Here is a 72,089-nt window from a genome sequence, read left to right as displayed (position 1 = left end):
TGTGAGGGAAGAGGGAAAGCGAGACAGGGAGAGACAGAGATTACACTACAGGGCCAGAACCAGCAGGGTTCCAGGACAGCAGAAAGTACAACTTGTTTGGACCAGGGAAGGACCTTCTTCCCAAAAGGGGATAAAAGAAAAGGAAACAAAGTTCCTGAAAGAGAAATTTAACCCCCTAAACTAAAGATGTGGCTTTAACATGTTTATTTTTAAATGTTTGGTTTTTAACAGGCCTCTGAAAGTCACAGAGAGTTAAATCATGCTCCAGCATCAGACATACCACTGGAATTTGCGTGGTCAATTAGCAGATGGTATTACCAGAGGGAAGGTTTTAGAGGTCTTTTAATTTGGTTTATTTTTTTTCTATCCTAAGCAACCCAGAGGTGTTGTCATAAGGTATGTTTTACACTCTTTTTACTAAGTGTTTTTTTAAAAAGAGGTCAGTGGTTAATATATGTTATTTAAAAAAATAGGATAGGATAGGACTAGATGGGATAGGATAGGATAGGATAGGATAGGATAGGATAGGATAGGGTAGGATAGAATAGAATAGAATAGAATAGAATAGAATAGAATAAACCATATTGGAAGGGACCTTTGAGTCCAACCTATCACCCAACACCATCTGATCAACTAAACCATGGCACCAAGCACCCCATCAAGCCTCTCCTTAAACACCTCCAGTGATGGTGACTCCACCACCTCCCTGGGCAGCCCATTCCAATGGCCAATCACTATTTCTATGAAGAACTTCTTCCTAACATCCAGCCTAAACCTCCCCTGGCACAGCTTGAGACTGTGAATCATTTAAAGCACCTTCATACTGTATTTGCTTTAAATAAATAAAAATATCAATATACTTCAAAGATCAATAATAAAGTTAAATGCTTTCTATCTCTTAATTTTAATATATTCACCACCTGAAATGAAAAAAAAAAAAGAAAAAGATAATAATAAAATCGATTTCCTTATTAGCTACTGCTTCAGCAATTCTTTTCAAAATATGACCCAACCTGTTTTCCATGTTGTTCATAAACACTCTCATAAGATCAAATCAATCATTAAGGAGAGAAGGAAATTTAAGTAGCACTTAAATAATGGGTGCCAATTTTCTTTGGAAAGATCTTGTCAATGATTTAGATTCTACATGCTAATCATTCAGTCGTGTTCACCAAAATGACTAACATATGGGTTAAAATTTTTCAGGGAACATTTCTTCCTTCATCTTTCATTTTTTCCCTCTTCTCTTGTATTATACAAAGAATACAAAAAGCTTCTGGTTAATGCTCGGGGAGGGGGGTGGGGTGGAGTGGTGGGTGGTGGTTGTTTTGGGTTGGGTTTGGGTTTTTTAAAGCAAATTTTCAAGTGAAAACAATATGAGAGTCAGCAGGTGCAAGCTGGAGCATAGCAGGTCCCAGGGGGCTTGGTGTCACGGTTTAGTTGATTAGATAGTATTGGATGATAGGTTGGACTTGATGATCTCCAAGGTCTTTTCCAACCTGGTTCGTTCTGTTCTATTCTATTCTATTCTATTCTATTCTATTCTATTCTATTCTATTCTATTCTATTCTATTCTATTCTATTCTATTCTATTCTTTTCTCTCTACATGAACATAAGGAAAAACCTTTTCACTGTGAAGGTGGCAAAACAGTAGAATAGGCTGCTCAGAGTGGTTGTAGAGTCTTCTTCTCTGGAGATACTCCAAAATCTGGCCTGGATGCATTCCTGTGTGACCTACTCTAGGTGATCCTGCTCTGACAGGGAGGTTGGACTAAATGATCTTTCAAGGTCCTAATGTTTTGTGATTCTGTGACTGACTGGATTCAAAATGTCACAAAAACTTTAACCACAAAAAAACAACAAAAAAGTGAAAATAAAACAAAAATAAAAGCCATAAGCAATTCTTCATGCAATTTCATAAAGAGGAATTGGATGACCTAGTGGAGAGGAATAATTTAAACAAGACAACAATGAATAAATAAAAAGGACACAGTCATGCATGTAAAGAATATGTGGTTTTTAATTTGTGGAAGTTTTACTGTGAGCTGTCAACATGATGCAGCTCTGACCACAGAGACAGCAGACACTGCAAAGAGAGGATAATATAAAATTTAGTGAAAGGTATTGGAATCATCTCAGAGGAGTAATGTGAACAATTCTGCTCTCCTATGGTCCAGAAGAAATCCAGACTCTTGCAAATATAGAAAAACAATGTGATCATATGTAAATCTAATGTAGAAATCAGTAGAAAGGGTTTTAACTCTCAGACGAGTGAGATTTGGACCTAACTACTTTATGTAGCAATGGAAGCCAAAAGTGCCTGAAGAACTCTAGAGTGGAGCTTGAAGACACATAAATTGTACTGCATTATGTGGTTTACTTGACAAGGAAGAAAGTGCATTTGACATACTCAGTGGCTTTTTAGGGTTGATCAACTTCTATTAGGAAGTTAGACCTTCTAGAACTACGCATCCAAAATAACTGTTCCCTATCAAATTAGTTATGACTTTAGTCACCTAACACTGGCTTTGAGGCAATAAATTACCATGTCTGTTTCTGAACTTGACATGTAGTCAGCATGTTTTACAGTGTGTCTAGGTTCCAGCTAGAAACTCTTTCAAGAACAGTTACCTTATGTGGTGCCTTCTTTACAAGCCATCACCTTTCAGTTCAGAGTGATATTTTCATCTGCAGAGTTTGTCCAACTGCATCATGGTAATTTTCCATGTATCATTTATAGACAAAGCTTTGCCTGGGAAATAATATGAAAAGAGAACATAAACTGAATTTGTACACATGAATGATACATTTCAGTTTTGTGGTTTGCTCAAGGAGAAAGTTTTCATGTGCAAACACAAGTTTCAGCATATGCAATATTAATGAGTTTATCAAACACACATTTTGGACATTTTCTCCCTTATCCTCACACCCAGTTAAAGTTGAAACTTCTGTATAGACTTCTTTACTAAACAGATTTTCTGTTATAATACTTGAAAGGATTAGAAGATTTTCAGTTATACATGTTATCCAGAAGGAATTGTATACCTATGGTAATGTCTTTTGGGGCAAAGAAAGTTTTATGCAGCATGGAGAAATCTTTAGAGAAACTTTTAGAGAGAAGAATATTTACTATGGGTGATGTGTTTCATTAACCAGCTATAGAATATAGTTGACCTTTTGGGGTGCATTCATAACAAGCAAAAGATTTGGGGTTGGTCTCTTCTCCCAGGCAAACATCACCAGAACAAGAGGACACAGTTTCAAGCTGTGCCAGGGGAAGTTTAGGCTTCAGGTGAGGAGAAAGTTCTTCACTGTTTGCCATTGGAATGGGCTGTCCAGGGAGGTGGTGGAGTCACCGTCCCTGGAAGTGTTCAAAAAGAGATTGGACGTGGCACTTGAAGTCGTGGTTTTGTAGTCATGAAGTCTTAGGTGATAGGTTGGACTTGATGATCTTTGAGGTCTCTTCCAACTTTATTGATACTGTGATACTGCTACTGTGATATTGTAAACCATGGCACCAAGTGCTATGTCCAATCCCCTCTTGAACCAAATTCTGTGTAAAAAGGAAGGTATTGACAGATTCATGGTCACTACTAATGTCATCAGTTCTCTAATCAGATGGCAGCTACTATGGACACCAACAAATCACATTCCCTGGGGTCAAGGGTCTTCAAAATCTATCTGTTGCATACACATTGTGCTGTCATAAGCACACCTACTCATTCCTGACTATTCTATTTATGCTAGGCTTCGTACAAGTGTGTTGTGGATATTTATTTTCTTAGAACAGTGTGAGCAGTGGGTTGGGATGTGAAAACAAGATGCATTTCCCCGTTTGTGCTAACAATGAAAGCAGATTTAATTCACTGCATTTGAATAGATGATCCATAAATCAGGATTTTCTGACAAAATAATATAGGATGAGTCTTCTAACGGAAATGATTAAGCAGCCTCAATAAGTCATAAAGCTCCCTCTGAAAATGTGTAATCTTAATTAGACATCCAGCAATAATTCATTGTTGTGTTTATCTGAAGGCTATAAACAGGACAAAAAGTAAAGTTCAATGTCACCTAACTTTGTAATTCATTAGGAAATATGGGAAACTAAATTTCCAGTATCTACTAAGCTCCAAGTAGTAGATAGTAGCTCCAAGATAGCTCCATAAGCTACCATTTATGAAGTGACTTACATAGAATACATAGAATAAAGCAGGTTGGAAGAGACCTTCAAGATCATCGCATCCAACCCATCAACCAATCCAACACCACCTAAACAACTAACCCACGGCACCAAGCACCCCATCAAGTCTTCTCCTGAAAACCTCCAGTGATGGCGACTCCACCACCTCCCCAGGCAGCCCATTCCAATGGGCAATCACTCTGTCTGTATAGAACTTTTTCCTAACTTTTGACTGATAAAAGAACACAGAAAACACCAGAAAGATATTCAGTTGTTAGGGCTTAATTTTTGCCTAAGTGGACTAAGGTTTGAACAAAGATGCTATCTGATGAATAGAATAGAACAGAATAGAATAGAATAGAATAGAATAGAATAGAATAGAATAGAAGTAACCAGGTTGGAAAAGACCTTCAAGATCATCAAGTCTAACCTATCAACCAACACCATCTAATCAACTAAACCATGGCACCAAGCACCCCATCCAGTCTCTTCTTAAACACCTTCAGTGTTTAAGTGTCTCCACCACCTCCCTGGGCAGCCCGTTCCAATGGCCAATCATTCTTTCTGTGAAGAATTTCTTCCTAACATCCAGTCTAAATATCCCCTGGTCACTTGAAATGTCTTATCTTCTCTGAAGGCATAGTAAGGGAACATGCTAGACCATCAGAGCAAGCCTCTGCAGAACTTTGTGCTAAATAATTAGGTCTTCATTTATTACGAACAATCAGAACACACTAGCTCTGAATTTCTTAGTGCATAACTGTGGTAAAATGCATATGGCTGATACTGGATCACAAATAACTTTGAGAGTTACCTCTGAATGTCTAGGGAAACCTCCTTGTTGGTCTTCTTCAGCTGCAATGTTTTATTATCACGGTGAGTTTCTGCCCCAATTTGGCCTTCATTAAAAAAGGAAACTTTACATCTTCTCAGTGCCAGCTGAATTATTTAAGTAAGGAAATCTGAGGCCAGATGTGAAAACTTAGAGAAAATAATATGATAGTCCCCAACAGAAAATAGGAATTATAGCTGTGTTCTTTCCTATGAGACACTTTCTTTTAAGTCTCAGTTTGGCAGAGTACTTATCCCATGCGTTATTTTAAGCAAAGAAGTAGTTCTAATTGACTTCAATGGGACTACTCCTGGTGGTGCTAAGGAATCACATGGGTGATGCTTACTGGATCAGACTTTCAACTTTTGGAATTTTCACTGACTGGATAGGGACTTGCTATTGGGTCATTGTTTTTACTACCATGGCAATAAAATTTGAAACCTCTCTGAACAGACTGAGATGGGGAGTTCCAGACTAAAAATGGGAATGTGTGAGGTTCAGTTATTGTTCATGCATTTTACTTGCACTCACAGCTCGAGTCTAGCAAGTAGTTATGCTGGCATGTACCCTAGACACAGATTTAACTGCATGTACGTATTTATATGGATGGTTCCAAGTCATCACCATTAAAAACCTATTAGCTAAGAATGAAAACTTTCTACAAAAAGGCAAAAATGCATCTGGACACTCTGAACACATTTTGGTGATGTGATGTATTTTGAAAGGTCAGTAACTTTCTTAGCATAGTTGCTATTAGACTTCTCCAGTGGCAATGGGTGCTGGATTTCCTTTTCTCTCTGTTATGCATCATACATAAATCAAGACTACATATGAACATACTACTGAGGATCAACTGAGCATTTGTTCCTAACTGTGCATATGTTCCAGCTTGAATATGTTACCTTAAACCTCTTTCCTTGAGGTTCTTTAGACATGTTTGACATTGTGTTGGGACTGGCTGTAATAAGGAAATCATAAGCAAGAGCACTTTGCTTAAAATAGAAGCTTGGTTCTCTTCCTAATAAAATCTATAGTTTATGAGACTGAAGTAGGATACAAAGGGACAAAAGTGCTTTGCTTTTTATCAAAATGAAAGGAGTCAGGTGGGTGTGAAAACACTTCACAGAATCACAGAATTGTCAGGACTGGAAGCGGTCTCAAAGATCATCCAGTTCCAACCCCCATGGCACGGACAGTGATGCCTCACACTAGATCAGGTTGCCTATAGCAACTTCCCTATAGCAGTCTATGAAACATCTTCACAGTGGCTTCATTTGGAACGACTTTTTGATGACAGAAGGTCCTCTTGGTTGTCAAAAAACTCCCCAGCTCTGCAAGGTAAAATTCCTTGATGTAGCTAGTGTTAGGAGAAGACATTGTCTCTTAACTTGGCTTTGAGCAGAGTGGTTGGGCTTCCCAATCTCCAGAGGTCCCTTCCAACCCCACCAGTTCCCTGAATCCACAGGTCAAACCTTGTTTCAGTCATCTTGAAGGTGTGAATGTGGGTCATCTTCAGATATTAATTACTCATTTTCAGAAGATCAAGCTTTGCCTTTACTGGATGAGGAGGACTAAAGAGACTGTCATGCACTGTGTTTTCTCTTACTGGTTTTATTTAGCAGTGTGTGCTCACTGATGCACAGCAGGGAAGACACTACCCATTTAACTCTGCCAGCAGCAAAACACTGGCATATGTTAACAATCTCAATATCCAGGTCAACATGAAGCAGTCACAAATAGTAGCTCAATAGTACATAATCCATCACATGCAGACTAAAGAACCAGATTTAATAGAGTAGTTAGCTTTTACAAGCACTTGAAATAGCAGATGGTTAGTTAAACCTTATAAAATGGAGTTTTTATAGTAATACAATATATATGTATCTATTGCCCAACTAATCATGGCTGAATTTGTTTTTAACAGTCAGTTAGTGTTTACTCATTGTAATGCCCAATAACTGCCTAGTTAAATTCATCACTGGAAACCTTAATCTGAGGTGGCATTCTAAGTTCCTCATTCAAGGTGTCCCTGAAATAAAACCCTAACATAACCAAAACCCATTAAAGAAAAAGTGAAGTATATACAAGGATCATATATATTGTAAGGAGAATAAAAAAGAAAGAAAGACACAACAAAGCCACTGAAGCACAACTATTGAAAGAGATTTTTTTCAGTTTCATTCTAGTGTTTATTCATAGACATCCACGAAGCACTTCTTGCCACTGAAGCAGGAGCCACAACTCATAGGCTGCCTGTTCACTGAATTTGTTTCTGTGTGTATGGAACAGAGAGAAATGGCATTAAAAAGAATGACTGCATAGCATACTCCAAATATTGTGACTACAGAATCACTTCCTACCAGTTTCCTTTGCCAAAAGATTTATGATATTTGAATGGTGCAGAGTGTTGGGAGAGGAAGGAGGCAGAGAGGAAGGTTTCCACATGAAGTTTCTTCTACATGGGGTAAGTCAACTCAGCTGTGCAATTACTCAAGGTGGTGCAGAGGGAGTGTTTTCTCACAATACCTACACCTTTGATTTCAGAACTTTTCAATGAGAAAAATGACTGCTAGTAGAAGTGACTTTGCTGTGTGATGCCAGAAATCAGGATCCTTCTGAATCCTCTTTAGAAGTAAGAAGCAGATGGCTCCTACATTCTCCTGAATGAAACTGAAAACTTCACATCATTTAGATTGATGAATATAGAACAGAGCCTGGTTTTCTTAAGTGGCTAACATTAAATATGTTTGGCTTTCTTAAGGACATTGAGTCCAAGAATTTAATGAAGTACTTAAAACATGGCAGGACTGGACTTTAATGTAAATGCAAATGCAATTGTAAACATAAATGTAAATGTAGCAGTTTCGATACCATTCTGAAACTGATTTCATTTCCAGAAAGCTTGGTGAGCTGAGACATAAGCGACTGTGACCAGCTATCTAAGTTCTTCCACAGAGCATAATGATTCTAGTTTTGAGATTATTGATTGATTAATAGAGGTGTAGTGGAGGGAAACGTTGACTTCATGAATGAGAAGAAACATACAAATTAGCTGCCCAAATACATGTCCAAATGTGTATCCAGGCACCCAAGCACTGATGTGAATTCTATTCACTACTGTATATATAACAAATGTGTTATATGCTGTGTTGTATTGAATCCAATTGTTCCATTAAAAACTTTGAGGATAAAATGGTTGGTAAAATAAGTTCCTGAGTCCTTGCAGCGCTTTTGCACACCATTTTAAAATGCTAAGAATTTTCTCATTACAAAGGACATGATTAATAATCCACAAGATTAGGAGACTGTGCCCAGTGAGTTGGCTTTCTGTTTTATTTTTCACTCTCTCTCCAGACTCAGCAGCCTAAAGCAAGTTCAATTAAACTTCCTTGTTTTCAATTTCAAATAGATTTATTTGTATTTTAATGCTTCACCTGGAGGCCTTGTGTTTCTGGAAGAGTTGGTTTTGAACATTCAACATTCTAGAAAAAATAGGCTGGCAGAGCACCTGTGAAATTAAACTGTATCTAGAAAGAGAAATTATCTTTGATATTCAGAGTTGTCATTAAAATGCACCACTGCTTCAGAGATCTGTTTTGCACAACAAACCAATAGTTTGTATGTTAATCAGGCCTTGGACGGTCCAAATACTTTTTCTGAGGACTTAAACTGCTCTCATCTGTAATTGAATTTTCTTTTTTCTTATGTGCATCTCTCATATACAGGGAACTTTCTGAAGACAGAAGAACATCTTAAGAGTAAGGGTAAATACATACATAGAATATACATACATAGAATAAAGCAGGTTGGAAGAGACCTTCAAGATCATCGCGTCCAACCCATCAACCAATCCAACACCACCTAAACAACTAACCCATGGCACCAAGCACCCCATCAAGTCTTCTCCTGAAAACCTCCAATGACGGCGACTCCACCACCTCCCCAGGCAGCCCATTCCAATGGGCAATCACTCTTTCTATGTAGAACTTTTTCCTAACATGTAGCCTGAACCTCCCCTGGTGCAGCCTGAGACTGTGTCCTCTTGTCCTGGTACTGGTAATAGAAGTATCCCAAGATTGGTATAATTGTATATGCCTAAAGAATCATAGAATCATAGAATCAACTAGGTTGGAAAAGACCTCAGAGTCATCAAGTCCAACCTATTACCTAATACGTAACACCTCATGACTAACTAAAACATGGCTTCAAGTGCCATGACCAATCCCCTCTTGAACACCTCCAGGGATGGGGACTCCACCACCTCCCTGGGCGGCACATTCCAATGGACAATCACTCTTTCTATGAAGAACTTTATCCTCACCTTGAGCCTAAACTTCCCCTGGTGCAGCTTGAGACTGTGTCCTCTTGTTCTGGTGCTGGTTGCCTGGGAGAAGAGACCAACCCCTACCTGTCTACAACCTCCCTTCAGGTAGTTGTAGAGAGCAATAAGGTCTCACCCAAGTCGTCTCTTCTTCAGGCTAAACAACCCCAACTCCCTCAGCCTCTCTTCATAGGGCTTGTGCTTGAGACTCCTCACCAGCCTTGTTGCCCTTCTCTGGACATGTTCAAGAGGAAGGAGGACTAAAATACTATTATACCAAAACCCAGGGAAATAACATATAGGTTGCAAATGATATCTCAAAAGGAATGAATTCTTGGGATGGGGGAATAAACACTGGATGATTTGTCCTGGGAACTGGGAAAGAGAGATGGAAGGGTTGAAAATTGTTTCTTTCTAGAATTAAGATTAGAAACCAACATTCTGAAAATCAGTGATAGAAAATATATATTACAGACCTATTTAATACTTTGTTTTCATTTTGAACCTGGTTTTCAACTCTTTTTTATATATTATGATTCACTAACATACGTCATGCATGAAGATAAAATAAGACCATAAACCTTCTGCTTCAGTGCTTCAAATTACTTAGGTAGAGCAGAGGTATGTAATAAAAGCAAACAAACAAGCAAACAAACGAACAACCCCCTCAAACCCAACCAAACAAACCCAGTCTAGGATATCTTGCTGTGCAGGTTGTCAGGTCCTAAAAGCACCTCTAATAAGACACCGAGTACCTGTTTATGGGCTTGTCTTTTCAAATATGTACAGAAGAATACAGACCACTGAAGGTGCCTTTAAGGCTTTTGATGATTGCACTAGAAACCTTGATATATAGGAGAAATACTGAAATTCCTTGTTTCAAAGGCTTGCTATAACTATCTTTATGTATCTAATAAAACAGTGTGAAACCTGTCTCCTCCTGGTTCGTTCAAAGAAGCCTTACATTTTTATTGTCAAAACAAGATGTTACTGGTCATTTCTCTTTGTTCTGGGCTGAAAGTTAACTCTCCTAGAGCAATGGTGAGCCAACCAAGCATTACAAATACCATAGCTATAATACATAATGTATAACTGACTGTCAGTGTTCATTCTCTCTTCTTTTTTTTTTGTCCTTAACTGAAGCATGTAATTTGTATTCTGTTTCTACTTTTTTTTCCCTGTGTTCTGGTCGTTCTCAAAAGATATTTCTCTGTCAAGAAATCTTTTTCTGAATATTAATAATGTAAAATAACCAAACCATGCAGAACATTAGAAAAATTATGTGGTAAGTTTAATAACCACTTTAAAATGTAATCTTAACTTAATTGTTGTAAGTATAGGCCTGCCAATCAAGGTACAGGAATATGCACAGCTATGAGCAAAGCCACTGTAGGAATTTCAACAGTAAGAAATGAAAAGTGAGTTGGCACATAGAAAAGTAGGGAAAAATCAGAGATAAATAATTTATATTTCCCCATTTGAAATGTGATTTCACAGCTAATATTTATTTTGCATAACCTCACAATGAGGAAAACAAATGCAGCAATTGTTTGCAAGTAGATATTCCACCTACTGCTGTCGGTGTGGAAGAATCATTCGCCTAATGCTGGGAATTTTTACTAAGGATGTTTGTGGGTTGATTTTCTTTTTCCCCAGTAAGTCTGTTATTCATGGGATCCTGTGTAGAATGTATAATTCATTCATCCTTGACTGCATTTCCTTTGTTTGAGAAGGCTTTTGAAGGAGGATAATTTGCCTGAAATCTGAAAGGGTTTGGTTTTTTTTTCAAAGGCAGTCAGTGAGAGTAGGTGGAAGAAACTGCGATTCACAGACGCTTGTGTGTATATGTCTTAAACATACCTATACTTTGCTAGGAGTTAAGGCAAGAAACATGTGCCCTCCAAAGGAGAATAATAATTCTTGTAATGTGGAAAAGTCTTCTTCATCTACCCCTCTTGCTCTATGTTACCAAGTTTTCATTTTTCCTTAAAATGTTACAGAATTCTAGGGAGCATAGAGACCAAATGTTCTCATTATTCTTTTCTAGCAACCACCCACATCTGAATTACATTTCAGTTTGCATTTGACAGGAATGTACTGAGGGATGAAAGAATGAAGTGAAGCATTGGTAGATACCTCTCCTACAATAGTATCTTAAGCCAAAAAGGACTTTTGTGACATCAAATAGCCTAAGGACAAAATATAGACTAGACTAGACTAGACTAGACTAGACCAGACCAGGTTGGAAGAGACCTTCAAGATCATTGTGTCCAACCTATCATCCAACACTATCTAATCAACTAAAACATGGCACCAAGCACCCCATCCAGCCTCCTCCTAAACGCCTCCAGTGATGGTGACTCCACCACCTCCCTGGGCAGCACATTCCAGTGGTCAATCACTCTGTCTATAAAGAACTTCTTCCTAACATCCAGCCTAAACCTCCCCTGGCACAGCTTGAGACTGTGTCCTCTTGTTCTGGTGCTGGTTGCCTGGGAGAAGAGACCAACCCCCACCTGTCTACAACCTCCCTTCAGGTAGTTGTAGAGAGCAATAAGGTCTCCCCTGAGCCTCCTCTTCTCCACGCTCCCTAACCAAATAATTTGGTGCTTCTCAATAACAAATTTTCTAGACATCTTCTTTTGGTTGTGTTGCAGTTGTCACTCACATGCCTAGAAATGGTTTAGTTTTCCTGGCACAAACAATGGTGGAAGATCTGAAGACGACTAAAAGACCAAATGTATACCCTTGCTCACATTCAGGGGGCTTGCTAAACATAAGTTCTTTGCTACTTTCACTGGGGTGACAGCAGCTGATGATGCTGTTACTGTGACAGAGCCTAGTGTTTAGGGATAGCTATCAGAATGTAAATCAGGACATGGATATTTCCACTTGTTTCTTCCCATCTTCACCTCCTGTGAAGATCATCCCAACCATTGGGTTTCAGTGCATTCTCTAATGACAAGCCACTGAAAATGGGCCAGTAAAATTGGGAAGGAAATGCAGTGGAAGATGAGACACGTCTGGCTCTGCAGTTGCAGAAAGGGCTATCAGCATTATCTTCAGGGAGCAAGGATTTTGATCTTTTTCTGGTTAGTACTAAATACAAAACCTGGGAATTAGATCATGACCACAGGATTTTGAGTTCCTAGACAGACACTTTAGTGTTCTATGCCATAGAACTAAACTTTTCTTAACCTTCCTCTACATTCACTGATGAATCCTTCATCTGCTCTGTTTTTTTCTGCAGTGTGGCTTGACTTCAACAAGGCTCTCCCTGACACTTCTGGGGCATCTGTGGAACATTAGGTTCACCTGCTGGTAATGTACCATGCAGCTTCAACTCAGAGACATGTTTCTCTGTCCGTGGAGCTCCTACTTTCAGGTAATAAAAGTGTCCATCACATTTAGTCTCCATCACATTCAGATGGTGGACCAGGCCTCGGAAATACATAATTTCAGATTTCAGAATGATTACTGCTGTGTGACAGTTCCCCTTATTCCTCCATCCCTGCATGTAAATGAGCTTAAGACCAGCCAAGAAATATAATTTTGACAAAACTGACAGCATAATGCAAATAAAGATTTTAAGCAAAGGGACCAAATTTAGACACAGAACCCAAAAGTTAGTAATTGTCCTTTCCTACTGAAGAAATATGTTCTGTCACCTTGCAAATAAGTGATATACTCACTTTTTAAACGTAGTGATAGCACATAATATTTTTTTCCCTCTTTACTGTTTTGAAGTTAATTTTAAATTGTCATTTAAATGACTTTTTTTTCCTGAAATATAACTTGAGTCAAGTTTCATATAGAATTCTTTTTGTGTGTTCTAAAGAAATCCTCAGTCTTTTGGTAGAATATGTGATTTGGAGGACAAAGAAAAATTACCTTCATCAGGCAGACATCTTTAATCTGTTGAACTTTCACAGACCCCCATACATACACACTTGAGTGTGCAGCTGAGATTGTGGCATGTTCAGTGCTATCATGAATGAGTTATACACAGCTGTTAAATGATCTGCAATACCTCTTTCCAGTTCTTCATTACGCCTTACTGCTCCTGATAGCACTTCCAATTATAAACTTCAACCGGCTCCTCGTTTGAGCTCTTTTTAGAACTGTAGTAGTTTTCTCCTAGAATTTGACTTTGAAAGAATCTTTTAGTTTGCTTCAGCAGAGGATTTATTCACCTGCCTAAAGAAAAGTAACTCCACTGACTATTCTTCTGTTTCACCTGGACACTTTGTTAATTTTTAACAAATTTATATCCACCTGGAACAATGATAAATCTATTCCCGAGGTGAGCAGGTGATATTTATATCAGAAATATTTTCATAAATCATGATGCGCCTGAGCTAAGCACAACATTACCAAAATTAATGTATTTTGGAGTACTCAGTCTGGTACATTTATTAAGTCAAATCATGCTGTATAATTTAAATTATGCGCAGATTTTCCTTTCCACTTTTCAGCTACAGACCCATAGTTCACCAGATTTTGTTTTCCAGCTTGCTTGCTACCTTCCAATCTTTAATATCTTACTTTCATTTTCAACTATGCTTTCAAATTAGCATCCAGTCTAAACCTCCCCTGGCACAGCTTGAGACTGTGTCTTCTTGTTCTGGTGCTGGTTACCTGGGAGAAGAGACCAGCCCCCACCTGGCTACAACCTCCTTTCAGGTAGTTGTAGAGAGCAATAAGGTCTCCCCTGAGCCTCCTCTTGTCCAGGCTAAGCAACCCCAGCTCCCTCAGCCTCTCCTCATAGGGCTTGCGCTCCAAACCCCTCACCAGCTTTGGAAGAAATTCTTCATGGAGAGAGTGATTCAGGCTGGATGTTAGAAAAAAGTTCTATACAGAAAGAGTGATTGCACATTGGAATGGGCTGCCTGGGGAGGTGGTGGAGTCGCCATCACTGGAGGTTTTTAGGAGAAGACTTGACAGGGTGCTTGGTGCCATGGGTTAGTTGGGCGCTGTTGGATTGGTTGATGGGTTGGACGCGATGATCTTGAAGGTCTCTTCCAACCTGGTTTATTCTATGTATTCTATGTATTCTATGTGCTGCCCAGGGAGGTGGTGGAGTCGCCATCACTGGAGGTGTTTAAGAGGAGATTTGATGGGATGCTTGGTGCCATGGTTTAGTTGACTAGATAGTGTTGGATGATGGGTTGGACGCAATGATCTTGAAGGTCTGTTCCAACATGGTCTGGTCCGGTCCATTCCATTCCATTCCATTCCATTCCATTCCATTCCATTCCATTCCATTCCATTCCATTCCATTCCATTCCATTCTACATATGAATTCTTGTATTGGGAAATCCATGGTCAAATTAATTAATGCACACACGTTTCTTTAAAGACAAGAGATTATTTTTTCATTTGCTGTTAGTCATATTGTCCTAATTAGTTATTGAGAATATTGATTTGTATGCCAATATTTCCCCCAAAAGCCAGATGATTTAAATTTTTGAACACTACTTTGATTTCTTGTCAAAAATTGTCTAATTTTCCAAGAGAAAAAGCTTTACAATGTCATCTTTTCTTGCACAAAACAAGAATATGTTACAGAGGATTTTAAGGTATGTTTCCTTACCTTATTCATAGCAATAACTTGAATATAACTGTGTATTTATATCTAATAATATAAGTGTTAGCAATAATGTTGAAAAAGTATCTATAACTGACCTGTTTTATGTATAAATTTATATGTGTGTTAGTATAATGAACATAAAGTAGTAATACTTCTGAAATTTCTTGGAGGTTTTAAGTTGTTAGTGTTGTAGAAGCAGTGCTGTGACTTGATGCCAACGTCTGTTTCTGGAAACATTTACAGTAAAATAGCTTCAGCAGAGACAGTAATGGTATAAACAGGGCAAAGGAAATACCAAAAATGCAGCAGATGCTATTGATTATACGCCTTGGAGAATATTCCACTTATGTGTTTTAGGTCCTGTCAATGTAAATCAAAAGGAGGTAATGTTGTCAGTAAGATATTTCACAGTCAAAGTAATGTGCTCTGACAGAAGTCTCACCATGCTGACGGAGCAGATCACGATGTTAGAAATGGAGAGGACATCCATGGCACAGCTGAGGTATTATAAAAGGGAGGAAAATAATCTGATTTAAGCACGTGAATCATTCTGAGCTATGATCAAATTTATGCTGAAAGTCCATAGGGCTGATAGGGCCATATCAACTCTATGTTAAGCTGATAGGACTGTTTTATGCTGAGTTGAGTAGTGTGTTTGAACTTGATCTGAGTCTTATTCTCTCCCTAAAGGTTTGCAGCATTCATTATTTCATAGGCTTGTAAATCCAGAAGCCATAGCACTATTTTTATTAGGAACTGGAGCTTGACAGCAATGGCAAGCATGAAATTGTGATGCAGAAGACAGTGCTCAGTGACTCTGTGGTAGTGAAATATGGCATAGACCTACACTACAACTGTGGAATTAACATTTGAAAGCATAAGTGAAATATTACCTGTTTTTAAGAGCTTTCTCAATCTTCATTATGAATAAATCTAGGGGTAAATATTAATAGAAGTTCTTCACAGAAAGAGTGATTGTCCATTGGAATGGGCTGCCTAGGGAGGTGGTGGAGTCACCATCACTGGAGGTGTTTAGGAAGAGACTGGATGGAGCACTTGGTGCCATGGTTTAGTTGATTTGATGGTGTTGGATGGTGGGTTGGACTTGATAATCTCAAAGGTCTTTTCCAACCTGGTTAATTCTATTCTATTCTATTCTATTCTATTCTATTCTATTCTGGTGGATGAAATTCTGAGCTAAGAATGGGAGCTAAGTTTGAAGGAAACATTTGCCTTTTGCAGTATGGCAATTCTAGCAGTACCTTCAAAAATCCTCTTGAGAGTTGATTAACCATAACAAGTTTGTATCAAAGTAGGAGTAGTAGAAAATTATTACGCTTTTCCTGAGCTGAATGACATTGCATGTACATTTGCACCTTCATTTCTTTGAAATTACATAGTATATGGGCATTCATACCTATATATTTATTTATTCTTAATAAATAGGAAGACAAATATTATTACTCTGTAATTCATCAAGTGATGCTGCCACATAACCTGCAAAACAGACTGATATTTAACTTGATTAGTTGCTACTGAGAAGGCTGAATTCCAATTTGTTGCCTTTTTTTTTTTCAATTAACAGTGTTTTATAATCAGCAGCAAAGGGCAGATGACATTCTGAAGTTGTGTAGCTGAAACAAAGCTCTGCTGTCACCTGACTCCCCAAACCCAGAGGTTAATAAGAAAATCCGCTTATGTCCAAGTATAAGTGAAGATGGAGTCTTTGTTGCCTGGTGGAAAGCACCATAGCTCCCTAGGCTTTAAGCAGGCTGTGTAGCTCTGAGTAGCTGACATGACACTAATGTATAGATCAGTAATTAATAAATAGGTTTTATAACTTATCTTATGTTACTTGATTAATAAGTTCCCTTTAGGTGACTCTCTGTGCTTTTAAAATGTTGTGCTGAATGGAATGTAGAAGAGTATGAATACCACAGAAAAAGCCATTTAAAAAAATCATAAAACCCACAAGAAAATGCACTTCCTGATTCAGAAGAAAACCTTCCTTGGAATAAAAGAGTCATTGAGAGGTGTTAGGAGGTGTACAGCATTCCTATTTAAGTGTATATATTTTAGGATCAAAATTCACACAGAAACACAGAAACATTCAGGTTGGAAGAGACTCTCAGGATCACCAAGTCCAACCCAGAACCCTACTCCACAATGTTCACCCCTAAACCATATCCCCAGGCACCACATCCAAACGACCTTTATATACATCCAGGGTTGGTGACTCAACCACCTCCCTGGGCAGCACATTCCAATGCCTGACAACTCCTTCCTTAAATATAATTTTCCTAATGTTCAGTCTAAACCTACCCAGTTGCAGCTTGAGGCTGTTGCCCCTCGTTCTGTCACTAATTACCTGTGAGAAGAGACCAGCACCAGCCTCTCCACAATGTCCTTTCAGGTAGTTGTAGAAGGCAATGAGGTCTCCCCTCAGCTTCCTCTTTTTCAAACTAAACAGCACCCAGCTTGAGACCAAATTCTGAAGTCAGTTATATCACAACGTGCTCCCCTCTATCAAGCAGTTTGCAGACCCTGTCACATTACTTCATTTTCCCTTAACAGGTTGTAGGATACTTGCAGCATACACAAAACTTTGATTTATACATATTTTTCATGATTTTTACCCAGGGATCCCTCCTTCTTTTCCCAGGTAATTGCTAACACTGTGCGGAGTGCTGAAGGGGCATCCCAATATCACATATTTGGTACCAGGAATTGAATTAATATGGGCTGCCCGAGGAGATGGTGGGGTCGCCGTCTCTGGGGGTGTTCAGGGCAAGGCTTGACAGGAAGCTTGGTTCCATGGTTTAGTTGATTAGGTGGTGTTGGATGATAGCTTGGACACGATGATCTTGAAGGTCTCTTCCAACCTGGTTTATTCTATTCTATTCTATTCTATTCTATTCTATTCTATTCTATTCTATTCTATTCTACATAGAAACTTATGCTGGAAAGAGCCTCTTTAGTTTTCATTGGTTTTCTGTAGTGACTTAATTTCAATATGAGAACTAATTTTGCTTAAATAAAAATAAATCATTGTGTTATTCTTGACTCAAGAAACTGAGCTCCAAAGATTTACAAGACTTTCATCTAATCCATGTCCAAATGATCCTTCATACCTTTCTTTTATTCCCCCTGCACTCCTTGGAATGTAATTCCTAGGTCTATTTTCATCATGGAATACTTCATTTGGTTTCAGGGTGAAGTCATGCTGCAGGTGTTGATGCAGATGGAGTTGCTTCAGGCATTTGCAAAGTAACCATATGCAACAATTTCATACTATATAACAAATTCACCATGCTGGTTGCTTTTCATACCAATAGTAGATGTGGCCCTAGTTAAGTAGCTAGCAAACTTCCCTCTGTTACTACATGTTTTTCATTAAAGAAGAGCTGACACGTATTAATTTCTTGTTTAACAGTGATACTGACCAGAAAGGGCTGTAAAAATAGAATTGTCTATTTCACTTCTTCTGAATTCAGCTCATAAGATTCGCTGGTCTTCCTGCTGTTGTCAGTCATTGCTGTCTGGTAACTTTCTGGACACATTACTCTCTCCTCAGAGAAAATGCCATGGCTGTACATATTTAGAAATCCTCTTTCCCCCCCCCAAAATTCACAAAATTCCAGGTTATGAAAGCAGTGTTTTAGAATGAAGGACTTTATTTCACATGGATTACACTGTTATCTTGTAGTGATAACCAAACTCAAACCCAAAGTAGTCTTTCTCATCCTAAATGTTAGAATGATGTTTTGCTTTATGAGTGTAAAGTCTGACAGTTACCATTGACTTATTATGGACTCACTTTGGCCCCTCAATCATTGTTATATCCTACCATGCTACCTAAGAATTTAGAATAGAATAGAATTAACAAGGTTGGAAAACACCTTCAAGATCATCAAGTTCAACCTATCATCCAACACCACCTAATCAACTAAACCATGGCAACTAGCGCCCCATCCAGTCTCTTCTTAAACACCTCCAGTGACAGTGACTCCACCACCTCCCTGGGCAGAACATTCCAATGGCCAATCACTCCTTCTGTGAAGAACTTCTTCCTAACATCCAGCCTAAACCTTCCCTGGCACAGCTTGAGACCATGTCCTCTTGTTCTGGTGCTGGTTGCCCGGGAGAAGAGACCAACCACCACCTGGTTACAACCTCCCTTAAGGTAGTTGTAGACAGCAAGAAGGTCTCCCCAGAGTCTCCTCTTCTCCAGGCTAAACAGCCCCAGCTCCCTCAGCCTCTCCTCATAGGGCTATTTCAGCAGCAAATTTTCTTCACTTATGAGACCAGCAGCAATACCACAGAGAAAAATTCCTGAAGCACTTATAAGCCTTGTAATTAAAAAATGCAATGTACATATCTCTTCCTAGGGAGCTGCTTCTTGTTAATTTTAGTATATTCAAATTCCCTGATCCTTCAGGGAATGATTGGATGGATGGATGGAGTGGTGGATGAATGTGTGGGTGGATGGAGGGAGGGATGGCCAGAAGTGAATTTTGGTTTTAGCAATTACAGATCACCATGAATGGTGGGAAAAAAGGCTCACTATCTCTTCAGCACAGATATCTCCTTGCTATTTATGGTAGCTTTTGGAACTGATATTCACATAAAAACAATGAATATCTATTTTTCTTACACAAGGATAATTTTGCCATTTTTCCATTTCTAAGTTGGGGCTCATCTTTTCCAGTCTCATAAATCTCTGGAAATTAAACAAGCTTTTAATGTACTTTGAAGTGTAGATTACACTTCTAGTTTCTGTTCTTTTGAAATACATGGTGCCAAAGCTCATGAATTACATTCGAATTTGCAAAGGTGGCTCTGAGCCATTTGGACAGGCTTTGACCCTGGCATCACTCTTCAGTGACACAGTTTCTTTGCAGAAGATGCAACCAACCTGATCCCAGAGCTAATGGGATACAAACCTCTCTTCCATGATGCTGAGAGAAAAGATATGAGCTAGAAGGATGTGCAGTTATGCTGTATTGCAGAATAAGAAACAGGATTCTTCATTTATTAGAATCAAAGACTTAGTGAGAGCAATGTATCTGTTTGTTAATAAAGACATGTAATTACATAAGATATATTCCAGATTCTTAAGCATAAACATGGACATATGTGGACAACTTTTTGAATTATCATCTGAGCTTAGAACATTTAAGGTTATTTCTACTACAGAATTACAGCAGAAAACATAGGTAGGTTTACAGATTTACAGAATTAACCAGGTTGGAAAAGACCTTTGAGGTCATAAAGTCCAACCCATCACCCAACACCATCCAATCAACTAAACCATGGCACCAAGCACCCCATCCAGTCTTTTAAACACTTCCATTGAATGTGACTCCATCATGTCCCTGGGCAACTGATTCCAATGGCCAATCACTATTTCTGTGAAGAACTTCTTCCTAACATCCAGCCTAAACCTTCCCTTGTACAGCTTGAGACTGTGTCCTCTTGTTCTAGTGCTGGTTGTCTGGGAGAAGAGACCAACCCCCACCTGCCTACAGCCTCCCTTAAGGTAGCTCTAGAGAGCAATAAGGTCTCCCCTGAGCCTCCTCTTTTCCAAGCTAAATGATTGCAGCTCCCTCAGCCTCTCCTCATAGGGCTTGTGCTCCAAACACCTCCCCAGTTTTGTTGCCCTTTTCTGGACACGTTCCAGCAAGTCAACATCTTTCCTAAACTGAGGGGCCCTGAACTGGACACAGGACTCAAGGAGTGGCCTAACCAGTGTTGAGTACAGGGGCAGAATGACCTCCCTTCTCCTGCTGGCCACACTATTTCTGATACTGGCCAGGATGCTGCTGGCCTTCTTGGCCACCTGGGCACATTGCTGGTTCATGTTCAGCCTACTGTCAACCAGTATCCCCAGGTCCCTTTCTAGCCACTCTAACCCCATCCTGTAGCACTGCATGGGGTTTTTGTGGGCAATGTGTCAAACTTGGCACTTGGATGTGTTAAATCTTATGCCTTTGGACTCTGCCCATCTGTCCAGCCTGTCAAGGTCCCTCTGCAGAGCCCTCCTACCCTCTAACAGGGTACCCTGCTCCCGATTTGGTGTCATCTGCAAACTTACTGATGATGGACTCAATTCCCTCATTCAGATCATCCATAAAGATATTGAACAGGATAGGGCCCAACACTGATCCCTGGGGGACTCCCCAGATATAGAAAGCCAGCAATACAGACTGGCAAGAAAGGCTTAGTTATGAGGCTTAGTCTGGTGTCATGATGCATAATGTCTGCTAGTTCTAACACTTCTCTTTTCTTGGACCTATGCTTTCTTTAAGTACTATGTTCAACTCCAGGGAGAATTTGAGTCTCTGAATTATAATAAATAGAGGCCAAATAGAATTTTGTGCTAAGGGTATTTAACACAGATTTTTAAGTACCTTCAGAAGAATTTTCTTCCAAGTCCTTTTACAACTGATAGCGTGCTTCTTCCTCACATTACAGATGGAACATTCTTTGGTTACATAAATTGCATTTGTATAAATTACAAAACATTAAAGACATGAAATGAATCTCCACTTGCTGTTAGATTATTTAAGCTGTAAAAGTTCAAATAAAAAGAGTTTTTGCTGATGTTCCCTTTTCCCCAGATATTGGTTACAACATGGTGTAATTTCTCATATTAGTCCTGGGAGTTAAAAATTACTGCAATTTCCTAACCCATTATGATGCCACCACCTATCCATCCAAATGCTTGCAACAGATTCAAGACTGACAGAACCTAAATGTCTTCTAGACACAAAGCAAAGTGTTGCTAATGTGTCCCACATGGAAAATATTTAATTTTCCCCTTAAGATATCACGTTCAGTATTTTGAAAAGTTACTTTGATTGTCCTTCATGAGAGTTCTTTGATTACTTAGATTCTCAAGACGTGCTGGAAACCAGGCTACTGAAAACAAACTCAGTTAACAGTCTCAGAACTGAATATCCCAAGAAAAGTGATAGGTACTGCCTCAATCTGGAGAAGGAGAGGGACTCAGTTCTTTTGTGAACATTCCTATGTTGTGAAATTAAAGGCACAAATGAGGCTGAACATCAAAACTGAGGCTATTTATTAACAGACAGAGGGAGAGAGAGAGAGAGGAAAAATGGAGGAAGAGAGAGAGGGAGAGGAAAATGCAGAAAGAGAGAGAGCAGGAAAGGAATTATATTTACCCCCTCCACACACCCCCTGCCCACAACACGCTTTGGCTGGGTGCTGCTACTTTGGCTTGGAGGAGAGGAGGGAGAAGGAGAGACATCCTTGTCTTGTGTTGTCCTCAGCTGGAAGAGGGAATCGAGGGATCCCAAAGTCCAAGTCCTTCTCTGAGCAGCCTCCAGCATGTGGTGTCTTCAGTGAAGATGTCTTTTCTCTTCTCCAAGAGTTCTCTTCTTCATGTTGAAGAGAGGATTGCTTTCAGGCTGGATGTTCATGGTGATGTTTTCTCTCTCTGTCTGAGCTGATAAAGTTCAGTGTCTAATTGCAGCTCCCCCTGGCCCACTCCCTAGTCACATTAATGCATATGCAACTGCCAGATGTGCTATCAGTGGGTAGAGCTGACCCATCAGGCAGGTCGTTCACAACAATCTTAACTTTTGTTGGACATTCCAGAGGGTCTTTTCACTATCATCTCCCAGCCACTCCCCCTTCCCAGGAAGCTGTTTTCTGGGTGAGGAGCAAAGGTGATTTTTTTTCTATGTTGATGTATATCAAGAGAAACAAGATTTTGTCTCCTACAGGCACTCACAGATTCTTGTCCTAGTGAATTTGTTCTCAGCCAAATGTGACAACTAACAGAACTGGAGGATTGTCCTGTTAGCAGTCTTCTAAGCCAAGAAAATCAGGGTGTTTTTCAAACATTGAATCCACCAGCTCCACATTGCATATTGAATACTGTCATTGCATAGAAGATATATCAGCTTCTGGGTCTGGCAAGATTAAATAAACACTATCTCTGCAAGGCTGAACTTTTTAAACTATAAGTGCTTCTGGAAAAGACAATTTCTGTTATCTCATGAGTGACAAGGAGAAGTAGAAATCCAAGTAAGAACCTTGTGAAGAAAATGAAAGCATTTTATTACATGTTGAAATGTTTAAACTACGCATTCTGAAGGATAACCATTAACTGAAAAGTTGGAGACAAGTTTAGTAATCTCTCCCAGAACAAAACTTAACTCTCACCATTTACAATGGCTTTAGTGGACTATAGTTAAGAATCCCTGGTCCACTATTAAAATAAGAAAGACTTCATTGTATAACATTGTAAGCAGAGGAATAGAATAGAGTAGAGTAGAGTAGAGTAGAATAGAGAAGAATGGAATGGAATGGAATGGAATGGAATGGAATGGAATGGAATGGAATGGAATGGAATGGAATGGAATGGAATAGAATAGACCAGACCAGACCAGGTTGGAAGAGACCTTCGAGATCATCATGTCCAACCCATCATCCAACACCATCTAATCAACTAAACCATGGCACCAAGGCCCCCTCCCTACTCCAACCTCCTTCCAGGTAGTTGTAGAGAGCAATGATGTCTCCTCTCAGCCTCCTGTTCTCCAGACAGAACAACCCCTGCTGCCTCAGATGCTCTTCATAGGTCGTGTGGTCCAGGCCTTTCATGAGCCTCATTGCCTTTCTGTTCATCATTGTTACATTCATTTACAAGCACAGCTATAAGACAAGTGTTTGGAGCAATTTTGAGGAGGTGTATTATGGTTTAGAAAACTAAAAATTACTGCAGGTAATTAGGGAATCCAATTTCTGGGTATTGCCTGCAATATATAAAGGCAAACATGTTCTGCACAGCCTATCTGCAATGGAAGTATTTATGAAACTGCCTAAATAAGGATGTTTTCTCAGGGTTGTGACACCACAAGGGAGTTCCATAAAAAGTTGATAGCTTATTGGAAATGAGGATTTACTGCTGGCTTTTATTGCTTGCTTTCTGGGAATGCATATGGAATTACAGATGAATATGTAGAAGGTGTGAGATGTTTTGGTAACTACACTGATTTACATGAAATTCAATGCAATGCTTGATATTTAAAAAGCAAAATTTCAAGAGTAAATTAGCTATTTAGTGACATGGGCAACAACTGAGATTTACCAGCTCTGCAGCCTTTCTGGCTTGATTAATCTGTATTTTATTTTAAGAAGCTGATTGGCTAATATGTAGCTGTTTTTCCTTTTCCCCTTCATTTTTCTTCTTCCCCAAAATGCTTAGCCAGAAATGTTTTATAGAAATAAACCCTGGGTTATCTGACTATGCCCTTGATTATTTTACACCCCCCCCCCCTCCCCTTCTCATTGTTTGGGTCATAACCCTCATTCCCATACATGTCTTTGACCCATTATCAGATTCCACCTGTGCATTCATCTCAGATACCATAAGTGAACAACCAATTTACAGTCCTGACCTTTATTCTACTTCTTGGAGAAAACTGTTCCTTGAATTTAATATCTTTATAATAAGAAAGCATATACCTGTATTAAAATAACAACAGCAACACAGATGTACTTGTTGGCTGATGCATTTGGACTGAGTTGCCCTGGAATCAAATTACTGGTTGTCTCTGCTTTGTACTTTGTGGTAAGATGATAGGAAGCTTTTAGGTGAGTTGTTCAAACCATTGTCTTCTCAGATCTGACTTAAGAGTTTCACAGATTCATGGACCATAAAGTCCCTCCCCAGCTTTCTTGTAGGCCCCCTTCAGGTACTGGAATTATAATGTTTCCCTGGAGCCTTCTTTTCTCCAGGCTGAACAGACCCAACTCTCTCAGCCTGTTTCCACAGGAGGTATTGTCCAGCCCTCTGATCATCTTTGTGGTGCTCCTCTGGACCTGCTTCAGCAGTTCAGCGTCCCATAATTAAAATCTCATAAAACTTCAGGCTGCACTTCAGTGTGAAACACTAACTGGAAAACTTCTGAGACAGTATCAGCCTGATGGAAGATAGACATAACCAGCTCCACTTGTTTTCTGAAATAGGGCTTGAAGCTAGACTAGTGTAAACAGTAAGGACATGATAAAATAGCATCTTACGGTTGTAGACTGAGGCTTGATCCTCATGATGCCTTTCACTTTGTGCAGCCACATTGTTGCAGTGTATGTGAAGCACTAAACACCTATGGAGAAAATGCTTTTCAAGTCAATTTTATTCCTTAGAACATTAGACTCCCCAAGTATTTTTGTGATTTATCTATAACAGACTGCCCAGGGTTGGTGTGAAGTCTCCCTCTCTGGAGTTATTCAAAACCCACCTGGATGTGTTCCTGTGTGATCTGCTCTAGGTGATCCTGCTCTGGCAGAGGGGTTGGACTGGATGATTTTTCGAGGTGCCTTCCCCCTTAACACTCTGTGATTCTGGGATAAAATTACGAAAAACCTTTTTCTTTAGAATTCTTTGGAGATTAATAAAGTGCTTTTAATATCTTTAAAGTCAGAACAAACTGGTTTGGGCTCTGCATGGACACAGATTAACACAGAGTTCAACTGGACCTTGTTTTTGTCACATGCTATTCTCTGGTTCTTACTGCTTCCAGGGACAGAGCCTGCTGCACAAAGTGAAGGGTAAATGTAGTAAGAGATGAATCCCCTTGTGTTCTAGCCAGTCCTCAGAGATAAGGGAGGGCTAAATGTGGCTGGACTTACCTCTTAATAGGCATGCCCATTAGGAGGGTTGATATAGGTCCTACACCAGACCCACTAACAGCCACTAACACAGACACTGGATCTTCCTTCACCTAGCCTCAGCATCTGCTCTGGACACTGGATGCTTATCAGTAGTGATGAACTTTGCTATTTTCAGTTGTGCTTTCTAGTTCCAATAGATATATTCTCCATTAGGCATCTTTTGATGTTATCATCTTCCAGGCACTCCCATTTGTTCTCTTGCACTCCTCAAATTGAAGTCTGTGCCCAGTTTGTGCTATTGGGAAAATCTTTCCCTGTCTGAACACTGCAAATGTTTGGCATTTTTTTAATGCTACTGCCTCAATTTCCCTTAGTTTTGTATTTGTATAATTGGGTGGCCCTGTGAGTGGAATATCTTTCATGTGAATTGATGCTGAAGAAGATGGGATTGTTCTGCGTGGTGACAACACAGACATCTCATGAATGTCTATAAATACCTGACGGTGTGACTGAAGAAGAGGGAGGCAGATGCTTCTCAGTAGTGCCCAGTGACAGGGCAAGAGGCACAGGGTACAACTTGACAGAGAGAAGTTTCCATCTGAACATAGTTAAAATACTATTTCTTGTGAGGGTAGCCAAGATGATTGCCCAGAGAGCTTCTGATATCTCCATCTGTAGAGTTATTCAAAACTCAAATGATCGTGGCCTTAAAAAACCTGCTCTAGATGAGGGCTTGGATTAGATCTGTGATTCTTGTTTTGGAGACATTTGAGGACCACCTTTTAAAAATAATGAGTCTCTTGTTCCTAAATGGAATAGTATTACTGAATTTTCATTACATCTCCATGGTAAAGCTTGTTCTTCTATGTTGGGCTGAGGTTAGAGCTGACAGAAAGAAGGGTAAGGGTGCAATTGGTTCAAAAAGAAGCTGCCAAAAGAAAATGTGAGATTCAGGAAGAGTAACTTTGTTATGAGAAGTTTCAAAAAAGAAGTGAGGAGAGTAAGGGGTCCTTGGCTTCATTTAAGATTAGAGTTAGGCTGAGGAAAAAAGGAAGGACAGAACTGCGGATGGAATAGAGCTGGAAAGATGCTGTCGTGGGAAGAATAAATTGAAAGAGAATTTTACTGTCAGCAGTATTTGGGAAATTACTGTGAGGTCTTGAATAAGGCTTTCAGTTATGTTTTGAATAACTTTCATGATTTCTTATATATGGATTCTTCAATTTCTTTCTAAAGAAAAATCACTTAAATAGTCCTAAACTTGCTGTTGCTTCAAATGGTTCAGTGACTAACATTCAAGTGAAAATAAGTAAACACTGAGATAATTCTTTACCTAGTGTGGGTTTTTTATAGAATACAGAATTAACCAGGTTGAAAAAAAACCTTTGACATCATCAAGTCTGACCTATCACCCAACACCATCTAATCAACTAAACCATAGCACTGAGTGCCTCATCCAGTCTCTTTTTAGGCACTTCCATTGATGGTGACTCCCCACTCCCCCACCCCCAGGCAGCACATTCCAATCAACCAGGTTGGAAAAGACCTCTGAGATCATGAAGTCCAACCTATTACCTAATACTTCCTGACAACTAAACTTATGGAGGCTCTTACTATTTCCTAAAATGTAGTATATCTTTTAGAGAAGTAAAAATCCCATGACCTGTTGTGGGTTTTTTTGTGTTTTGTTTGTTTTCTTTTCTTTCTCTCTTTCTCTCTTTCTTTCTTTTTCTTTCTTTGTCTTCCATCTTTCTTTCTTTCTTTCTTTTTCTCTTTCTTTTCTTTCTTTCTTTCTTTCTTTCTTTCTTTCTTTCTTTCTTTCTTTCTTTCTTTCTCTTTCCTTTCTTTCTTCCTTTCTTTCTTTCTTCCTTCCTTCCTTTCTTTTCTTCCTTCCTTCCTTTCTTTCTTTCTTCCTTCCTTCCTTTCTTCCTTCCTTCCTTCCTTCCTTCCTTCCTTCCTTCCTTCCTTCCTTCCTTCCTTCCTTCCTTCCTTCCTTCCTTTCTTTCTTTCTCTTTCTTTCTTTCTTTCTTTCTTTCTTTCTTTCTTTCTTTCTTCTTTCTTTCTTTCTTCTTTCTTTCTTCTTTCTTTCTTTCTTTCTTTCTTTCTTTCTTTCTTTCTTTCTTTCTTCCTTCCTTCCTTCCTTCCTTCCTTCCTTCCTTCCTTTCTTTCGATCTTTCTTTCTTTCTTCCTTTCTTCCTTTCTCCCTTTCTTTCTCCCTTTCTTTCTTCCCTTTCTTTCTTTTCTCATCCATTACAGATTAACACCACTGAATTAGTGCAGTGTGTAGGACATGTGTCTACAAAGAAATAGTAAGTTGTTATGATTTAATCTCAAATACATCACAAACTCAGACTTGTGGTCAATGACTCAATGTCCAAATGGAGACCAGTGAGAAGCAATGTCACTCAGGGTTCAATACAAGGGAACAGCGCTGTTTAACATCATTGCTGTCAATATGAAGATTGGGATTGAGGGTACCCTCAGCAAGTTTGTGGATGACACCAAGCTGTGTGGTCCAGTTGACATGCTGGAGGGAAAGGTCGGCATCCAGAGAGACTTAGATGGGCTTGAGAGGTGGGTCCATGCCAACCTCATGAAGTTCAACAAGGTCATGCACAAGGTCCTACACCTGGGCTGGGGAAATCTCAAGCACAAATATAGGCTTGACAAGGAGTGGGTTGTGAGCAGTCTCAAGGAGAAGCACTTGGGGATGTCAGTGGATGAAATAACACAAACCAGCAATGTGTGCTTGCAGCCCAGAAGGCAGCTGTGTCAGGGGCTACATCAAAAGAAGTGTGACCAGCAGGGTGATCCTTCTCCTCTGCTCTCATGAGACCCTACCTGGAGTACTGCATCCAATTCTGATGCCCCCAACACAAAAAGGACATTGAACTGCTGGACCTCAAACGGTCACACAGGTCCAGAGCAGCCATGAAAATGATCAGAAAGCTGAAGTACCTCCCCTATAGGGACAGGCTGCAAGACTTTGGTCTATTCAGCCTGGAGAAGAAGAGGCTCCAGGCAGACCTTATAGCAGCTTTCCAGTACCTGAATGGGGCCTCCAAGAAAGCCATGGAGGGACTTGTTATAATAGGATGAGAGGGAATGGGTTTAAGATGGAAAAGTGTAGGTTTAGACTGGATATTAGGAAGACATTTTTTAGAGTGAGGGTGGTGAGATACTGAAACAGGTTACCCAGGGTATTCAGGGCTAGGTTGGATGAGGCCTTGAGTGACCTGTTCTGGTGGAGTGTGTTCCTGCCCATGGCAGGCAGATTTGAAACAGATGTCTTTAAGGTCCCTTCCAATCCAAATCATTCCATGAGAATACAGAAATCTGGCATCTTGGTTCTGTGTAAATAAGCATAACTCCCTTGGAATCCATGAAATGGGGCTTATTTATACCTGCTGCAGATCTGCTATATATAGTCAAACTGTAACCAAATTTGTCCTTATATATATATTCATTGCTATTTGCATTAGGTCTTTCTTTGGATTTTCTTAAATATAGTGGAAATAATAATTAGAGTTTGATGACATGAAAAAATTAAGCCAACAGTTCCTGGCCACAGATTCTTGTAAGCAATTAAATCAGCCTAGGTCTGCACTGGAGCAATCAAACAGCATCCTTGCTGTGCTCTGTCAATAGTCTGTTCTCACTTCATGACATGGTGTATATGTTTATGAATATCTAAAAACATCTTGTTTTAACAAATTTTCCATTTCAAATGAAACCTGACAATAAAATCTTGTCAATAACCTTCCAAGCATGATAAGAGGCTCAGAATAAGTGAGTCTTCCAAGGAGTGCTACTACACGGACAAACTACTTACACTGGCAATATAAAATAGGTGCCTACTTTAATATTGATATGTCAAGAAGGATGAGACATTTGATTATACCAAAGTTAAGAGGAGAGGCCAAATTATGTTTGTTTAAATTTAATTTCTCCAGAACTCAAGAATGTTGAGCTGCAGGTCTTTCTCATGTGCCCCTATTCAAAGCTGCAAGAATGTTTTAGCACTATCTCTAGGTGTATAAATGTCCACAGAGTAGATGAGTGAGGGGAATTCTACCTTGGAGTAAGGTTTTGAAAGACCTTGATTGTCCTTCACGGGATAGATTTCAGCTACCAACAGCTATGAGTAAATACCACTTACGGAATTCATAATTTAAACTCTTTTTTTGTAACTTTATACTAAAGCAATATACTCTCCCACAAATGTCTCCTCACCACTGACATTCTCAAAGCAAAGAAGCTTCCCCTGAATCTTTGGATAACACTTTGTACAAAGGGAACAAGTTAAATAAAAACTTGAAAGTCTCTTTCAAAACTCTTAGAAGATGTGTTCATATTTTCTTAGCTGTTAATTTTATTCCTGCAGTTAATGTGTCTCCCACTCAGGGCTGAAGAAGCTTTGAATGAGGAAAAGATACTTTATCTTTTTACTTAGTCAGTCCAAAGGGAAACCATTTAGCTGATTTACTGGGGCTGAATAGAGGCTGAGACCTTTAGTGCACACAGAGGTCCTTACAGTCCAAACTGTCTCTTAAATTCATACTCAGTGGCTTCTTGTTCTCAATAGGAGATGATTTTTTTTTCTAAGGGCCATCTGTCTTCACAGTAATGTTGCATAATGCCTAATTTAAGCATTCACATGCAGTTTTCTTATCCTTGATTATCCTTTTCTTATGCTTTATTTCTGCTTCTTCCAAGAGTCCAGAGGGAGAAACAGTACACATAGTATTATGTTTGTCATGGACTAAGGATGGTGAAAAATCATAGAATAATTTAGGTTAGAAAAAGACTCTTAATATCATTGACTCCAACAGTTAGCCTAACACTACCAAGTCCACCACTAAACTATGTCACTGAGTGGCATTTTTTCTTGTCCTATCACCTGTTATTTGGGAGAAAAGGCTGACATCCACCTTGCTTTAACCTCCTTTCAGGTACTTATAGAGACAGATAAGATCTCCACTGAGCCTCCTTTCCTCCAGTCTAAACAGCTCCATTTCTCACAGCTGCTACCCAAAAGATTACACTTTAGACCCTTCGCCAGCATCATTGCTTTTCTTTGGAATCACTTCCAGCACCTCTGGGCACTGCTGAACTTGGCTACCTGGGCACACTGCTGGCTCATATTCAGCCAGCTGTTGATGACCACCACTATGAGGTCCTTTTCCATGGTGTAGCTTTTCCAGCCACTCTCCCCAAGCCTGTAGCATCGCATGGGGTTGTTATGAGGGCCTGGCAGTAAGGTGTAGCTGCAAGTCTCTTCCCAAACCCTTCCTAAGTAAGATTTCAAGAGAAACTCTTCCTCAGCCCAGTATCTATGTAATAACATCATAAACCCCGCCTTTGGTTTGTGCAAAAGTTTTTGGGCTGCTTTGTAGGCTCAGAAAGAGGTCTACATTATCTGCTACTTATTTCATTTGGTTTAGTACCATTCTATTTTACACCAGCTGAAACTGGCTAAGACAGAAGGACCATTTACTGAAACAAAATAAATCTGTTCTGATTTTCTGGTTTATCTTACTTCCCCTGGAACTATAAGTTAAAATCAGATAATAGCTTTCTTTTTTAACAAGAGTTTATTGGGGGGGAAAAAATGTTTTACATCTGGACATAGAGTTGTCAGGGTTATAAAGTTGGCAGATGGTATCTTTATTAATATGTTTATCATTTTTTTTTCTTGAGTATAAAATTCAGAACAGAAACAATAAATTTGCATGATTTTATGAAGAGACTTTAGGGAGAGAAGAAAGGACTTTTTCAAACTATAAATATAATTTGAGGCTTGTTTTTCATCTTCTGTCTCTGCCATTTAATATGCTCAGTGGCTTGAAGTCCAGATGGAGAGCAGTGACAAGTGGTGTCCCTCAGGGGTCTGTACTGGGACCTGTACTGTTCAATACCTTTATCAGTGCCATAGACAATGGGATAGAGTGCACCATCAGCAAGTCTACAGATGACACCAAGCTGATGAGATCCCCTCTCAGCCTTCTCTTTTCAAGACTAAACAGCCACAGGTCTCTCAGTCCTCTTTATAAAGGATTTGCTCAAGGCCACTAATCATCCTCTTGGCTCTCTGTTGGACTCTCTCCAGCAGGTCCTGTCTCTTCTGATCTGGGGAGGCCAAAACTGGACACAGTATTGCAGGCGTGGTCACACTAGGGCAGAGTAGAGTGGAAGAAGAACCTCCCTAGACCTGCTGGACACACCTTTCTTGATGCACCCCAGGATACTATTAGCTCTATTGGCCACAAGGGCACATTGTTGTCCCATGGAGAACTTGCTGTCCTCTAGGACTCCAAGTCCAGCTCCACAGAGCTGTTTTCCAGCAGGGCAGCCCCTAACCTGTATGGGTGCCTGATATTATTCCTCCCCAGATGCAGGACCCTGTACTTGTCCTTATTGAATTTCATGAGGTTTGCCTGCACCCAAATCTAGTTATTGGTTCTCTCTGGACTTTTTACAAGCAAGTATTTGCTTCTACTAACTGCTTGTAGAAAAAAACCAGTCTTAATCAGCAGTCTGAATATGTAAAACATTTGTTTGGAAGAGAGTGCTGATCTTAATTTTATGCAGAGAAGCCACAATTCTGTCCTGTGACAAAGTAGTTAGTACTGCCCTAGCACATTACAACAGAGGTGGTGAAATTCTCATTAACCTCCTTTAAAACCTTGTGCACTATTGGTTAGAAAAAAATATAGCTGGCACTATTATTTTAGTTTAGGATTTTTTGAACTTAGAATCATGGAATTGTTAGGGTTGGAAGGGGCCTCAAGGATCATCTAGTTCCAACCCCCTTGCCTTGGGCAGGGATACCTCATGCTAGATCAACTTCTTCAATTCACTTTTATGCAGTCCCAACCTTTGCCTTCTATATGGTCACTTTCTCTAAACTTTCTCTGTCTTTTTGTACACATTTGTTTTTCTGTGCTATTTCTACGCAGAAACTTAAAACTTTGGAAACTTTTGACCTCAGAATCTGTGGCATAATTGTAAGAAGAATTGTTCAAATCCCTCATCTCAGGGCAGAAGTTCTAAAGAGAAAGAAAACACACACACAAATTGCAAGAAAAATAAATTTGCAATCAATGTTTTTGCCACGTTAACTTGCAAAATTCCTTCAGGGTTCACTGCCATGATACAATACAGAAAGCATTATCCCATGTGAACTCCTTGACTTGAGGTTTTGTATTGTAATTAGCCTACAGATATTTTAATTGCTAAATAATTTTAAAACCTGCATATAATAAGTGTTTAATACATCCCTCAGCTATTAGCTCATGTATGTATTTATCAGAGACAAGCGCTTGGAAACGTAGCCACATGCATACATTTTGCAGGTATTTGTATTAGTTATTAGTCAAGACTGAAATAACTTCTTGAATTGTCATGTGGCATGTTTAGAATGTAAATTAAAACCAGCCAATTGTATCTTTCCCTTAGGTTCACAAGAAGGTTAGAAAAGAAACTGTATTTAAACAGACATGGAGTAAGACTGTTAAACCAGCTGGCTCTGTTAGTGACCAGGGGAAAACAATCTGTTACCAATCGACATTTGTAGTGCTTGAGCAAAATTGTCCTATGCATTTGTTCAAAGCAGATCTTGTCTGAATTACATATTGCATGGGATTTTTGTTTGGTTTTGTTTGTTTGTAGGAAATGACAAGGGGCTTCCTAATATAGGAAGGACATTGACCTGATGGAGAGAGTCCAGAGGAGGACCATGAAAATGTTCAGGGAGTTGGAGCACCTCTGCTACGAGGATAGGCTAAGAAAGCTGGGGCTGTTCAGCCTGGAGAAGAGAAGGCTCCAGGAAGACCTAATAGCAGCCTTCCAGTACCTGAAGGATACTGGAAGAAGGATGGAGAGAAACTGCTCAAAAAGGCCTGTGGTGACAGGATAAGGGGCAATGGGTTTGAATTAGAGAAGGGCAGATTTAGATTGGATATCAGGAAGTTCTTCACTCTGAGGGTGGTGGAACACTGAAACAGGTTGCCCAACCGGGTGGCTGAAGATCTTCCCTGAAGATGTTCAAGGAGAGGCTTGACGAGGCCCTGGGCAACCTGATCTAGTTGGGGATGTCCCTGCTGACTGCAGAGAGGTCAGACTGGATGACATTTGGAGGTCCCTTCTGGCTTGGGCCATTCTATGATTCTATGTTTATTTGGAGGTAGGAATCTCCACATATTCTCTCCATGTATTTGGAAGACCATTAACACTGTCTGGTAAAGAATATGGTCTGCCTTCTCCAGTGGTGTAGATCTTCACTCCATGCTTGTCTCTGACATTGCATCTGTGACTGGGTCCATGCATGCCTCAGTGTTTCTCATTTAGCTTCAGACAGATAATGGTCACTTCTTGGCTGCTGGCTAGCACTCAGATTACTAGGGGTTTGATATGACAAAGACCAGTGTTGGATGTGGTGGAACAGAGCAAAGAGGCATGGAGAGGGCTTTATAGCTCCACAATGGGAAAATGGAAAAACCAGAAATATTCTGGGATGGGGGAGAAGTTCCTTGCAATGTTAGTGGTCAGCAAGCTTTCAGAAATCCCTGGGGAGAATGAAGGAAATTAAATCACTGGAATATTGTTGGGAATAGCAGAACACGGGGAGAAAAGACAACCAGAGCAGAAAACAAAACAAAACAAAACAAAACAAAACAAAACAAAACGGGAAATGCTCTCCGGGGCCTTTGACAGGCATGAAATTAGTGAGTGGAAACTGCTTACTTCTGTGAAAGCCTGTAATGTGAGCAAGGTACTTCAGAGGAACTTTTTTCTTTGCTAGTAACTGTGACAACAATGTTTCCTTGTGTATATGATAAGCAAAATTAAGGTTAATGGAGAATTGTAAAGGTTCTTCCCAGCATGCTTAGAACAAAACCTTCAGGGACTACTTCTCTCTACAGTGATAGCAAATGCTCTTAAATGTCTCTGAAAGAAATGGTTCACCTTCTCCTACTGCACATACCTAATGGGAGAAACTACTACGAAGGAATTCAGTGATCCACTGATTTATCCAAGTATCTATCTGTACATATCATCTATACATCAAGTGTGTACAATCTTATGTACCTGTCAATCTATCTAGTCAGTCTCCACACACAGGATATATCCACATACACACACATATAGACAACATGGACAGTTTTATAGATATGTGTTGTATCCAGTGCCTTGAATTTGCAGACTTGCAATACTTTCATTAAAAGTGCCATAAAAATGCTTTAAAAAATTTATACATAGGTGATGGATTAACCCTAGCAAACTGAAAGTTAACTATTCATGAGTAAACTATCATCTACATGTTAGATAGCTATTTCACTAGGGTATTAAGCCTAGATTGTCAAGCTGTTAAAGTAACTAATTCTTACTCATGAGAATGTGGGACCTATGCTAATTTCCTTGCACAAAGATTGAGATGAAAGTTCTATACTATATGTGCCTGTGCAAGAGAAAGTACATAGTGTAGGTGGTAGCCATTAAAGCAGGGTTAGAAATGTTATCATTATCATACAGTTTAGAATTTAAAATAAGCAGGAAATCCCTGAGGTAATTTTCACTTAAGTCATCAGCTGTCATATCAGCAAAAAAATAAAGTCAGAATGGCTTTTTATTTCTCTTTTTTCCCTATTTCCTTTTACACATAAGAGATCTAAGCATCTTGAGCAGCCTACTACTTTTATGTCAACTTCCTGCCCAACCACAAAGGCTAAAGAAAGGTTAGATTAAAAAGTATGAAGGTGCATAGCAGGTGAAGGATGGGGACTGTTCAATGTAACGCTTTAAGCTTATTTGATCTCCAGTAAGAAATTATCTTGCAAAACTCCAAGGAAAAAAATGAAGTTTTTCATAACTTATCTTGAGATACAGCAACATCCTAATTTTCAGGTTTGTTGGGCTGTAAGTGGAGCTTGGACAATCAAATGTCTTATCCTGTAATCTGGTCTGCAACAATGAAGCCCGTGAATGAAATGCAGTGTTATTCCAGAAGGCAGTTTTTGGCTCCAAAGTGAAAGAGGGCTTGGAAGAAAATTCTATGAAAGTAAAATATATCAACAAGTTTCTAATATTTTCATCCTAAAGAACTCATTTTTCTTAGAATCTTTATCAGTGTAGGGTGTCCCTCTTATATGCAACCCTAAATATTTCTTCAATTTTGGTCTATATATGACTGTGTGACTAGGTCCGTTGGACCCCGTGCCCTAAGAACTTCAGTTTAAAGCCCTCCTGATTAAGTTGGCAAGCCTACTCCCAAAGATTCTCTTGTCTCTTTGAGAAAAGTGTATTCCACCTCTCCCTAGCAGGTTGCAGTTGTCATAGAATGTCATAGAAACCAAAGCTTTCACAATGGCACCAACTACCAAGCCAGAAATTAATGTTTGTTATTGGTCTATATCTCGCTGCCCCATTTCCTCTGACTGGCAAGATAAAAGAAAAGATAACTCAGGCCCCAGTAATATTAGCTTGTGCACCCAGAGCTTTGTAGTCTGCCTGCATATTGTTCAGGTTTCTGCTCTCAGTGCCCCTCATTTTGGAAAAATATTGTTATCATTCTGTGAATATAAATTCCCATCTCCTTTCCTCCGCATAAGAGAAAGCGCAGTTCTACATTACAGAGCAAAAACTGTAGGGATTAAATGAAAACTAAGATGGCTGTGTAAGTAAAAGTTTACAACTGCTCAAGTTTAAAAGCTTCTTAAAATACCTTAAGAAAGCCATCCAATTATTTTTGAAAAGTGAAATAGCAAAAAAAGAAAAAAAAGAGAGAAGCAGCCTGAGAGAAGACTACATTTCTGTTATGAATGTTTCTCTCTGTTCCTGTTACAGTGAGAAAGAATTTTAGTTCTGCAGGCTGAAAATGAATACATTTATCCAAAGCAAATGCTGAGATATTCTTCATTTCACTGAAAGGAAGAAGAAAACATACCCTAGAGGCTCATAAATGTGCATGATTTTAGTACATTAATTTTTGGCATAAGCAATTGTAGTTGTTGCAAAACTGGAGTATACACTGGTGATGAAAATCGTTGTTAAAGGGTTGAAATAATGTTAGTTCACATCATAATTCTTGCAAAAACAAAGAGAAAAGCTATTTTTTTTTTTGTATGTGGCTGGAAAGTCTTGTGTTAGGGAAACCTAGTCGCTTCTAATTAATAATGCATATTGCCAGCCTAAATTTTGTCACGATCAACAAGCTGTGATCATAATCAGAGGGGATTCTGATGTCTGAAGTGATTGCAGAGAAGTGACACAGACATAAATGGTGAAAGTTTTGTGGATGTTGTTTACATCTCACAGTGTGAAATATAAATACAAAATGCAGGTTTTGTAGTAGGATTCAAAACATTCAGACTGATGGATAGTTACGGAAAAATATTATGTTTGTCTGTTTGTTTGTTTGTTTTAAAGTGATGATAAACTAATTGTAAAGTATACTCTTTACTAGACTCAGTGTTATGGGTTTAGCCAGTGTATCTAACCATAGAGAAAGGTCCCCCAGGGAAAAGTAGAGTCCCAGGAGTGGACCCAGGATATGACAAATTTTTGTTTATAACATCCCATAATTCTGTTATCTTGCTCTATTTAAGCTGGCAACAAGGCCAACTCTTCCTCTTTCTTCCCTCTCTTCTCCTGGGGAGGCTCTCTTATCTCCTGCTATTTTTAACATGCAATCATTCCAATGATTGGCTCTTGGAATGGGCTGCCCAGGAAGGTGGTCTTGAGTACTTGAGTACTGTCTCCAGTTCTGGGCCCCTCAGTTTAGGAAAGAGGTTGACTTGCTGGAACATGTCCAGGGAAGGGCAACAAAGCTGATGGGGGGTTTGCAGCACAGGCCCTATGAGGAAAGGCTGAGGGAGCTGGGGTTGCTTAGCCTGGAGAAAAGGAGGCTCAGGGGAGACCTTCTTGCTGTCTACAATTACCGGAAGGGAGGTTGTAAACAGGCGAGGGCTGGTCTCTTCTTCCAGGCAACCCGCACCAGAACAAGAGGACACAGTCTCAAGCTGCACCAGTATCACAGTATCACACAGTATCACAGTAACTAAGGTTGGAAGAGACCCCAAGGATCATCAAGTCCAACCTGTCCCAACAGACCTCACAACTAGACCATGGCACCAAGTGCCACGTCCAATCTCCCCTTGAACACCTCCAGGGACGGCGACTCCACCACTTCCCTGGGCAGCCCATTCCAATGACGAATGACTCGCTCAGTGAAGAACTTTTTCCTCACCTCGAGTCTAAACCTCCCCTGGCACAGCTTGAGACTGTGTCCCCTTGTTCTGGTGCTGGTTGCCTGGGAGAAGAGACCAACCCCCTCCTGTCTACAACCACCTTTCAGGTAGTTGTAGAGGGCAATGAGGTCACCTCTGATCCTTCTCTTCTCCAGGCTAAACAATCCCAGCTCCTTCAGCCTCTCCTCATAGGGCTTGTGCTCAAGGCATCTCACCAGCCTTGTTGCCCTTCTCTGGACATGTTCAAGTGTCTCGATGTCCTTCCTAAACTGAGGGGCCCAGAACTGTACACAGTACTCAAGGTGTGGCCTAACCAATGCAGAGTACAGGGGCACAATGACCTCCCTGCTCCTGCTGGCCACACTATTCCTAATACAGGCCAGGATGCCATTGGCCCTCTTGGCCACCTGGGCACACTGCTGGCTCATGTTTAGGCGGGTGTCAATCAGGGGAGGTTTAGGCTGGATGCTAGGAAGAAGTTCTTCATAGAAAGAGAGATTGGCCATTGGAATGGGCTGCCCAGGGAGGTGGTGAAGTCACCATCACTGGAGGTATTTGAGACTGGATAGGGCACTTGTTGCCATAGTTTAGTTGATTAGGTAGGGTTGGGTGATAGGTTGGACTCAATGATCTCAAAGGTCTTTTCCAACCTGGTTTATTCTATCCTATTCTAAAAAACAAACCAAACCAAAACAAACCCCAAACACCAAAAATACAACAAAAAACCAAAGCGCACACACAAAAAAAAATCAAGGATTCAGATTCACTTTTAGTGCTGCACTAAGAAATGCTTTTTACTCCATCTGACAGAACAATCCAAGGGAGTAATAACTGAGTATGATCGTTTAAATGACTGGGGTATTCTATTGTCCAGCTTAGAATATTTTGTTAAACAAATTCTTTACCTAAATATTATGATATGATGACAAATTATTTCACGGTGATCTTTTCCAATCAAAAGAAATATGGCCTCAATTTCCAGCATTAATAGAGGTGGGGAAGGGATGACAGGATGCATTCATCCAAATTTTAATTTTCATCTCCATATGCATTGAGTTCTTAGTTATGTTTAGGCATCAGAACTAGAAATAACAATGCCATTTTCTTTCCATTCTGAAGGTTTTAATAATGGTAGATGTCTAAACTGGGTATTTGACTGCTTAACACTTGATCCCTTACATGACTTTTAAAATCTCTCTTAACATCCAAAATCACATGTAGTATGATTCTAATCTGAAGACATAGATTACACAGAATCACAGAATTATTCAGGCGGGAATAGACCTCTGAGATCATGAAGTCCAGCCTAGGACCTAACACCACCACATTGACTAGACCATGCTACTAAGTGCCACATCTAATCTTTCCTTAAACACCTCCAGGGATGATGACTTCACCACCTCCCTGGGCAGTGTCCAATTACTCTTTCTGTGAAGAAATGCTTCCTAACATTCATCCTAAACCTCCCCTGGTGCAACTTCAGCCCGTGCCCTCTCCTCTTGTTACAAGTTGCCTGGGAGAAGAGCCTGACCCCTACCTTACTACAAGATCCCTTCAGGTAGTTGTAGAGTGTGATAAGCTCACCCCTGAGTCTCAGAACAAAGTATCAGAAAGCCCATGTAGAAATATCAATATCATAATAAAGCAAAAAAACCAAAAAAACCCAAGCCCATATGCTTTGACTTTTTTTCTTTCTAGTCTTTCTCTGAAGGTCTGCAGTTTTTTATTTCATATTACCATGACTAGTCTTTATGCAATACTCACCAAACACTTAGAATTATCCTTGGTAACAGATGAAATTGTTTCCATTACAGCTCCTATCATGTCATCTGTGAACAGTCTATCTGTGTCTGTGTTCTTTAATAGTTTTTTTTTAGCTTGTGTATCTCCCAGAAAGAAAAAAAAAAATCAAGATCCTGTTGCTGATATGACCTAATTTCTCTCTTCTCAGTTCCTGTATAATTTATTATTCAGATCTGTATTATTTAACAGCATGAAATGTCTTTGAATACAATTTTTATGAAAGGTGCACTCCTAAATAAAGTTCTGTTGTTTATTACAATGAATGTCTCCTATTTTTATGAACAATACCTCCAAATGACATCTGTCTACATTAAAAGGTTGAAGTCATTAAAGCCACTTTATGTAATCTATGGGAACATTTTGTTTAATGCTTTCCAGTTCCTCCTTCTTTGTCTGTGTCAATGAATTGAGGTCAAGGAAAATACAAATCTTTCCTCACTTCTAGGGTATTTTGCTTTCATGCCACTAGTGGAATTCACTCTCAGCTTTTCTTCTCTCTCAGTAGATGCTACAATTTGTATCTTTGATTTATTTCTTCCACTTTTGTTTTCTTTGGGGTGTTTTGTTTGTTTTCATTTTGTTCTCTTTACAGAACAGCCTGGATTTTTTTCCCCATTTCTGATAGGTCATGCTTATATTAAGGAAAAAGCAGTTTGGGCAGTAAATATATAGTATGTGCCACAAAAAATGGGCAGTATTAAAATCACAGAATCATAGAATGTCAGAGGTTGGAAGGGACCTCCAGAGATCCCCCAGTCAAACCCCCTTGCAAATGCAGGATCACCTAGGGTAGTCCACATGAGAATGCATCCAGGCAGGTTTTGAAAGTCTCCAGAGAAGGAGACTCCGCAACCCCCCTGGGCAGCCTGGTCCAGTTCTCCATCACCCTCACTGTAAAGAAATTTCTCCTCATGTTGAGGTGAAACCCTCTATGTTCAAGTTTTTATCCGTTGTTCCTTGCCTTATTACTGTGCACCACTGAAAAGAGATTGGCTGCCTCCACTTGACACCCACCCCTCAGATATTTATAGACATTGATCATACTCCCTCTCAGTCTTCTCTTCTCAAGACTAAACAGCCCCAGGGCTCTCAGTCTCTCTTCATGGAGGAGATGCTCAAGTCCCCTAATCACCCTTGTGTCTCTCTGTTGGAGTCTTTCTAGCAGATGCCTGTCTCTCTTGAACTGGCGAGCCCCAAACTGGACACAATACTCCAGGTGTGGTCTCACAAGGGCGTAGCAGAGAGGGAGAAGAACCTCCCTATATCTCCTAGAAAAGAATAATAATGAAATGTTTGTATGAATGGGTATCTCTGTCAATAGACCTATGAATTCTGAACAATAGCTAAAAACCTATTTAATTATAAAAGACAATATAACCAAACAGTAGAGTAATAAAAATGAAAGCTCAATAAACAAACACAGAAAGTTTCATCAATAAAATATTTCATTAACCTCCCAGTGGTTAAATAATGAGAAAATTGCTTCAAATTTGGACTGGAACACTCTCACAAAGATTCATGTACAGAGAGCATTATTCTAGCTCTTCTGCAGACAGAGTATCAGCTATCAGGCTTCAGTTGGAGTTGCTCTGGTGGTGGTTTTAACATAGACTGAAAGGGAACATACATAACATTTTAAACTGCAAGAAGTGAAACTTTTTTTCTGAGCTGAACCTTGATGAAGAGGAGATGAAGAGAGCCTATGAAGAAGCATGAGGGTGCGTTGGTGCTTCTGCAAAGGAAGTGAGTTTAGAATGAGTTGATAAAATGTATTACAGCAAATGTTCAAGTCCAGATGGTATCTAAGAGTTTCATCAATGGCTATTAAAAGATTTACTAGGTAAGCTGCTATTTCAGGAATCTTTAGAGCAAAGGTGGAAGCTCAAAATATGTCCTGAAAAAGTATCTAGAGAGTGTAATTGTTGTCTATATATCCTGCCCTAAACTGCTCCCATGGTATAGTTTAAATAGTTACTATGCAAGGACAGACACAGATCTACATGGCCCTATGATCTTATCCAAGTACATTTGTGATTCAGCAATTTCAAGTTTCCATATCTTTAATTATCCTTCTGTAATTATTTCTGCAAATCATAAATAATAAAACTTGTTTGGTTGTTTGTTTAAATTGGGATGATTGATATTCTCTGTCAAGGGTGTTTGATAATTAGATCCTACATTTATTTGTCAGTAAGTTATTAAATCAAGCTGCTTTCAGTTTATGTGCTCTGTCTGCTCTTCTGCCTCAATATTTTCCATACCTTGCTGCACTGTAGCTTACCTCAAACAGTGGAAGAGTATCATGCCCAAGCTAATCTTGTGTGTATTTTGTGGGCTTAGATACCTTTTTCAAAGACAGATATAATAGACTAGAAGTCCACAAAACCCAACAAAATGTCATGAAATATTCTGATAAAGAAATAGACCTTTATGCACCAAGAACTTTTGACACTAAGGAGGATGGCTTTCAAAATGTCAGATTTTCCACTGTATTATTAATATCTTATGTGTTGTCTCCACAATGGGAAGACAGTGAGTTTCCATGATGAATTAAATGAGATATGTGCGGTACAGATGCAGTCTCATCCTGTTACTTGGTATGTGACATATTACAAGATCCAGGAGATGGATAAATTGTGAGACATCATAGCCTAAGACAGAATAAATAGAAAAGCTTTCAGTGGAATAACATTTCAAAATGTGTACAAAGGAAGGACAGGAGGATTGTGTTTGAACACACCAACAGAGAAGATAAACATTGACAGAACTTAGAAAGGCAAAGCTAGATTCCTGAACTAGCCCACTCCCTCAACGTCAAAGGATGAACCTTATCCTTAGTAGAATTTGGAATCACATTTTATTGGTGTATTTACTGTTCAGCTACCCTCTTTATTATTTTTCTATTATCAGCATTAAATCTTTGCTGAGATAAACATTTCTAAAAGGACATCTTTAAGTATAATTGCTTACGAAAGTCAACTTTGGTGATCATAAATCTGAAATGGATTTTTTTTTTTCCTCTCAGATATAATAAATTCAGAAACATAAATTCATAAACCTTCTGGATTCCCTTAACTTGGAATGTTTTTGCCTATAAAAGAAAATAAATTGTTCTGAAGGCAGATGTTGTTTTATGCTAGTCTTCAGAGATGGCACCTCCCTGATGAAGGAATAAGGCCTGGGATGAAAATCCATTACTTCATGTAATTGCCCATTGTCACAGACACCAAAATGGTTTTGGAAAAGTATTTTTTTGTTCAATACTGTTAGTAGTTTTTAGAGATATGTAAAATAAATCAAGGGTTTAGGAACTTCAAGTGACTTACATGCAAGAGCACCTGCTTGCTCAATCCCCATCACCGGAGGTGTTTAGGAAGAGACTGGATGGGGTGCTTGGTGCCATGGTTTAGTTGATTAGATAGTGTTGGGTGATAGGTTGGGCTCGATGATCTCAAAGGTCTTTTCCAACCTGGTTAATTCTATTCTATTCTATTCTATTCTATTCCATCCCATCCCATCCCATCCCATCCCATCCCATCCCATCCCATTCCCATCCCATCCCATCCCATCCCATCCCATCAGTCTTGGTTGGGAGACAGACGTGAAGTTGCTCTCCTCAACTGACAGGAGCAAGACTTGATAAACACAGACACAAAATGTCAGTTTCGCCTCCTTAGACATTTGCTACTAAATTAATTTGGATAAGCGGTGAGCATAATTCATTTTTATGTACATTTTGACACAATGCTAAAGGTTTGCTTTGCTTGGACCTCATCTTTGAGCATTCTCAAGTGTGGAATCCATAGGCCACACCTTGAGTGCAGTGTCCAGTTCTGGGCCCCTCAGTTTAAGAAAGATGTTGAGTTGCTCAACTGCATACAGAGAAGAGCAACAGAGCTGGGGAGGGGTTTGGAACACAAGCCCTATGAGGAGAGGCTGAGGGAGCTGGGGTTGCTTAGCCTGGACAAGGGGAGGCTCAAGGGAGACCAGCCAGGTGGGGGTTGGTCTCTTCTCCCAGGCAACCAGCACCAGAACAAGAGTCACAGACACAGTCTCAAGCTCTGCCAGGGGAGGTTTAGGTTGTATTTTAGGAAGAAATTCTTCACAGAAAGATTCATTGGCCATTGGAATGGGCTCCCTGGAGAGGTGGTGGAGTCACCATCACTGGAAGTGCTTATAAAGAGACTGGATGTGAAACTTGGTGCCATGGTTTAGTAGATTAGATAGTTTTGGATGATAGGTTGGACTCAATGATCTCAAAGATCTTTTCCAACCTGGTTAATTCTGTATTCTATATATAGTTTTAGTCTCTTTACACAGAATCAAATATAGCTGAGTTGTTTGGTGGAAGTCAGTCTGAAAATTATTAGTAGAACCAAGAATATAATAGATGAGTATTCCTTCTTGAGTGCTAACCTGTATCACACCGACATTTAAACATGATACAAGACTGACGACATATAAAAAAACATTTGGCATTAGCTGTTGAAATTTTTGAGTCAGCTGTGGATGTTTTAAAGAAGAAAATGACAGGGGAGTTTATTAAAAATTGAGATGGATTTGATAGATAAGGATTATTGCTTGGCCTTTTCATTATGTTCCTCAAAGTTCTCTTTGAAGGAACCGTTTCCTTTCTGTCTGCCAGACACATCCCGTGAAATGAAAATAAGTATGACAAGTGAGAAACCTCACAGAGTCCTGCCATAAGTCTTGGAGACGGTTATCCTGAAGTTTCTTCCTTCCAGTTTTTTTCTTCTAGCCTTCAAAGGTTTTATATAGCAGTCCTAAACACTTCAGATGGAAATAGGATGGCTGCTATACATTTAATGGTTTCCATTTCCTGCAGATCACCTCAGGGTTATTCGAGTGTTCTGCTGTCCTAAGTCGTAAAATATAGCTTTTTCTGCTTTTACACATGGATCACAAATGTGACCACAAGAAAAACAGATATAATACCTTACATATGTATTGTATCTTTCACCCAAGCATCTGTTACAATCTGAAGTGATCTGGGAATGGCTTATTTGGATCACTACAAATTTTTTCACCATGTTGGAAAAGCTTATCTATTTTGTATTCCCTCATATATTTCTAATTTGTTTAGTTAATTAGTTGAATATGTTTCCAAGTTCCCCAGTTAATTCCTGTAAATGAAGTCCTCTATTAGCAGCTGAATGTAATTTCTAATTTTCATGTAGTTGAATCATTTGCTTGTCAGCTGTCAGGCACAGGTGGCATGTACAGAGAAACGTCTTTCTTACCGTGACAATGTCAGATGTGTACAGCATATAATCTGCTTCGAGGTTGGTGGTGATTCTGTACAAAAGTACTAGATTATTTCAAATAGTTGTTCATAGATTATTCATAGAATGGTTTATGTTGGAAGGGATCTTAAAGATCATCTAGTTCCAACGCCCCTGCCATGGGCAGGAACACCTTCCAGATTGCATAAGGCCTCAACCAGCCTGACCTTGGACACCTCCAGAGAGGGGGCATGCACAGCCTCCCTAGGAAGCTTGTTCAAGTATCTTACCTCCCTTACTGTGAAGAATTTCTTCCTAACATCTAGTCTAAATTTGCCCTTCTCAAGCTTAAGGTGTTCCCTCGCCCTTCCTGGCTTTCTTGCAGGCTTCCTTCAGGTACTTGAAGATCACTCTAAGGTCTCCCTGGAGCCTCCTTTTAACCAGAGTGAGCAGCCCAATTCACACATCCTGTCTCCACAGGGGAGATTCACCAGGTCTCTGATCATCTTTGTGGCCCTCCTCTGTACCTGCTTCAGTAATTTGATGTCTCTCTTATGCTGGGGGAGCAAGAACTGGATGCAGTACTTGATGTGGGGTCTCATGAGAGTAGAATAGAAGGGGTGAATCATTTCCCTTGTCCTGCTGGTCACACTTTGTCTCGATTGGCTTTTATGGAGCAGGGGTTTCTTTTATGGATCCCCAGAATGGAACCAGGAAGGAACCTAGCAGTGGGTTGGGAAAAACACTTAAACTTTATTTCACATACATGTACAGGGGAAAAGAAATATAGAAAAGGAGAAAAAATAGATGGAAACAGCAAAAGCAGAGAGATAGTTGCCACTGTAGATCAAACAATGTCTTGCCAATCATGAAGGCTTTGATCGGTGGGGAAGCTCCAAACTTCCCTGTTACTTTCAAGGCTTTATACCTCTTTCTTTCTCATATGTGGTTACAGTTCCTCACTTAGCTGATGAGGTTATAGCAAGTTTGACTGGTGTCAGAATCTGCCCCACATTTTCTTGTGTCAGCCCTGGTGCCATGGTTAATTGCATGCTTTTTTGGCACTAAACCACTGCATCAGTCATCTATGAGGGACTCCTCCATCAAGGGACCCATAAAACTTTCACAGTGAGCCCCATCTTGCATTGCAACACTGCTAAATGCAGAATCTGTGGCCTTGTCTGCTTATCAGCTGCTATAGTCAGAGAGTTTGCAGATAAGCAGTTATCTTCCTGGGACAATGGTGAGACAAAACATCTTGAGATAAACAAACTTCACTCCTTACACACTTCTCTTGATGCATCCCAAGATACAGTTTGCCTTCTCGGCTGCAAGTATACATTGCTGGCTCATGCTGAATTTTAGTCAACTCATCTCATCTGCTGTTCGGTGTCAGTTCCCTTTTATTTACTCCAAGATAATTCTTTTGAATCTTAGCACAACCTCCTGCCCAGGGATGGGTCAGGATATCAGTCCAAGGTGACAGGCTGAAGGTATCTTAATGAGTCTGAAAGAAGGGGCATGTGAATCTTAGTTGTTTACGGAAAGCAGCTGTAATGCCACCAATTTTTCTCAAGGCTGCATTTATGGATCAGTTCACATTTAAGATGTCCTTAGCAGCATTCTGGAGCTGTCCTAATATCAGAGTTGAACGGCTTGAGATATGTTGTCATCACTATCACTTCTTCAGAGAACTGTCTTAGCCAAGTATAGCATCCATGTTATTATACCCCCAGGAGTATTTTAGCACAGCCTAATGAAACACATCATTGCTTTAGAAATATATCATCATTTTTGGGATGTAAGTTATGTACAGAAGAGCCTGGCCACATTATTACCAACATATGTACATGAATGTAATGGTTTCTTTGAGTCCACCTTGAAAACATCATCATCTTGCAGAAGAAAGTACACAGATGTTGAGGAAACAGTAGTGCTGGGCTTACCTGGAAGTATTTGGTGGTTTGTATATTTCTGTATGGCTTTAATGGCTTGATTCTGTTCCTCAGATCCCATTCTGCTCTTTTAGGGCCTAAGTGAAAGCCCACTGAAGACTCTAGAAGTAAGTGTCATTAATCAAAAGCATACTGTGAACGAAATCCTTATTTGAAATTTCTGCAAGATTCAGGAATTTACTTGATATGAAACACATAGTTGATTTGCATGCATTTTTGTCCTGCTTTTCACATAACTTAAGTAATGCAAAGTGTAGTAAAAAGCCTACTACATTTCAGTTTTCAGATGTTCATGATGCTCTGGCTAAACATCACCCAGATAAATTACTGCTAAATTCTTCCTTTGCAGCTGGGTTCAAAAAAATTATGTGTCACTGGCAGGAGATAAGAGCAACTGTCAGTTATTATTCTTGATTAGTTTTGCCAGCCTGTGTTACACTGTCTGCTTTATCTATTACTTACAAACCGTATATTGTCTGACACATGCTTAACTACACAGTTACAAATCACAGCATTTTTGTATATAAAAGGCAGTATGAAAATGCAAAAAAACAAAACCCCGACACTCTATTTGCAAGCAACCAACCTGGACATGAAGGCTGCACAATTTATCTCTGAAGCCTGCTAGTCTAATAGAACGCTTTCTTCACAATAGTCAGTGAAATAGAATTACATAATGTTGTATCTCAAAATAGGCCTCTTGGAGGTTAACAGAAGAGGAAAGATGCCTCACGGGAGCAGACCAAGTAATTTGGCAGAACTTTGGAAAAATCATGTAGCACATCTTAGTGTGTGCTGGTTGAACTCCAGACAAAACGTGAAATTTGCCCCAAAGGGGCAATTATCTACCAAAAGGGTAGGTAATTACACATACACTGAATTTGGAAGTGAAATAATGTTTGCAAAAGTAGATCAAATACAAAAGTAAAATAAATGTAAAAGGTAATAAACATATACATGCATATAATCCAACAAAACTCAGACCCTCCTGGACACCCTCCTGGACAAAGGGCCCAGAGGGCTGTTACCCACTAACAAGCTATTATCTCTCTCCCATCCCCACCACTGTTTCTTACCATAACCCAAGCAGAAATGAGCAGGCAAGGTCAGAAGACAGAGGAAGGTGGGAAAGAAGCAAGAAGGCAGGAAGGACAAGGTGTGCTTCAGATTATATAGAAACTTTGCAGACCAGTGAAATGGGATAAACATTTCTCTCAACTCCCTCACTCCCCAGATTGACAGCTGGCGGAACATGAACCAGCAGTGTGCCCAGGTGGCCAAGAAGGCCAATGGCATCCTGGCCTGTATCAGGAATAGTGTGGCCAGCAGGAGCAGGGAAGTCATTCTGCCCCTGTACTCAGCACTGGTTAAGCCACACCTTGATTCCTGTGTCCAGTTCTGGGCCCCTCAATTTAAGAAAGATATTAAGACTCTTGAACATGTCCAGAGAAGGGCAATGAAGCTGGTGAGAAGCCTCGAGCACAAGCCCTATGAAGAGAGGCTGAGGGAGCTGGCGTTGCTTAGCCTGGAGAAGAGGAGGCTCAAGGGAGACCTTATTGCTGTCTACAACTACATGAAGGGAGGTTATAGCCAGGCAGGGGTTTGTCTCTTCTCCCAAGCAACCTGTGACAGAACAAGAGGACACAGTCTCAAGGTGCACCAGGGGAAGTTTAGGCTTGAGGCAAGGAGAAAGTTCTTCACAGAAAGAGTGATTGGTCATTGGAATGTGCTGCCCAGGGAGGTGGTGGAGTCACCATCCTTGGAGGTGTTCAAGAGGGGATTGGATGTGGCACTTGGTGCCATGGTTTAGTCATGAGGTCTGTGGTGACAGGTTGGACTTGATGATCTTTGAGGTCTTTTCCAACCTTATTGATTCTATGATTCTAACTTGCTTTGTTTAACAAATATGGACACCTGCCAAATACTGAATATCTTTAGACTTTGAACATCTGTCATTGCAAAAAAATTAGGCTTTGTATTTCTTTTATTTTATTAATAAAGTGACTTACAGTATGGTTTCTTTCTGTATTCATTTGCTGGTTTGCAATGTTACTCATGACTTTTAAAGCATATGTTTTGTGGGAAATATGTGTAGGATAGGTAGCTGGACAATGTTCACTGTATTGCAGTAAGTTTTCAGATTTTATTTGTTAGTAGAAACAACAAGATAGAGATTGTGTAGGTGTTTGAAATGGAAGGTCTTTTGAGTAGTGTAGGAGGAATAATTCCTACACATTTCATTGTTTAATATTACTGCAACAAATTGACCTGAGTTTGTTGGTATGTAAAGAAAAATGAATACCCTGCCTAATTTCAGGTTTGTGGTGAGCACATACACCTTGGAGGGTTTTCTTAGTCTCAGGGGGCTTTGTGATTCAGAATGAAGACAGTAGGATCTGGGAAGAAATATGTTTAATGAGCTGCATCAAAAAGGAAAACAGAAGATAAATGCTATATTGTAATGTCCACAAAAATCACTGTTTAAATGCGTGATAGAGGTTACCACTACAATGTACTGAACTTTTCCCATAGTCATTGAAGTAGTGTGAGGTTTAGCAGGTCTAGGTGCTGGGTTCTGCACTTCGGCCATGGTAGCTTCATGTAACACTGTGGGCTGGGGACAGAGCGGATGGAGAGTGGCCAGGTCAGGGGGGACCTGGGGATGCTGGCCAGCAGCTGTCTGAACAAGTATGCCTGGGAATCCAGGAGGGCCAGTGGTGTCCTGGCCTGTATCAGAGCCAGGGATGATGTGGCCAGCAAGACCAGGGAAATAATTCTTCCCCTGTGGTCAGTGCTGGTTGGACCACACCTTAAGTACTGTGTCCAGTTCTGGGCCCAGCAGTTTAAGAAACATGTTGAGATGATCAAACTTGTGCAATCTTCTAGTGCAATGTCAGATGTGTTAGGGTCTCATGCCTGGTATTTAGCAGCTTCTTCAGAAGACCTGTGTCTGTTATAGTTATATAAGCTAGTCCCATATAATTATTCTAGGGTCAAAAATGGCACAAAATCTCTACAGTCTGACCTTCAAAAACCTCTCCAGATGTCTACAAAATTATTGTCTTTCTGAGCTTCCCAGAAGATGTGAAGTTTCACTACTTCATAGAGCTGGTTTACATGCAGAGCTTGTAAAATGAACGTATGACAAGACATTCTCTTCTGTGAAACTGCTTTTCTATGTCAGTCATCTAGGAGATCTTCCTCTGAATGATATGGAATGTTTATATGATTATCAGAAGATTTATGGATCTCTACAGTTTCTAAGAATTATTGTGCATGAAGCATTCTACCTTCAAGGCATGTTTTCAGCTTTCCATTGCTACACCATGTTACAAAATCTATATATGAAGTTCAGTGGTATTTAATTTGGATAATCTCATCTAAGTTTCACCTTGCCCATTATATTATTTAAATTTCTCCAGCAATTTTCTAGTGACAATTTTGCTAACTAATAAATATATTCATTTGCTACCAGTCATCATACTCTTGCTGTTACAGATAGCAATTTCATACGCATTGCACGGTGCTATAAAAACCTCCACTCTGATAGCTCTTCATTGATGTTCACTATAAATTAGGCTTAAAATGATAATATGCTGCCATTCTATGCCTAAAAAAAAATCTAAACAACCTTACTAATTGTACCATGTATTGAATTTATATAATTTATTTCAATTCAGAAAGTTAGTTATTTAGTCAAAAAAAAACCCCCCAACAAATAATTTCAAGCAGCATGCAAAAATGGAGAAACACATTCTAGTTTAATTCACAAGTTACCATTCTGCAAGCATATCTGATTCACACTGGATGCAGATGAATTTGAGTTTTCCTTGTGCAGCTTTTGCTTTGTACATAGAATTATAGAATCATAGAATCACAGAATCTGTAGGGAGCCTACAAGAAATCTGGGGAGGGACTTTTTAGGGTGTCAGGGAGTGACAGGACTAGGGGGAATTGAAAAGAACTTGAAATGGGTAGATTCAGATTGGATGTCAGGAAGAAATTCTTCCCCATGAGGGCAGTGAGACACTGGAACAGGTTGCCCAGGGAGGTGGTGGAAGCCTCATCCCTGGAGGTTTTTAAGGCCAGGCTGGATGCCACTCTGGGCAACCTGATCTAGTGTCTGCTGTCTGGGTTCATGGCAGGGGGGTTGAAACTCGATGATCTTTGGGGTCCTTTCCAACCCTAACAATTCTATGATTCTATGATCCTTTTATTCTGTATTTTCCTGTATATTTTTGAATATAATTCTGTATTTCCCTCCAATTCAATGAGAGCATCTTTATTTTGCTTCTTTTGAAGTAAAATTATTTTTGTCTGCTCGTTAAACTAAGACAATAATCAATGAACACACACAGTGGAAGTGACAGAGAGAAGCAAGCAGTGCTGAAAAGCACACATCAAGGTTAAGCTCTGACAGCTCTGACGAGTGGCATCAGTCAGGACTCCCATCCATCAGCCATTCTCAGCAGAATCTGCAAACACTGAGCTAATTTGGTGGAGTGATCGCTATTCACTAGCCAGCAGAATGAAATAGTCTAATTTCTCTTTAGACATCACCTCACCTGATCTTTGAACCTAAATTTGCTTTTGTTGTTAGTAGCATCTGTGCTAGTGCTCAGTAGACCTATTTGTAGTGAATGCTCTGCAAGTACTGTGCTGGAAATGACCCTTGTACAAAATAGCCTGCAGCTTAATTTGAATTTAATTCAATGTATATGCTAAAAGGAGGAAGAGATATCTTGAATGTTACTATTAAGTGAAGTAATACATTATTCAAACCAGGCAAAAGGTGAAAAAAAAGTCACTTTAATCTATAAACCTTCTATTAAAACAAAATGTGTAATGGGGTCAAAAAAATTATGGAACTTAAGCTTGTAGTGAACTAAAGTAAAAAAAAAAGCTTCTGAATAGAAGCTTTCAGAGAGCTTGGTGAGGTTGCAGAAATGACCATAAACTCAGTGTAAATGTTTTCACAATGAGAAAAAAATACCTACATGATGAACCATCTGTGACTTGATTTGATACCTTTGTGGGAGGTGCTTCTCTGGAGAGCATTTTGTTCAGCCTGTGCTTTTGCACTTCTTCCTGGAATGGTTCTACATAAGCATTTAAACTGTCTCAGAAGCTAAGGAGCTGTAGTTCAACGGTTTGGTCTGTACTATGTAGAATAACAATACTCTGGCCCTCTGGGAATTTTTGAAAGTAAGCATTGCATTTTGATGTCTGCTTTTTCTTTTTGACATCCAGCATAGCTCATCTCAACCAAGATAAACCAAATAGACCGTTTGAAACCATAATAATACAAAGCGTGTACAGCAGCTTGACAACTGCCTGTTGGATTGGCATGATGACAATGCTGTTTTAGTATTACAGTAAGGAGTGAAATCTACTTGGAGATACCACTTTTTTGGTCGTGTTCAGCCTGCTTTGTTGTGCCAGAGCAAAGCAGGCTTAAAGCAGCAGCCAGACTGAACATGAAGATCACTATCTCAGCAATATAACCACTTTCCCAAAATCTATGATATGTACTGGAATTCTTTTTCTTTTATCCAATTCACAGAAAGAAATTAGAAGTATGATGAATAGGACTTTCTGCCTTTCATTTTACTGAACTCATTGCCCTATCTTTAGATGGCAATGTGTGCTGTAGTGATAATGAGATAGATTTGGTAGCTATTCAACAGTTGATGTACTTGGGCATATGCAGAAGTTAATGAACATCTTTGGCAGGATTAGCACCTCACAGAATATCTATTAGGAAAGCCGAGGATCCTGGTGAAGTAGCACAAAAGTTGAATTTTTGTTTTATTTAAGTATCAGAGTTGGAATCCAACAAATATGGTTCTCATCCCTTGGTACTTTCAGCCAAGAAACAATTTCATGATGAGTCTAGTTTTTGTTTTTAAGGTTTATATGAGCAGAGTAGATTCTTATTTAGCCATCTAGACACCAAAATACCTGGCCATTTTTTTAACCCATGTATATATTTTTCACAGAAAGGATGGACTAATCTGAACATCTACAAATTACACATCAATTCCACTCTCTGTAGGATATGCAGGGCTTGCATACATTCATTATTCCTGGGAAAAGTCCTGTTTCTCCCTCTGTAAGTCACATGTGGATGATATGACTTCATATATTCATCCACAATTTCTTGGCATCTTTACCGCTTTCACCAGGCTGTGTGTTACCTAGAAAGCCTGGAATTATCCACTTCCGAGTGTTGCAGCTGAGCTTTGACAGATTTATGCATCCAGGATGTGCTGAACCTATTGCACACGCCTGTCATTAATTGAAATCCTGAACTGAAGTTTAGAAAAATCAACTCTTTCAAGAACAGCAGAGCCATCGTAATGAATATGTATTCATATGAATAGAGCATTGCAGAGAGCACAGTGCATTGTTACCACAGGATCACAGGATGTTAGGGGTTGGAAGGGACCTCTGGAGATCTTTGAGTCCAACTCTCCTGCCAGAGCAGAACTATAGAACCTAGCACAGGTCATACAGCAATGCATCCAGGTGGATCTGGAAAGTCTTCAGAGAAGGAGACTTCACAACCTCTCTGGGGAGCCTGTGTTCTGTGAACCTTACAGTAAAGAAGTCCATCCTCATGTTGAAATTGAACCTCCCATGCTCTAATTTACATCCATTACCCCTTGTCCTAACACAGGTCAAAAGTGAGCAGAGCCTGACCCTTCTTTCTTGTCACCCAGCCCTCATCTATTTGTATACATTTATTAGATCCCCTCTCAGTCTTCTCCTCTCCAGACAAAACAGCCCCACATGTCTCAGCCTTTCCAAATAAGGCAGTGCTCCAGTCCCTTCATCATCCTTGTAGCCTTCCATTGGACTCTCTCAAGCTGATCCCTGTCCCTCTTGAACTGGAGAGCCCAGAACTGGATGCAATATTCCAGGTGGAGCCTCACTGGGGCAGAGCAGAGGGGGAGGAGAACCTCCCTCGATCTGCTGTACACACTCCTTTTAATGCACCTCAGGGTCCCATTGGCCTTTTTGGCCACAAGGGCACATTGCTGTCCCATGGAGAACTTGTTTTCCACCAGGACTCCCAGGTCCTTCTCCACAGGGCTGCTCTTTAGCAGATCACCTCCTAACCTGTACTGGTGCAGTTTATTATTTCTTCCCAGATGCAGGACTCTGCACTTGTCCTGGTTGAACCTCATTAGGTTCCTCTTTGGCCAGCTGTCCAGTCTGTCTGTTATGCCTGACTAATCAAGGAAGACAAAGAATGGACGTAGCTGAATTGAAAATGTAGAAGAGATTGATGCTGCTCTAAGGCTCTCCATCAGTAGAAGGCTTGAAATACTGACAATCTGAAGTACCAAAAATGAGTGAAGTAGCTCTTTTGTGCACCTCCTTTTCAAGCAAAACACATACTGGGGTATTTCCTTTCTTGTTTGACATTGGCATGCAGAAACTGTGCAGAGTAGAGACAGCTTTTACTTCCTAAAGTTATCAGCTAAGCAAAGCTCTTATGTATCCACTCATGAGACTTCAGTCAACTCTTTAAATAAGTGGATAATCCTACTCTCCTGCAAACTCAATCTTATGTTGTACTATACCATGATGACTTGGAGAGCTACATCTGGGGTGATGATATTAGAAACAGATGTTTTTGTTTTGTTTGAGGGGTTTTGGCTCTGCCACTGGTAAAGTAGGTATCTTTTAAAAAGACACTTGATTTCCCTGAAGCTTCCTCATCTATTTGAGCCTTCTTCAGAGTACTTTGAAATACACTATCAACAAGTATAAAAGATTTAAAACATCTAGAAAATAGTACTGACAAATAAAAATCATTTATACATGGCCTGAAAATATCAAGGCTGTTATTTATTATATATAGAAACATTCCTGTGTTTTGTATGAAAAAAAACCCAACAACCAAAACTTCCTTATTGCATTATGCAAACTGCATTGATTACTTTAAGCAAATTTAGCCATAATCCTTTGGCTATGTGTGGTCTTCCAAAGACACACATGTACCATAGGTTCAGTACCTGACACCAGTTCTGAGGTAAAAGCATGACAGGAATGTGTATGTATGTATATAGGTAATGTTTGTAAGTACTTATATTGACACAAGATGACCTTTGAGGGTCCCTTCCAACCTAATGCAATCTGTGAAACTGAATCTGTGATCAATAATGGCATTTTAAAAGGTGTTTCTATAGGTCCTGCATCTTCTGCTAACACGAAATGAAGAAGTAAGGAAAAATTACTTCTTGCAGATTCCTTCGAGTTCTTTTTTTATTCCTGTCCTTTATCTTTAAATTTCCTGTGAAATTTGGTTCAAATTGCAGCATTTCAGTTTGCCTCAGGCTAGGCTGATTTCCTAGCTCTTCAGTAAATAACTTCTTAGGAGCAGATAGCAGCTGGAAAAGTGGTTAGGAATTGTCTTAATCACCAGACAAAAATCTGTCTCTTCCAGCTTTGATGCTTGTGGGTAACTGGGAGGTATTTTATTTCTGTTAAATTTGCATGACTTCCTACTGCTTTCTGCAAGTCTTTTCTTCTTGTAGTCTGTGCTTTTGCCTTCCTCCCAAGTGTCATGTAGGTTGCTAAGGTAGAACCATAAGATTTTGACTAATTATATTCTTGTTAACTATCAGTGCAGCTGACACAGGGCAATGCAGAGACACTTAAAAAAATCAGAATTTTACTAATGGTGGAAAAACAGCAGTGGGAAGATTTCTTGTAAGCTGAGTTTAGAGCAAAATGGAAGCTAATAACCTAAAAAATAAAACTGAAGATAATTAATCAGTTTTCCTAGGGAAAGTTCTGGGCCTATTTCTTTCATCTACATAGTCCTTTCCTCTCACTGCTTGTAGAAAGGCTAAGGGAGGGCACAAAGAATGCTGCTCAGACTGATATTATACAAAGGGAATAATGGAGTTGTTAACATCCCATTGTTTTACCACAATTTGAAAAATCAGTCCAAGCAGACCAAAATAGGGTCCAATAACTCATCTTTGAAACCCTGAGTTGGACAGACAGCTACAGAGGCAAGTTAGTCCATAGTCAGAGCTTGGCAGGGCATCACGGTACATGAATTGACACTCTAAGTATTTGGTTTGGCTAAGTCATGTACCCCTAGATGAAGGGGGAAGGATATCTCCTCTTCCCACTGCCCCAGGAAGTCTTACATCCTATTGTTCCTTTCAAGACTCATATGTGCAAAAGCCATGCTCATTGTAATTTTTCAAATACCCTGTTGGTAAATGAGCTTTGCAGTATGGCACATATCCCATTCTTCTGATGCCTATTTCCTAACTTAATTGTTTTGTTCTGTACAACCTATTGTTTCTTTCTTTTCATTTCTCTTCAAAACAAATAATATTGCATTGAGAAAGTGGTATTTCTGAACTGAAAAAAACAATTAACCTCATATGTGCTCTGGGGCTTACAGGATAGCATACACCCTGCTGTACATCTACAGATGGCTCTCATTTGTATTTGCATACAGCATGCTGGATTTGGACATCCTACACTCCCTGTTACTAGCTCAGTGAAATTAAAAAAGCTCCTCTTTTGTGCTGGCACTGGTTGTAGCAGTTATGATGGTCATCATGTTGAAAAGATTAATGAGAATGAAGCAGAATAATTCTGAATTTGCCAAAAATTGTATGGGCACAGATTGTAGCTAGATTATGCTGGAATCCCTCTCCAGGGCAAAAAAAAAAAGCGGGGTTAAGACACCTTGCATGGGTGTGGATCTGTACAGAGAGACAGCCACAATGAATACAGGATGACTGCTCAAAATTAATGCCAACTTACATACAAAAGCTGCAAAAATGCTGCAAAAGTTAGCACTTTGGTGCTATGGTGCAGGAAGAGACTGCACTTCACACCTCTTCAGAAGATGGCGAATCTGCCATTCTAATTTGCATTTCTACCCTATTCAGGTTTCTGATGTATCTTTACACGGTGCCAGCCAAAGCTAGAAGTGACAACCGTGAAAGTTGGCATGCCTCAGCGGGGGAGAGTGAAGCATGAAAGACAATCAAAATAACTCTTGCATTTAGAGTGGAACAATTTTTTATAGGACACTGAATTCACTTTGTTGAAAACCCTGTAACTGGAGACCAAAATCAGGCGAGGATTTGGTGTCTATGTTTACATGTTTGTTCTAAATAAACTGAAACAGTAAAAAAAAAAAGAGAAAAGTTGTTACAAAGGACAGAGAATTTATTTATTTTTACATGAAAATATTTCCTTTTGGAGCATTTAGATAACATTCAAAAAGAAAAATAAGTGTTTGGTATTTTAAACTTGGTTGACATCTGTCATGATTTAATGAGCAAACAGATTGCTCTGTTGCTCCAAAAGGGGCAGAAGAATAACACTCACTCAATGGATTGGATAGCAATGGAAAGGCTATTCACAAACTGCAGTGCTGCAGTTACCTAGTGATGAGCATAGCAAAGCATATAAAATACAAAGAAATCCACAGTCTAGGCTTAACACACAAGCTCATTAAGCCAAAGCTTTACACAAAACTGCCTTTACACCTGGCCAACCAATGCAGAACAAAAGCCCAGCGCTATTCCTTCCCCTACCTGGGGTTTACCATAAGCCCCAGGTCTCTTTCTTCCCCTCCTTTTCTAGGCTGGTTCAGGCTTGCCAGGCATGAACTGCCCCTCTCTCCTGAGGCCCATCAGGGCATCCTACACAGCCCTTGACTACGCCATAATTGAACAGTAAAAATACCAGAAGATAAGAGAGGTGCATCCCATGGGAGAAGAGAGGGAAGAAAGAGGATGAAAATGACTTTGCAGCCAGCTTTATAGGGATGCAGGATTCATCAAGAAATATACTATTTCTTGTGTCTACCCACTTGGCTGGACACTCCGGACACTGGAGTTCTCAGCTCTGTGGTGTTTCTTCTTGAAGGCACACAGCCCAAACTGCCACAACGTCTTATTTCAGGCTTGCATGAGCATATTAGAAGAAAAGAAGACAAGGTGATGTCATGAAATTCAGCTATATAAGAAACTCTCTATAATTCCACTTTTAAGTTTTAGGGGCAGCTGGTGAGGAACTTTTTAGGGTGTCAGGTAATGATAGGACTAGGGGGAATGGAACAAAAATAGAAATGGGTAGATTCAGATTGGATGTTAGGAAGAAATTCTTTACCCTGAGGGTGCTGAGACATGGGAACAGGTTGCCCAGGGAGGTGGTAGAAGCCCCATCCCTGGCTGTTTTTAAGGCCAGGCTGCATGTGGCTTTGAGCAACCTGATCTAGTGTGAGTGCTCATGGCAGAGAGGTTGGAACTAGATGATCCTTGAGGTCCCTTCCAACCCTAACAATTCTATGATTCTATGATTTCTTTAATAAAAAGTTGCAGATATTTGGGTGCAAGGAGACTCTTGTCTCAGATCTTTCATAGCAACAAGACAAAGTAGCAGCTTTTTATTTCTTAAACACATGCCTATACATTAGGTTTTCCAGAAGAGTCATGAATATTCATATTATTTCTCTGGGTCTTACATCATGTTCTTTGGTTGAAGTTTAGTACTGAGTTTGCATAGTTTGCTGGAATTTCACAACTTGTTTCCATTCTTCGTGGTATTTGGAATAGGCCACCCAGGGAGGTGGTTGAGTCATCAACACTGGATGTGTTTAAAGGTCATTTGGATGTGGCATTTGAGGATATGGTTTAGGGATGAACCTTGTAGAGTAAAGCTATTGGTTGGACTTGGTGACCCTGAGGGTCTTTCTCAACCCAAATGTTTGTGATTCTGTGATCTTTTTCTTCCTGCTGATTTCATATGCTTGTTAGGCTTTTGTTTGTTTCAACCATGAAAATGCATTTTCTTTTTAAAAAAAGTCATAGCAAAACATATCTGCTAACACTGTCACCAAGATGTTAGGGGCATGCCATTTGTTATCAATCACATCAAAACCAAAATACGCTCAGGTATTTGCCATGTAAGAAAAACTACCTGCTCCATATTTGCAAAAGGGTTCTAAAAGTTCACCAAGTTTATACATATTTTAAGTTTGTCAAAATGACAAGTACATGCCTTTGAGCAAGTGGCTTATTTTTAGCAACTTACACTGGTAGTATGAGGCAAAAAAGTACTTCTGTTCTAAGCAAGGTTGAACAAAACCAATACTAAGTGTATGCATTTGGAAAGTAGAATGGAATGGAATGGAATAGAATGGAATGGAATTAGAATAGAATAGAATAGAATGGAATGGAATGGAATAGAATGGAATGGAATTAGAATAGAATAGAATAGAATAGAATAGAATAGAATAGAATAGAATACAATACAATACAATACAATACAATACAATACAATACAATACAATACAATACAATATAATACACCAGACCAGGTTGGAAGAGACCTTCGAGATCATCGTGTCCAACCCATCATCCAACACCACCTAATCAAATAAACCATGCAAACAAGCAACCCATCAAGTCTCCTCCTAAACACCTCCAATGATGGCAACTTCACCACCTCCCTGGGCAGCACATTACAATGGGCAATCACTCTCTCTATGAAGAATTTCTTCCTAACATCCAGCCTACACCTCCCCTGGTACAGCTTGAGACTGTGTCCTCTTTTTCTGCTGCTGGTTGCCTGGGAGAAGAGACCAGCCCCCACCTGGCTACAACCTCCCTTCAGGTAGTTGTAGAGAGCAAGAAGGTCTCCCCTGAGCCTCCTCTTCTCCAGGCTAAGCAACCCCAGCTCCCTCAGCCTCTCCTCACAGGGCTTGTGTTCCAAACACCTCACCAACTTTGTTGCCCTTCTCAGTCCAGTTTCTACTGAAATAACAATATTGAATATGAATATAGTGTCTCAGACTGAAACAAGGAGAAACCTGCATAGATCATTCAGAAAAAAACAAAAACAAAAACCAAAACAAAAAAACCAACCTAACTGGAAAAACCTTTACAAGCATTCTGGTAACCTGCTTGCCAGATTACCTGTTTTTTACATGAATAAAAAGTAAACTGGAAAGGAAATGTAAAGACAGGACTTTGGAGAGACAGTTAGTGACTTTAAATAATGATTCAGTCAGCTCAATACTTGCTCAACTGGGATTCTCAAGTATGAATACATTCAGTGATCAGGCACAAGGATCTGTGTGACTTGTATTGTTTCCTATGAAATTTAGGAATACAAACGTGACCTGCAATTATACACGAAGTGGGGATTCCCTGGAACTTCATTTTATCCCTGGGTAGACCAGTAGAAGACAGCGGTGGGGGGGGTGGAAATCAAGTATTTTCCAATAGAAAATAGAATAGTAAACAGAATAGTTAGAATAGACACTGACTAGGAAAGACCGACAACCAAATGTTTACCAACAGTGCTCTGGGTGCTGTGCCCATGGCTATGAGAGATCACCTCAGGTTTCTAATGTTAAACCTAATAGACACCTAACAGAATTATTTTCTCTGTTTCAATGAATTATCTCTTGAGATGACAAGTATGTTTTAAGATTCCTTAATTTTAGTTTCTGCTAGATATTGTAGGTACATTCACACTTTCAAAGGAGCTGAAACTTATGTCTGAATGTGGAGATTCTGACTGTCGAGTTCTTACAAAAAGTAATATATCATATTAATGAAACCTTTTGAAATTGAAATTGAGGAATCTAAGGGGTATTTAAGTTACTGCTTCTTGCCTTATAAAAACAGGTAGAGTGGTGTTTGCTTTTTCCTTCTGGAAATCGAGTTTGTTTCGAGGCAAGGACACCTAAATGAAATGACATCTCTTGGAATGTGGAAAAATTGGCTCATGCTAGTGGGAGCTTCTGCAGTGTGGTTGTTACCTCTTTCCCTAGAAGGGGTGCTGAACTTCTTCACACCTCAGTTTAGATGAAGAGTACTTCTACAGAGTCTCAGGATCCCCCAAAATAAAAGCAATATATAATTACCTTTCATTCAGGTCAATCTACAGAAAAATAAAGACCAGAGTAAATATTAGATAATAATCTCTCCCCATCCCCACTCCTCCAGTCCTTCCATCTTTTATTAAAATAAATGTTAGTTTAATTAATTGAGCATTACTCAATTACTCCAGTCTGACATTCCTGCACAGTGTCTCCCAGAAATAATAAAATCTCTTCTATACCTTTAGGCTCCATTATCTACCTTACTTTTCCCCCTCATTTGAAATCATTACGAGTGACTCACAAGGTCTTAATAACACTGAAAGTTAAGAGGGCTGATATTAAAATGTGGTGACCCTCAACTCCTTCTCTTGGCTATGTGACAAGAATAATAGATGGTTACATGGCTTTGCATCTCCTGATAGCTCAGGAAATTTCAGAGAGCCTGAAATTCTTAGGGCCAAACTCTTCCTCGGCTCACATCATCTTCTGACATGGTACTTTGTGCACAGTTGAAGAGAGCCAAGTTAAGTGGGACTTTACAGGCAATGCTGAGCAGCTTCCTAGGTCTTCAGTAGAGAAGCATACCTGAGCAATGGAGGATTTTATCAAAGCAGGTGCTGGGTGGTGGCAGGCAAACTGGACAGGGATCAAGTATCACATTGACATGGTAGGTGCTTCCTGCTCTGGATAGCAGCAGTGAGGGATAGACACGGCTTGCAAACATACAGTGGGCTGGCATGGATGCAACCTTGTGCAACACTGATACATTTCTCTGAATCCTGGAGTCTGGGAATCTATGCCAGGTGTCCTTGTAGCAGAGGTAAGAAGTTTCTTGTCTCCATAACATGTTGTGCATCAAAGGGAACAGAAGTTCTGTCTTCACATAAATGGAATTATACTGAAGTTGTGTCTATTAACAACTGATGATGTTAATAAATCTTAATACAATATGCATATATTGTACTGCTTTTTAATTCCAGTAAAGGTGATATTAATGTTATATTGCTTGCCAGTTTTCTCTGAGATAAGTATTTTCTTTTTCAAACTCATTTCAGGTTTAATACTGTGGAGACACCTTAAATTAGAAGTATTTACTTTGCTTATAGTGAAAATTAACCACAATCCAAAATATCTTGATATTGGGGAAATTGTGTTTCTGAAACCAGAGAAAAGGAGTGCATGCAAAGAGTTTTCTGAGGTAGATCATTAGTACAGAGTTCTGCAAGCTACAGTGTATAGTGAAAAAAACAACCAGTCTCCAGAGCTTTATCATATTTGAAGTGGTCACCATCTAAAGGGACTGGGCTGGATTTGTGGAGCATATTTGGTGAGTAACACAGTATATTTTTTTATGGCAAACGTGTTTTTTAGCTGCTATGGAGTATATCACATATAATTCTGTGGTGCTGACTTATGGGCCTTGACAGCACACATCAGGCTGTTTAAATCATTAGAGTGTTAGTTTTCTTCCCCTGAGGAATCATAAAGTGAAGCCCTGCTAACCTGTTGGCTCCCCTCTGCCCTCTTTTCCTCCTTCGTTGTACAAACCCTTAAATATGTAGATGGAATTTCGGGAGCTTGACTAGTTTCAGAGCAGCCTAGGGACTGATTTGGTTGAGCTTCACAAAGCCTATACATTCAGGACAATTGAATGGAAATAGGAGGACAAAATCACTGGTAGAAAGCTGATAATTTGAGTATCTGAGGCTTCCAGGATGAACATTTTCCCCCTCAACCATATAAAGTAAGAGGAAGCACAATGCCTCAAAGTTATTGCTCCTAAAATCCAAGGAGAAAAGGGTGACTCAAGTTTGGAATATAGTGTGGACTGAATTGTGCATTGTTGCAGTGGAGGCTGAGTTCTGGGAACCTGACCTGTATCAGGAACAGTGTGGCCAGCAGGAGCAGGGAGGTAATTCTGCCCCTGTACTCAGCGCTGGTTAGGCCACACCTTCAGTGCTGTGTCCAGTTCTAGGCCCCTCAGCTTAAGAAAGAGGTTGAGTTGCTGGAATGTGTCCAGAGAAGGGCAACAAAGCTGGGGAGGGGTTTAGAGCACAAGCCCTATGCAGAGAAGCTGAGGGAATTGGGGTTTCTTAGCCTGGAGAAGAGGAGGCTCAGGGGAGAATCTGAAGGGAGGTTGTAGCCAGGTGGGGGCTGGTCTCTTGTCCCAGGCAACCAGCACCAGAACAAGAGGACACAGTCTCAAGCTGCACCAGGGGAGGTTTAGGCTGGATGTTAGGAAGAAGTTCTTCACAGAAAGAGTGATTGGCCATTGTAATGGGCTGCCCAGGGAGGTGGTGGAGTCACCATCACTGGAGGTGTTTAGGAAGAGACTGGATGGGGCGCTTATTGCCATGGTTTAGTTGATTGCAGAGTGTTGGATGATAGGTTGGACTCGATGATCTCAAAGGTCTCTTCCAACCTGGTTAATTCCATTCTATTCTGTTCAATGTTTTTGTATCGCTGTAATTTTTTATGTAACTGTTAGGGTAAAGCCTATCCTTACATTAAGAGTAGAAAGACTGGAGAAAATTGGCTAATAGCAGCTTCATAAGGCAGTGAGAAGGAAAAAAAAAATCCAGTCATATAAAATGAAGTAAAATTCAGGGCTTTCCTGGAAAATGGTAGAAATTCCCATAAACACAGAGATTCAAAAGTATTGGAAAAGGAAATCCTTGAGACAATAAAAATGTCCCAAACCCCCCAAACCTGTTACTTTTACTCTAAAAGCAGCATGAAAATATTGACTATTGCTGCTCTCATAAATTATCAGTTTGGGCTATTGGCAAATTTTGTCTGAGGAGAGGACATTGAACTTTTAATTTTCTCTGCATTTTCAGTCTATTATCACTATTGAAGCATTTAAGAACTGAAATCAAAGGCTCATTGCACTGACCATCAGATGAACATGACACACAAAGGGCAATTGCTCTCCAGAGATGGCTCTTTAATCTGATTCACTTCAGATTATTTATCACTCTGACTGTGGTAAGTGAAACCAGAAAAAGACCTAAACCCCATGAACAATTTTATGATCTGTAGAGTTGTGTCTTGTTGTTAGAATTTAAATGAGAGATTTATGAATTATTCCTGACATAGTTTAAAAAAAAAATTAAAATAAATATGAAGAATGGATATTTTCGTTTGCTTCTTTCATTCTCCTTTAGGTTGCTTCAAGTACTCTCAGGACTTTGAAAATAATTTTTCTCTTTTGTGTCCTCTTTTTGCCTTTTTTCACTTCTGTTTTAACATGTTATGTGCTCTTTAACTCTTGCTCAATATTATCAGCTTCTGAACAATGCCTGAGAGACAGTTAAATGCAATTTTTGCCAAATTTAGCTAATGAGGGTCAGAATAATAAAACTCAGTGACTCCAGATGTCTGTGAGTTTCCAAATAGAAGTCTTCATTTCCTCATGGAACAGACTTGGACTGCTGGTCTGTAAAGGGTAATCTCCTGTTCAGAGTGACTTCCAAAGTGTTTGGAAAGTATGGTTTGTCTGATGAATGAAACAGTGAACTGCCATTGTCTAGTACTGTGCATCTAGTTATCATAGAAACACAGAATGGTCCAGCACAGAAGGGACCTCCAAAGGTCCTCCAGTCTGACCTCCCTGAAGTCAGCAGGGACATCCTCAACTAGACCAGGCTGCCCAGGGCCTCTTTGAACCCTACCTTGAATATCTCCAGGGAAGGGGCCTCAACCACCTCCCTGGGCAACCTGTTCCAGTGTTCCACTACCCTTACAGTGAAGAACTTCTTCCTGATATCCAATCTAAATCTGCCCTTCTCTAGTTTGAAGCCATTGCCCCTGGTCCTGTCACTGCAGGCCTTTGTAAGCAGTCAATCCTCATCCTTTCTGTAGGCCCCTTTCAGGTAGTGGAAGGCTGCTATTAGGTCTTATGGAGCCTCGTCTTCTAGAGGCTGAACAACCCTATCTCCCTCAGCCTGTCCTCATAGCAGAGGTGGTCCTTGAATGCTGCAGATTAGAGGAATATTGAACTTTCTTTGGCATTGTGAGAAGTGTCAGGTTTGAGTTTCACAGAAAAGATATGTAGCTTCAGCAGCCTAAATTGCTGAAGAGACATGCAATTTTGTGACTTTATGTGGGCAGTTTTAAAGTATGTTATCAAGTGAATGTTTATTAAATACATTTGGAAGGAGCCCAGATGTAAGGGAAAGATCAATAAAAATTTTTTGCAACCCTATTTGAGGACTTCAAATGCAATTCTAATTTCAAAGGAGCTGAAGGGATGTTCTCATGAATTTCTGACTTTCTTCAGCATGGAAGCCTTTAGGGCATTTAGGAAGCAATAACATTCTCCAAAGACTTGGAATTAGCAGGGGAGCTGCTGTTGAAGAAAATGTTATTACATATTTATTTTTTTAAATTTAATTAACACCACATGCACAATGGAGATTACTCCTCCAGTGCTTTCCCCCTCAGTTTTTTTTTGTTTTCACAGACCGAATCTTGCCTCATAAATGCAAATCCATGCTCAAATACACCATGTATAATGAAAACAGTTTAAACAAAATCATTCCCTTACATCAACATTTCTACCAATACTAGAGCTGATGTTTTCAGGTTCTGAAATGTAGAATTTCCCTTTCTTATCTAACATGTCCAGTTAATCATGTTTGCATATTTCTACAATTCTGGTAACCAGCCAGAAGTGGAATGGTACTATTCACTTTTTATTTTTACTGACTCTGGAGCTTTGTCTGAGCTTGGGATAAACATACATATTTCAGGGGTTTAATCAAACTATGTCTGACCTTCCAACCTTTCAACGAATACTTCATAGATAATAGTTGTTCTGCTGCATAATAAGAAACATTAAAGTTTTTGCAACAATATACTGATAGTATTAACAAAGTTTGTAGGTGTTTTACTTAGCTTTTTCCACCAAGGTTTTGATTCAAATCAATACTTCCATATCCATTTTACAGGTACAGGTGAGTTCTGTTAATTCCATTTACACATACAAGTAAGTTGTTCTAATTAATGACAATTTTCAATTTCAAGTAGTTATTTAGTTATTTAGTTATTTAGTTATTTTACTGTGTAGATGTGAGTCTCAGGAATGAAAGAAGTGAGAAATTATTAGAAAAGTCCTGTTTGTTGCCATCATGTTCCTGGAAGGACAACCTTCATGGATCTCCTCACTGAGACCAACCAAAATAAGTTTCTAAAGTGCATGCTTTAGAAACTCCAAAGGATCCAAATCTCCTAAGGATTTGGCTGCCAATGCTCAAGACCAGATTTGCTGTCATGCAGCTGCATAACCTTGGGACTTACCACTGCAAAAACACAGAGGTAGTAAGAGGACATAACATGAATTTCACCTTGTTTTGATGATCATTTACATCCTCAGTCTCTGCCTGAGTTATACCACAGTTGTGCCCGTGCTTGTGCCTGGCAACTCCCTGGCCCTGACGTATCTTTGCTGAACTGTCTCCCTGGCTTCATCTTGGACCTGCATCCTTGGTACAGAGCAGTGTGCCTCACTGGGCTGGGGGCCAACATCATTCATCATCACCAGACCTGCTCTGCTCTGCTTGTTCAGGCAGGGTGGGAATGACAGGGAGGAGAGTTCCTTGCTTTGCTGTCACTCCTGTCTTCCAGCTTGGCTGCCCTTACTGCCCTCTCTTGCTGCTGAGAGTGCATGTCTTGAGAGATACAAGGCTTTCCTACAGGAGTTTTATAATTAGTAGGAATTTTTTAACATTCTGTGTGGTATACTCAAAAACTCTGTTTTGAATTTGGATTTATGTGAATACTGCAGTAGGCAGCTAACGTTGCAGAGTTTTGGGAAAAGCTAATGAACCTAGGTTCATTAAAGAGCTAATGAACTCAGTCTTCCTTCTTGTATCCAGAATAGAGCCCTTATTGCCATATTGGCTGCATTCTCCATTGATTTGTTACATTAAATTTGCACAGCCTAGACTACTGAGAAGTAAGGTGTTTTAAATGAGATTCTTTGTGCAGTGAGAATGTGTTCTAGCCTTCTGTGATGGCTGTAGGCTGGCACCCCCCCAAAAAAAAAGCATTCCCAGAAGGGCTCCCCACACAACTGCCATGTAAGAAAGTACGGGCAGGTTGTCTACATTCTCCACCAATTTGTTGCATTTAAACTAGCAGGCCAAAACAAGCCCTAGCCCTGAGGCTCTGCACAGCTAGTAGGAAACCATTGGCATGTTGCTGGCATTAACAAAAAAAATGTATTTACTGGGTTATAGGACTCTATAACCTTAAATCAAAGCAAATAGTTTGCATTAATATTCCAGTATACAAGGAAAGCAGCCATATCTACAGGGAAACCTCTTTCATTCAAGTTTCCTCTTATCTCCTGCCTAGACATCTCAAAAGGAAATCTGCTGTTGTGGACACACGGTGAGATAGTTTCTTTCTGACCATCTAGGTGCTTCTAGAAGGTTGTGGAGATCCGAGCTCTTTGCTAGCCATCCATGAAAGGCTGAGGGAAGATGGAAAGATGATTTATGTGTTAGTTTCAGACCAACTGATTCTCTGTCATTCAGAATGAACGATGAGGATCATCTGCATGAAAAAACGGGACTCCAGTGCCCAGGGAGGGCCCAGGATGTATCAGCTTGGCTGCTTCTTCCTAGAGAAGGCACTGACTTCTCTACCCTTTTCTGCAGCGGAGGAGATGGTGATAGGATTTGATAAATGTTTATGCTGCATCAAAAGCAGAAAAGAAATCCTTTTGTTAAGCTACTTCTGACTGGCATTTCTGTCTTCAGTTTCCCATTTTAGAGAACAACTAGTCTGGGGATAAAAAGGGCAAGGAAAGGAATGAAAACTCCTGCAAGAGAAATCCTTACAAGGTGGACTTTTTCACTTCTGTACTTACTTTCGGTGAACCACAAATTCAGTTTTGTTTTAAAAAATGAATGTCAAAGACCAGAAGCTCAGTTCATAAATCTCATAAACATTTCAGCATATGCATCCAAGCTGGCAATACTGGAACTTTTCTGAGATTTTTTTTTTTTTTTTAATAACTCAAAATAGCACAAAAACCCAAAATGCAACAAACCCCTCCAACTCTCTGATAGTTTTACTGACTATGCTTACCAGTAACCTTTGTCTACTTTTCTTCTTCTCTTCCATTTCAGTCAAAATTCACAAGAAGAGAAGCTGTGGTCTATGGGTTGATAATAGGGCTATGGAGATGGAAACATTCCAATAAGTCATAGGCTATCATGTAGGCAGCTGTGGAGACACCACTGCAACAGTAGAGCTCCCCATATGTTGGTATGTTGGGAACGTGGCCCACGAATCACTGGAGTTTCTGGTGATGCTCCACCTTGGAACTATTCTAACTTACATGACTTTTGTGATAAAACAAGTGTTGGCATTAACTTCTTGAGTCCTATTGCCACCTTTCCAGATTTAGTATGTAAATTTCTCTGGCTATTGGGCCTACAAGGTCATAAAACCAGAGGGAAAGAGGCTCAGTCATTTCAGCTAGCACATAATAGCACACAATTGCAATAACTTAGTTTCCCCTCTGACTATGCCAGTGATGACCAGTCATGATTGAATAACCCATCTGCAGCAGCAGAATCTTTACAAATAGTAATCAGATGTTTAAAGTGACTCAGTGAAGAAATATATCATGGAAGGAGGAAGAATGAGGAAAGTGAAGAAGCCTAGCAGCTGTGATTAAAGTATTATCTTAACTTCTGGCAGGCAAAATATGTGCTGCATGCAGAATTTTAAGCCTGTCTGGCAGACTTGATGGTGGAACTGTCTCAGGAGCATCAGAATGGTGAGGTGCTACATGGAAATCCTGGCATCAGTAGGAAAACCACTATGCTCTTGCTCTTTCAGGGGTCTCAAAGACTGGAGGCTAAGTTTATTAAGCCCAAGATGTGAAAACCTAATTCCTGATTATTTTAGGTATGGGAAAAGGTGATTTATCCTTTCACAGCCCTTTTGAATATGGTACACTTACTGAATTTTGCAGATAATTGCTTTAGTAAAGCTTATGTAGAAGAGAGGAGATGGATCTGATCTTCCTTCCTAGCCAAAGAAAATCTTCCAGTTAGGGTTAAATAAACTAAAGCAGGATGAAAAAGGAAGGGTCAACAAGAGAGAGAAATTAATAAGAAAGTATATTCCTCTTTTCAGTGATTTCTGTGTTAAATCATTTCTACTAGCAAATAATTTTCTTAAGTCTTGGCTTTCAATATTTTCACTATATGTACACAGAATGGATGTTGGATGGAATAATGGAAGGAAAACATATTAAAAAAAACTATCACCTATCCTGCAGCTGTTAAAAACGTCCTTTTAATTCAAGGGTAATCCTCCCTTATTGTGTTCACTAAATGTTGACAGGAGAGGAATAATCATGAGGCAAGTGTAACATTTTGACAAGCAAGAGCCATAGAAATGCTCAAAATAAATATAGCTTAGCTTCCAGTGTGCAGTGCCATACCACAGCTCTTCAAATTAATATCCTTAATAGTAAAGTAAAATCTGAGTCTAGTGACATCTAAGAAATTGTCCTTCACCCTCTGTTGTCAGCAATTGCTTTTGGAGACATCAAGCTGGAAAACATAAAAAGAAGTAGAAGAAAGAACCACACCGTAATAATTCCCCAGTGCATACCACATCCTTCTCTTCCTTTGTCCCTTCTGGCCTTCATCATTCTTTCTCAGTGAAAAAGCTGTGGATGTTTCTCATTAAAAAATGATTAACGGTAATTTCTTTACTGAAATCATATTCTAGTTTGCAGTAGTGTTTCAGCTATTTAGGTTGCCAGATTAGGTGCGATTAAAGCAACCCCAGTTTCACATTCAGTTGCAACCGGACGCAGTCTTCTATTGATACCCTATATTTTCTCTTCTAAAAGTGCTTGGAACTAAAATACACTGGGCCAAATGCAATATGAATTAGATTTAACACAGATTGAGTTTGGCACCCCAAAATTAAACAGAGGAGAATGCATTCAGGGTTGCAATATACTGAAATCTCAGTTATATGGAGTAAAGACTTCAACTGCTAAGCCCCAAATGGTCACACATCTCTGAAACGCTTACAGTGATCAGGGCACACAGTGATTTGTAGCTGTTTCCAGATTCATTCCTCTAAGAACATTCCCTCCTTCTCCCTCCATCTCCAGGCACTATTTCTGTTGGCACAGATTCTTACTCTTTAGCATCAGTCCATTTTATAAGCATTTGTACATAGCTGAATCGCGAAAACCACTGGGATCTGATCTGCTTCTGAGACCTTGCCCTAAATGCTGTTGACAGTGCTGTGAGTTGGAGATGAAACTGCTAATACAGCAGGATTCCTGTTCACACAATCCTCCTGTAGGGGTTTGGCAGAGGTATATGAGGCTTTAACTGTGACATCGTAGGAAACAAAGAGATACTCTCTGTAGAGGTTGCCCACATTGCTCAAGTGGTCACTGGCAGAATAAGTACTGGAGTAAATGGTAGGTGTCTGACTGGACCACCTTGTCTTATGCACAGATTTCAAAGTGCATGTCATAACATTTCAAAACTAACATATGACTGTTACAAGAAAGTATATGTAAGATGTAAAGAAATATATAAAGATACTGAACTTGGCATGAGATCTTACTGAAGTATTTTAGCTGAAAATAGGGCTAGCAATATACAGATGTGACATACATGGTTTCTCAGCTATGCCAGCGGCTTTGCTTTGTGGGATGTGTAAGGAAATCTATCAATCAGTCTCTCAGTTACAAAGATAAGTGGAAAGTTTTAAGACAAATACAATGAAAACAATTCACTTCATTCTGGATACCACATTAAAGTACAGTAGCTTCAAGTAATAGGTTAATAAAAAAACATTGGCTGTGTCTCATGCAGTTCAAACATCTCATTACTGCTGGGTTATAAATTTGCAGACAGTGGAGGTTCCTTTCGTGGAGCAGTATTTCAGCTAAAAATGGCTATGAACAGATCAATACATTCATTATAAATAATCTCTTAGATCTTGGGCATATGTGACTTAGCAGTTGTGACAGCAATGGAGCTTTATAGATTTTAACAATCTTGCAGCTGGTTCAGTGAGGTGAAATCTGTAACTGACCTGTTGAGTATTGAGAGTAATAAGAGAAGGAAATAAAAAGCAGAGTATCTTAGGCTTTTAACTAGTTTTGGTGTTGGACATATTTTGAGTAAAAGAAAGATGTGGTGGAAGCAATATTCACAAAATATTGTGTTGTTTGGTGGCTTTTTGTAGAAAAAGGCTAGAATAAAATAAATAATATTTTCATTCGTCATTGTATCAGAACTACTGTGTACTAGTGGTTAGATTTGTTCCACGTCTGAACTTTAAGGTGCAGGTTGCTTCCCAAATGCCTTAAGGCTGACTGAAGAAGAAATTCAGTGCCTCATCTGGTGCAGAACTGAGTTCCTGCACACCTCTCCGAAGTCAGGAGCCAAAGGATACAAACGAGAGGTTGAGGAAGCTGGGATTGTTTAGCCTGGAGAAGAGGAGGCTCAGGGGAGACCTTACTGCTCTCTACAACTACCTGAAGGGTGGTTGTAGCCAGGAAGGGGTTGGTCTCTTCTCCCAGGCAACCAGCACCAGAACAAGAGGAAACAGTCTCAAGCTGTGCCAGGGGAGGTTTAGGCTCGAGGTGAGGAGAAAGTTCTTCACAGAGAGAGTTGTTAGCCACTGGAATGGGCTTCCCAGGGAGGTGGTGGAGTCACCATCCCTGGAGATGTTCAAGAGGGGTTTGGACATGGCACTTGGTGCCATGGTTTAGTCATGAGGTCTTGGGTGACAGGTTGGACTTGATCTTTGAGGTCTCTTCCAACCTTGGTGATTCGGTGATTCTGTGTGATTTTACAGTAATTAGTGGTTTAGACTTTGTTGCCAGAGAGATTCTTCAGTATGGAGAACTTGAATGCTATCATTTCAAGTTTCTTTGCTGTCTAGTAGGAGTCCTTGTCTTAAATGAGATCATCTCTATCACCACACAATGCACAGGAGCTATTCAAGACAGAAATTCAAAAGAACATGGTGTTCAACAGAGAAAATTAACTAGACAGAATGAAGGGAGAAAAGCATGAAATAGGTGTTTTGACAAAAATGAGGGAGAAACAGTATGCAGAAAGACGAGCCCCATAATAGTCAATAATTCTGGTTCAGCTCCACGACATTCCCTATTTATACCTATTTCCTACAGTGCTACATTGAGAATTACCTAAGTCTTGGGTAATTTTTTTTAAAGTCTCCCAACTTTTTCTGTCTGCACTGGTTTTAGAGCTGCACAAATGATGTTTAGTGCAAAGAGAAGAATCTGTAGTTCGCAGCTCTGAACCCAGGATGCTGGAATCCTTGGAGTACACCTGGAATTATTTCTGCAGGTTAGG

The sequence above is a fragment of the Dryobates pubescens genome, chromosome Z, assembly GCF_014839835.1.
Source record: "Dryobates pubescens isolate bDryPub1 chromosome Z, bDryPub1.pri, whole genome shotgun sequence".
Classification (NCBI taxonomy): Eukaryota; Metazoa; Chordata; class Aves; order Piciformes; family Picidae; genus Dryobates; species Dryobates pubescens.
Note: the sequence above shows the minus strand (reverse complement) of the source record.